General features: G+C 32.5%; 6 protein-coding genes across 8 annotated transcripts; 1 reads left to right on the top strand and 5 right to left on the bottom strand.

The window, feature by feature from the left end:
• Positions 1–10,056: 10,056 nt before the first annotated feature.
• Positions 10,057–14,163, bottom strand: LOC134687322 (uncharacterized). Its single transcript, XM_063547525.1, has 2 exons — positions 11,523–14,163; positions 10,057–10,999 (listed from the first exon to the last, which is right to left on the bottom strand). The coding sequence occupies exons 1-2, from the start codon at positions 14,094–14,096 to the stop codon at positions 10,781–10,783; spliced, it is 2,793 nt and encodes a 930-aa protein (XP_063403595.1). The 5' UTR covers positions 14,097–14,163; the 3' UTR covers positions 10,057–10,780.
• A 5,742-nt stretch (positions 14,164–19,905) lies between these two features.
• On the bottom strand, positions 19,906–23,793 carry LOC134687321 (uncharacterized). The gene is made up of 2 exons (XM_063547524.1): positions 21,773–23,793; positions 19,906–20,292 (listed from the first exon to the last, which is right to left on the bottom strand). The coding sequence occupies exons 1-2, from the start codon at positions 23,420–23,422 to the stop codon at positions 20,086–20,088; spliced, it is 1,857 nt and encodes a 618-aa protein (XP_063403594.1). The 5' UTR covers positions 23,423–23,793; the 3' UTR covers positions 19,906–20,085.
• A 2,531-nt stretch (positions 23,794–26,324) lies between these two features.
• On the bottom strand, positions 26,325–29,538 carry LOC134686226 (growth arrest-specific protein 2-like). Of its 2 annotated transcripts, XM_063545907.1 has the most exons (3): positions 29,433–29,538; positions 29,009–29,162; positions 26,325–26,952 (listed from the first exon to the last, which is right to left on the bottom strand). In XM_063545907.1, the coding sequence occupies exons 2-3, from the start codon at positions 29,135–29,137 to the stop codon at positions 26,728–26,730; spliced, it is 354 nt and encodes a 117-aa protein (XP_063401977.1). In that variant the 5' UTR covers positions 29,138–29,162; positions 29,433–29,538; the 3' UTR covers positions 26,325–26,727. The 2 variants fall into 2 exon arrangements, with proteins under 2 accessions (XP_063401977.1, XP_063401976.1); XM_063545906.1 differs by lacking the exon at positions 29,433–29,538 and having other exon boundaries at positions 29,009–29,379.
• A 16,952-nt stretch (positions 29,539–46,490) lies between these two features.
• On the bottom strand, positions 46,491–50,603 carry LOC134687889 (uncharacterized). The gene is made up of 2 exons (XM_063548346.1): positions 50,270–50,603; positions 46,491–46,960 (listed from the first exon to the last, which is right to left on the bottom strand). The coding sequence occupies exons 1-2, from the start codon at positions 50,601–50,603 to the stop codon at positions 46,491–46,493; spliced, it is 804 nt and encodes a 267-aa protein (XP_063404416.1).
• Positions 50,604–54,341: 3,738 nt separating this feature from the next.
• Positions 54,342–58,298, bottom strand: LOC134687887 (uncharacterized). Its single transcript, XM_063548345.1, has 2 exons — positions 58,265–58,298; positions 54,342–54,811 (listed from the first exon to the last, which is right to left on the bottom strand). Exons 1-2 carry the CDS (start codon positions 58,296–58,298, stop codon positions 54,342–54,344), a joined length of 504 nt encoding a protein of 167 aa, XP_063404415.1.
• A 1,396-nt stretch (positions 58,299–59,694) lies between these two features.
• On the top strand, positions 59,695–62,831 carry LOC134686225 (uncharacterized). Of its 2 annotated transcripts, none has more exons than XM_063545905.1 (3): positions 59,695–59,741; positions 60,247–60,611; positions 61,900–62,831. In XM_063545905.1, the coding sequence occupies exons 2-3, from the start codon at positions 60,247–60,249 to the stop codon at positions 62,627–62,629; spliced, it is 1,095 nt and encodes a 364-aa protein (XP_063401975.1). In that variant the 5' UTR covers positions 59,695–59,741; the 3' UTR covers positions 62,630–62,831. The 2 variants fall into 2 exon arrangements, with proteins under 2 accessions (XP_063401975.1, XP_063401974.1); XM_063545904.1 differs by having other exon boundaries at positions 59,704–59,873.
• The last annotated feature ends 9,258 nt before the right edge of the window (positions 62,832–72,089 follow it).

The following is a 72,089-nucleotide window of genomic DNA, read 5'->3' as shown; positions in this document are numbered from 1 at the left end:
GCAGTTAAGTATTTGATCATTCCATAGAGAAATTTAAATACAATATGCCGATATATAAATACATATCTATCTTTGAAATCAATCAAATGAAATTGACATTTTAAAATTAAATCAATTAGCCATTGAAGATTCATTAAATTATCAAATGACATTGTTCAACTGTATAACTGTTAAGCTCACTGACATGTGATATATATATATCAGAAAAATGTATACAAAATGAATATCTAAATATGAAAATAAGAAGATGTGATATGAGTGCAAATGAGAAAACTCTCCACAGAAGATCAAATGACACAACACTAAAAGGCATTTTATCACAAATAAGGTTTCAACAATGAGCAAAACAAAGACAGCATATTCGGCTATAAACGCTCCAAAATGACAAATTTAAACAATTCAAACGAAAAAACTAAAATGCCTTATGTATGCACAACATTATCGGAATGACACATACCAAACAACAACCACTGAATTACAGCCTCCTGGCTTGAGACATGCACACACAGAATGTGGCGGGATTAAACATGTTAGCGGATGCCCAACTGTCCATCTAACTTGGGACAGTAGTGTAAAAGTACGAAATAAGAATAAACTAAAAAGGTCAACTGAAAAGGGCTTCACCCGTCAGATAGATACACATAAGAATATATATAATAAAAAACTAAAGGGGACGATAAATGGCTGAACCGTGTACAGAGAGAGAGAGAGTCGTATCTCTTGCATGTTAAAGACACCCTTGTAGATTTCGAAAAAGAGAAGGCTAATGCCGCTACAAGGCAGCGCTCGCACCTGCAGAGTGGAAAGGGATTAATATAAGTTTCAAAACTTGTTCCCAATCTACTAAAAATAGATATATTTAAATTAAAAAATAAAATATAATAAAAAAAAACATAGTTGACGTGGCAGGGTACTTATGCATCCCCACAAGAACATATATAGTTAGATATACTGTTTCTAGACCCCCAACACAAAAAGACAAGTCGTAAGTACAGATATGAGAGTTCTTGCGGTTACTGACACCAATCAATGACTTCTTCTTTTGCTAAAAAATACAACATAATATTTAACTAAAGACATTTCTTGCAAATCTCACGAAATTTTACCCCACCCGTTGCTCAGTCCAGGAGTTGGTGAGGGGAACAAAGGAGGTGCACACTGACATAACTTGGTAAAAATAATAACGAAACGTCATCACATTCTGATAAGGGATTAAGTATAAGAATGAAGTGTATATAATTAAAATGTGACTGTGACCTGCACCAGATTTGCAGAAAGAAACCACAAAAATCGTTTTTGTTAGAACTACATTAAAAGGCACTCAGTAGCTTTATATGGCAAAGATTATGCGATTATACGAGATAATCTATAATGCTGGGTTTACGAGGAGTTATGAGTACAAAAAAGGCAACAGCAAAAAAAAGGAATGCATAAACCAACAACAAAATTTATTCCAATAATGAAGAAAAAAGGAAAAAAAAGGAAGTGAACAATAGCGCACATCGATGAAATTGAGAAAAGTTTAAATACGACCGTAATAAAGGGTTTTAGGGTGAGATGGTAATATAGATTGGATACTCCTAAACAAAGAAACATTCATGCTTTTGAGAAGAATTTCTAAATAAAATTCCCATCATGTAGCCGATACAAATGCTAAAGTATAAAGTTTCAATCATTATTCATAACATGTCAATATCATACCAAAAATCATTTAGAAAATGACATGAAATAGAAAGTATTTCAGGACATTTTTTTAAGTATGTTGATGCAAAATGTTCACTAAATCTTGTCAAGTTCTTCCGGATCAGTTGCGGATACCATTGTGAGACAGAAAGACGAACAAATTGATGGACGAACAAACAAACGAGCAGACGGCGGGTCCTTCTTTTACTAAATACCGTCTGCTGTAGAAACATGCGTGGTTATTGTAAACTCGAATACAATTATAATAACAAAATCATACATTCGGAGAAGTGCTAAATACTGTCTAGTATGTTATATACATATACACATTCATGGATCTGCAATCTGTCGATACCGGTATCTTGGCATTGCACAAGGTCATTTTTTTCTCTAACTGTTTATGACGTCTTTACAATAAATCCATTGGATGCTGGATGTGAAAGAATTGATAATTTAGTCTTAGATGCATGATTTTTTTATTAGTTGTTAGTTGCTCTGAACTAGCTGTCAGATAACTGTGAGTACTCTCAGATTATTCCTAGTATCTTTTTGTTGTTCGAATGTACAAGTACCCGGCCACGTCCACTTGTATTTTTGTCCATTTGATGAGTTATGCCTTTTTCAACTGACTGTTTTACCACTGTCCCTGGTTAGAGGAGGGTTGGGATCCCGATAACATGTTGAGCCCCGGAACACTATGTATGTATGTGCCTATCCCAAGTCAGGAGCCTGTAAGTCAGTGGTTGTCGTTTGTTTATGTGTTACATATTTGTTTTTTGTTCATTTTTTGTACATAAATAAGGCCGTTAGTTTCTTATTTGAAATTTTTCCATTGTCTTATCTGGGCCTTTTATAGGTGAATATGCGGTATGGGCTTTGTTCATTGTAGAAGACCGTACGGTGACATATAACAGTTAATTTCTGTGTCATTTTGGTCCTTTATAGACAGTTGTCTCATTGGCAATCATAACACGTCTTCTTCATGTGTAGCTTGGAAAGACATACACACAAACACCAGTGAATACTTGTTTTCTCATTTTCAAACTTGACACGAAACAAATAAAATACGATTAAAGATTAAACGCATTATATCTTCTTATCTTATTAACTTAATACATGTGAAATAACTAATATATTATATAGTAGATGCTATAAAAAGGGATACATATGTATTTATCAATTATACATATTATAACTGCTGAACCATCTTTGAGTGGATGATTTTATTTCAAAGAATATGTTACTTTGTGACTTATTGTGAATCATTTGTTAGAACTTTAATATTACAAAGCTTTTAAATATATACATCCTAAATTCAACTACCGAAAGTGATTCAAGTCGCACGAAAAACTTTTCCCATCACACTGGAGTTATGAGACATCGTAAAAATTAGCATATTGATGATGTCCCAAATAGAGTAAGAACGTTTTTATTTGGTAGGTATGTGATGATTTAAAAACTTTCATGCAATAAATGATACTTTGAATGAATACTAAACTTGTATACTCGTGTCCGTTATTATTGTAAGATACTGAAAGAGATTTGTGTGATATTTATGATAATAAATTAATTATTTATTCAGTGTCGAAGGATATAATACTGATTTACTTTACTATGTCGATGCAAGCACTGTATTGTCAAGTACATAAATATTTAGTCAATGTATTGATTGTCGATTGCTTAACCTCCTCTAGTGGTACATATTTCATACATATTTAGAAAGAATAATTTTAATTTAACAATAAATACATTATGTAGAGATTCTGCGAAGTGGGTCGACATCGATGATCGGAGGGAATTACAACTGTCATTTAACAATGGGCGTGTTGTTGATAGTGACTGAGAACTTGCTGTGAAACAGGCAATGTTTTGCCGTCTAAAGGCGTTGCCGCAAGTGTTGCTTTATATACTCATACTTCTCTTATTTATACTATGGTACAACAGTTGGTAGATTATTTATACTGTGCATCCATCAGACTTGGTTTATTTTAGGTGTTTTCTGGATCAATAAAAACAAGGACATGTAGTATGAGAGCCAAAGAAGAAAACATCTATATACCAGAAAGTAAATGACGTGGATGTTAGAAAACAGGAGTCACATTCCAAATGAAAGTCCCTAATCGAATGACAAAATCAAAAGCTCATACACATCAAACGAATGGACAACAACTGTCATATTCCTGACTTGGTACAGGCATTATCTTATGAAGAAAGGAAGGGGAGATAACTGTATATACATCTCGTGGTGCGTAGTGGTTTAAACATTTTAACTCGGGTTGGGGTTTTAGACATTGCAAAATCTGATGATCATTGCAGTCTGCTTAGGTACGGCGAAATTTTAAATATCATATTTGAAAGATAAATACTTATATGCGATATCTTATATTATGGTTTAATATCCTGGGTTTAAAATTGAAAGACCCAAATTTTAAATTTTCAATTATTATTGACCGGCAGATTCATTATTCGAGTTGAAAACAAGATGTTTTTTTTTACTTGCAACTGACCAGTCTGAGTGGAATTAATATGTTTACGAGTTATTTGCAAGTATTCTAATAAAAAGCCATTATAAGATTAAATGATGATAATTTTATTGATATAATGATCCATATTTAATAAGATATAACAATAGCTCTCGATGTCCTCCGAGCTAAGTATTTTCTAGTGTTGCCTTGCTGTCAGACATATCCGGTATCAACACAATGAATACTCTACAGCTCAATATACAGTAACTATTTATATCGATGTAAAAAAAACGCAACATGAAACTAGTTTTCAAAGTGTATAAACACACTAGTTGCTGTTTTCTTTTTTAAAATGTTGTTTAATTTTATGTTATTTGCATTTTTTGCAATTTTATAGGCAAGTCTACTAATGAAATACATTTGTAAAGTATAAATATTTAGAAGATTTTTTTTTCTATTCTTTTTAATGTTTAGGTCTGCGGTCAATTATGTCCTGAGACAAGATAAGGTATTATAAAACGAATATATCTATGGACTACAATGTAAACACCTCTATATGACTCCTATATATTGAAAAGACAGCAGTATTGAAATCGATGAATGTTGTTCTACTTATTTCCTAAGACATTCAAAGTTAAAACGCCCAATAAAAAAAAACAGACTTTCAACATCTGATAATGTAAACAAACAGCAATTCCACAAGAGTTCAAATGAAGTGGATGTATGTTTCATATTTAAGTATGAGCAACAGCCTTACCCAAAACAAATATTGTACCGCATGAGGTATTACATAATTGATATGTAAATGTGCGTCTATATTTGTTTAGAGATTGAGACTGTTACCAATAGTTAATTTTACACATAACTACGTACCAAGATGACCCTTTTAGGTAAAATTTGTCAATATAGACTCGTGGGTATCACATGTGCAGTATAACAAACAATAACATCTCTGCACCAAAGTGACCAGAAAATATTATCATATCTATTTATTGATATAACTATTGAACCTCTGCAAGGGTAGCAAAACTTTAAAATAAAAGCGCTTACCTATCCTCCTACTTTAGACTGTCCTCTGAAAATATTAGTATCAAATTGTCCTCTGAAAATATTAGTATCAAATGCACCCTAAAAAACATAAACACAAACAAAGCTAAAATAACAAAGCAGACAGTTAACTCTCAACACAAAGTGACTATCAAGAACATATTTGTGGTGAAAGATTATGATATTGGAACACACATTCCCCAACACACACTGCATTTCTCAAATTCTCTACCTTTGGTTTTAATTTTCTTTTGTAGTACTTAGGCTGTGGTATTTCATCTTGTAATACTACCTTCTCGTCATCACTTACGTCAAAATATGTCCTCTTTGTACGACCTAGTGGCTCACGTGGATATTCCCTAACTTGAAGACCTTGTACATGTCCTGTGACAACAACGACTGTATCCGGTTCATCTCTGTTTTCTTCGCCTAATATTGTAGCAGTTAGATAAAAATCAGATTCAAAATTATCATCTGGAGCATCCGACGCCTTCACGCTTAGATTATCGTCATCCGGAGCATCTGACGCCTTCACGCTTAGATTATCGTCATCCGGAGCATACGACGCCTTCACGCTTAAATTGTCGTCATCCGGAGCATACGACGCCTTCACGCTTAGATTATCGTCATCCGACGCTGATTCTACAGCCACGTCCTCTTCCTTAACTGAATTTAGAGACTTTAATAAATCGGTATTGAGAGACCTAATCTTTTCATTCTCTGCAAACTGTTTTCGCTTCGTGACCACGTACAAATCGAAACCATTTTCAAATTGATCTGACCTAAAATGTTTATTGTCAATCTGTGCATTGTTTTCTCCATCTATTTTCGAACCACAATTTTTTGTCCTTTTTATGCTTTCAATTGGTGGAGCGGTTCTTATTTGAGTCTTGGTATCATAAATCTTGTCCATTAACTCAGTATTTAATTGAGACCTATAAGACTTAGTGTTGTTGTTTGGACTCCATAATTTCTTTTTTACAGTTTCGTTAGGTTTTCCCTGAAGACTGTCACAAGAGTACCGTTGTCTTATTACATTTTGCACAATACAATCAATCTCTTCACCATTGTCAGCAACGACTGGAGCTATATAATTATCCCTTGGATAAAGTGGCGCTGGTGTCAGTTTTCTTAGATTTTCCTTTGGATAGTCATTTATTTGTCTGATTTGATGAAATTTGTCCTTCGTCGAATTGTTTGAATTGTGAATTAGTTCATTTCCTTTTCTATTTGAATCATTCGATCTATTATTATCCCTTCTATGTTCAGCTTGAATGTTCTGTTTAGTGACACGTCTTGAACTTTCCCGTTTGCTTTTACGCGATTTGTGTTCACCAGATGAATTTAGTTGAAATGACATTGAATATGTATCAAAACTTACTCTGGATTTTGATTGACTTGCAGTCGACTGCAACTTATGTAATCTTCCGATTCTATCGAACTGTTTATTATTATATTCTGCACTATCATCTACAGAAGACCTCCCAGTTCCACAAGGTGCCTCGCGTTCTTTTTCTGCTGGTGATAGCACGAAATTATCATCATCATACATGTCTTCGGCATAATGCATGACTTCATAATTTCTAACTGTACCCTTTGACCTAGTATACTTAGGTCTTATGTTGCTTTTGATAGTTCCAGATGATATTCCAGTACAGCTGGTAAAAATTTCATTGATTACTTCCGGTTCTTTTTGTTTAACTGTTTGAAATGTTTTTTGATTCATTTCCTTTCGCTCTTTTCGCTCATTTGCATCTTTAAACATAATGAAACGAAAAACACAATATACCGATCATTTTTACAGCAACGATATTATATTTGCAGAGTTAGTTCATAACGTTAACGTTTCAATGCATGTGTTACATTTATACATAAAATTACCATAAATAATTATACACAAATTGTTTATTGTAAACAAAACAGACAATATCTCTTTCAATATAATGACAAAAGTAGGACCATATATATAATTAAAAACCAAAGCCTATTCAAATTTATAATGAACCACATAACACACAAACAATGCGTCAAAAATTATTACTGATTTAAAGTTTTAGAATTAATAGTGTGTGAAGCACAGTAAATTTTATCTCATGAACTCTTTATAATGTAAATATTTAAAACAAAGTTTTATATCTATATAGTTCTGGCTTGTCTACATTCAAAACATAAAGTACAGACGAGAATATTTGTGATAAGTAAAAATAATTTAGACCTTGAAAATATTTTTTATCCTTAAGTATAGTTTTTTATCTTATGGATAACATTTATCTTTAAGCAGTAAATTACCATTTAAAATGACAAACACACTCAATAAAGACAGAAAAAAACAAAAAACTAACCAAACCTAGAATGAGTGAACATTGAAGTAGCTAATTTTTTTAATGCTTAGAAATAGTGTATTTGGAATCTTGGAGATGCTTCGTTCTAGTTATGATGATTTAGACTCCTTGAATCTTTATACCACACTACTACATTCCCAAACAGGTGTTATATTTAAAATCTTCTAATTTCAAAATAGCTTTTCTATAAGTACGGGTATGCCAATATCTCTTATAGTGAATAAAGACATATAGTCGTACCATTTTTTTTTTTTAACAATGCGAGGTATATAATTCATTAAAGCGGACTTTCAAATATGTAATGCAGGCCTTTTGTAATTAGCTAACTGATACTAATTATAACATTTTTTAGGGAGATGCGGTATTATTGCCGATTACAAATGAAGCAGATGATACATGTATCAACCTTAGTAGGTTACAACACGACCGGCCTTCAACATCGAGAAAAATACCATACCGTATTGTTGAGCTGTAAAAGACCCCACACAAGTCAAATAGTGAAACAATTCAAACTAGAAAATAATTGGCCTGATTTATACAACATATATGACTATAATTCACCGATGAACAAATATGACAGCCACAAACCAACAAAAATCACTGACTTAAAGACATTAAGTCATGCATTTTCAGAATGTAATTGGTTTAACGTTTTTCTGAGCAATAACCCTTCCGTTAATTTTGGACAAGTATGTATCATCACATCATAAAAACAAACGTTCTTGTTTCTCGTTTTTTTTTATAGATAAGATGGACCGGACCGTTGGTTTTCCCGTTTGAATAGTTTTACACTAGTAATTTGTGGGGCCCTTTATAGTTTGCTGTTCGGTGATAGCCAAGGCTTCATTTCGAAGACCGTACTTTGCCATTTCAATGGTTTACTTTTACAAATTGTGACTAGGATGGAGAGTTGCCTCATTTGAACTCATAACTGTCACAACTCCTTATGATTATTAAAACGAGAAAACCAACGGTCTAATCTATATAAGAAACGATCAACGAGAAACATTATGAACCACATCAACAAACGACAACCACTGAACATCAGGTTCCTGACTGTGACCTCTTCTTTTCGGCTTACTTACTTTGAGCAACACGTCAGCGTCATTAGTGGAGTAAAACAGTAAGTTTCATACAGTTTATGGATGTGCTTTCGGGTTGATGTTTTATTGAATATAGATATCTAAACTCATCATAGATACCAGGATTAAAATTTATTTTTTCGCCAGCCGCGCGTTTCGTCTACAAAAGACTCATCAGTGATGCCCAAATCAAAAGCCAAATAAAGTACGAAGTTGAAGAGCATTGAGAACTGAAATGATGTATACCTTGCATCTTACAAAACATTCCGATTTAATATTAAGATTTCTATTTTAACCATGCTTATATCAATATTAAAACAACGGAAAATCCTGTCAGTGTATTCTTCAAAACTACCCCCCCCCTCTTTAAAAAAAAAAAAATAAAATAAAAAAAAAAAAAAAAAAAAATCTAAATTAGTTAATTTTATAACGTCATTTATACGGGTCTATCACGTAGACTTCACTATTTTCTTATCAAACAAATGCGGTAGACTTCGCATCAAGTGTTTTAGATGGCATTTAAGTTACACGTATGGTATAGATCTTGAATTTTACAATGAATCTATGACATTCCGTCGGATACCATTTACCTATAAGTTGCTTTTGCAATTTTTGTATCCGATATCTAACTTGAAAAAATAAAATCAAACTATTCATGACTGACACTGACATATATTCGAATGGAAGGTTAAAGGCCACTTGACACAGTATAAAATTATTGAACGCAGACACATAATATCTTCTTTTTAACAAAAGTGTTTTCCCAGGCGTTTGACAAACACTATTATATTTCAACTAAACGAATATAACTGGCATTGTTATTTTGTGTCGACATATGAATAATTGTCAACTGATTATATTAACATTGGCAAAACATTTTCCTTTAGAGTTATATACTGAAATATTGTAATCGAAATAAATGCTTATTTTACAAATTATTTGCACTATTCTTCTGTCCTCGTAATACGTTTTATGCTGCCCTGATTTTGTCATATTCAAGAGATCACATTTAACATGAAGCACTGCTACTAGGTCACTTGTGTTCTCAACACTACACAGTTTTAGTGTAAATATGAATGATGGGACGACCATGGAATTTCAATTTTTCTGTCATTTTGCCAATCAGACAACTGTCCATCTTCGGTCTTCATCATATATCAAATGACGAACAGATTAAGGTTTACGACTTTCGAAATTAGGCAAATCTCATACCGCATTTCAAGCTGAAAAATGGCCCGAAATGATGAATGATTACCCCTAGTTTTTGGTGGTGTCCGTTTTGTTTATTCCTTAGTTTTCTATGTTGTGTCATGTGTACTATTGTTTGTCTGTTTGTCTTTTTTATATTTAGCCATGGTGTTTTCAGTTTATTTTCGACTTATGAGTTTGACTGTCTCTCTGGTATCTTTTGTCCCTCTTTTAAACCAATTGAAGAAAACTAACGGCATGATTTATGTACAAAACAATAAACGCCAAGCCAATATGATGAGATACAGTATCAAACAAAAAATGCAGGCTCCAACCTCCGGATTTATGTGGTGAATTAAACAGGATTTGTCTCAGAATCGTTATAATAAAAATCACTTTTAAGTCTAAAATGACAAGATCACAATAATAAGTGCACGTATTTTCAAGTTGCATTCTTACTTTTCTTGCCATATATTTTTGACTGCACAGCCTACATATTTTATTACTCGTACATTCAGTGTAAAATTGTTCTTTTCCTGAATATGAATGAAGTATTTGCCAAAGGACGTGAGCTATATACGTGGTTAACCAAATATCCTTCAATTTAACTAGCACTTCTTTAGTGTGTGAGGGGAGATAGATCTTGTGCCTTTGAATACCCAATAAGATACAGACTTGCACACGTCTGTCTATTAATAAAAATCTACCCAATTTTAGATATTCTTCCGTTTCTACTGTCTTCATGTTTTGCGTTGAACATTACTAAAAAGAGTATTTAATAATACTCAAATTGAAAATGAGAGAAAAAAACAACTAAACCTGAATTTCGCCTGTCACTAGGAAACACGTCTTATTGGTCTGCTTAGCTTGAAGACATAATTATTTAAAAATTAAAAAAAATCAAATACATTTATTATTTTAAATACTAGCACTGTTTTTTCTATTTGTCTTCTGTCAACACGATCATGGAATTTTAATTTAATGTAACTTTTCTACTGGTAGAATTAGTAACTTTTGAATGATGCTTGAGTTTTGGAGGACATTTGTAATGTGACTGGAAACTTAGGTATGATCGTCCTTTATAGTTGCTTGACCTGTTATATTCTCTCCTTGTAACTGGCACATGTCTTTTGTAGTAGTCATTAATATTACTCCATCCACCACCCACCCTTACCACTTTGTTGCAATCTTTCTGCAAGTAGAAAATGTAAACAATGTATAAGGTTATTATTAATGTAAAAGTTGTCAATATGTTTGACCGCCAGCGGAAACCCTGGACTAGTTATAAAAGCAGGTTTACTATACTATTCTACATGTTAAGGAACTGCCTGTGTTATGTCATTAATATGACAATTGTTATCCGATCGTTTGATGTGTGTGAGATTTTGATTTTAGGGACTTTTCATTTTGACTTTCAATTCTTTAAATGTCACATGAATACTTAATACAACTATTTCACAACGATATTTGAATAAACGAAAAAGATAAGGAAAGTGAAATTCAACGGAATTATTATTTGATGAATTGCCATTTTCACCGAAATGTAATTAGATTACTGTCATTGTTTATCTTTTTGTTTATCTTCATTGGAATGTGTTAAACCTCGTTTACTCGAATTATAAGTTTAGATTTTTCAATAAGAATGTTAAACTTCGTTTTTTAAATCAAGGAAAATATATCCCATCTGAAGTAAATGGTACTTATATCTTAATTACCTTTGACGGTACTCTGAAATGTTTTTCCACCTTTTGTTGTGCGTGATGTGGAGGCGCAACATTAACACCAATATCGTGTATATCAACAATGGACTGTAACATATCTTTCTTTTCCTCAAGTTTGTCTTCTTCTTTCTTGGACTCATGCACCATAGGAGTAGACACGTCTTTGTTTTCATCATTCAAATCCTCTGTTGAATCTTCGGTCTTTTTACTGGAAACTCTATTTAATGTCTCGTTAATGAACTTGCTCTTCTTTGCCTTTTTGTCCGTTTTCGCAGTATCAACTTTTAACCTTTGCAATTCGTCACTTTCTCTGCTGAATGAATAAACATCTGTATCATCTTTATAGGCACTACAATTTTTACTACGGTCCCAAAATGGGTCCTTGGAATCCCTTTTCATGTTCTTTTTATTTCTATTGTCTGATTCGTTTTGTTCTTGTTGTCTGTCGTTTTGGTTTAATTCATTCTTGATACGAACTTCTTTTATTCTTTGGTACTGTTTTTGAATTTCATCTTGTACCATTATTAAAATTAAGTCTTTATCGTCATCCTCTGAATAAAAGCAACGATTTTGAGGACGACGTGCTGCTTTGATAACTTTTTCTCTGAATGTATTGTTCCTTGCATCTACATTTGCTACTTGTTCGTTTGTTGATTCTATAGTCCAGGCGTTGTATCTTGGCTTAGGCGCTCGTGAATTATTATCTCTGCTATTTTTGTCAGTGGGGTTTCTAATATTCGCGTTCGTTTTTGTCATATTGTCTTTACTAGTGGTATGACTCAAGCGAGTTTTGTTAGCATTTACTTTTGGTTCATTTTGAACCCCTTCGATTTTGTCGCCTCGATCATGAACATGAGAAAACTGGTGTTTCTTTCCCATTTGCCGATACAATTCATCTTTTGTGTTTGAGTGAAAGAGAATATTCTGATATGAAGAATACAAATTTGCTGGAGACTCTTCAGTTACCTCTATTGAGCTTGAGAAAACAGATGCATTAGACACTGACCTATACACGTGTCTTTGTTCTAAGGTAGAATGGGACGTTTTTGTAGAATTTGCTCGATAAAATTTTCCGTTTATCATTTCATTAACAGGAAAAGGATTGTATTGAGAGGATTTTCTTGGCCTACCCTCATTTTCGTCATGATCAGAATCGTATCTTAATTTAAAATATTTGTTCGATTTTATACGTGTTGGTTTCCTTGGTTGTTTATAAATATCTTTGACCAGTGTCTCTTCGGAAGTGTATTTGGCTTTACTTTTTGACTGCTTTTCATTTTCACTACGATGTGTGTTACTATCTTTAACATGCATTTTGTTTGCGGATTCAGGCTCATTTTCACTACGATGTGTGTTTCTATCTTTAACATGCATTTTATTTGCGGATTTCGGCTCAGTTTCACTACGATGTGTGTTTCTATCTTTAACACGCATTTTGTTTGCGGATTTCGGCTCAGTTTCATTACGATGTGTGTTTCTATCTTTAACATGCATTTTGTTTGCGGATTCAGGCTCATTTTCACTACGATGTGTGTTTCTATCTTTAACATGCATTTTGTTTGCGACTTTCGGCTCAGTTTCACTACAAGGTGTGTTTCTATCTTTAAGATGCATTTTGTTTGCGGATTTCGGCTCAGTTTCACTACGAGGTGTGTTTCTATCTTTAAGATGCATTTTGTTTGCGGATTTCGGCTCAGTTTCACTACGAGGTGTGATTCTATCTTTAAGATGCATTTGATTTGCCGATTTAGGCATCTGCTTACTCTCATTATCCTTATTTGTATAACGTTCGCTGCTATGGTATGTCTTCATTGTGTTCGTTATCGTTACTTTATCAGTCTTTACATCTTTTGATGTTTTGTGTTTAGATAAATCGTTTTTCATATCTATTACCAATTTGCCTTTAACCTCGATGTTTTCATCCTTACAAACAGTTGTGTAATTATCAACAACATGATTGTCATTTCGTCTAGCCAATTCGCTTTCAAGTCGCTTTCTCAGTATTTCAGCAAATTTCACATTTTGTTCCGCACTAATTAACTCTTTCCTTTCCTTTTTATGTTTTTTAGTTTTCTTTTTCTTTTTCTCAGCTGACATATCTTCTGTATCGTTTGATATATTTTGCAAATTTTGCAATTGTTTTTTTGTAGTTTCTGATAAAATATTTTTAGTAAGTTGGCGAGGTTTATCTTTTGAAGTAGTCACGGGTTTTCTTCTTTTTTCACTCTTGTTTTCTGAATTATCCATTTGGTCTTTCTTGTTTTGTTCTCCTTTTGAACCTGAGTGATCAGCAGTTCCAACGCATGATAGTTCATGAACTTTGCCACTGCTGCAACGAATACTATCCAGAAATATTCCCTCATTTCCCGACTTTTCACTATTCGTCATATTTTGGTTTGTTGATTTTGGTATTACATATGTTCCAATATTAGTGATTTCCCTATCTTTACAATTTTCACACCAAATTGAATCAATAGTAGCTTTATGATTTGAATGTCGATTTGTTCCCTTTTCTACTGGCATTACTTGTAATCCTTTGACGTCAAGTGCAGAATTTCTATGGTACATTGAATTTCAATGCACAATTTATCAAATGTATAATCAAATATTGAAATAATCTTGTGTTATTAAATGCATTTAAACAACTTAATAATCTTAATACGTTTTCTTTCAGATAACATTTTCATTTGATATTTGAAAATAATCAATGTAAGAACAAAAGAATGCATACCTTTAAATGCATTTATACATAAAGTTTTAGACATGCCAATAGATACGGATATTTAACTTGTATATTTTTCTAAAACACGTCTTGGTCCACAACCTTTTTAACACTTATTGATTTTACGCATTAGTGCTGACTTGAAGAATACAAAGGTTGAAACATGTGATTATGGATATCATTCTTGAATATCGGATATCAATCCTGGTGAGAGTTCTTATTTCTACAAATAATGAATTCTTTACTTATTTCATAAACATCTTAAGAAAAATTGATATTACAGCAATTTAATGAAAATGTCATCTTTATATTGAAATTGTCAACAAATTGCCATTGATACAGTTTATAAAAAGAATATGAAAAATATGAAAAATAATGTGACAAACAATTTTGTCATCCACATTTGCAGAAAAGAGGCGAAATAAACCAGAGAGACATTCAAAAATATAAGTCAAAAATAAACTGACAACGATTTTGCTTGATATAACCACACTCGGGTTATAGCGGTAGACTAATATACGAAAGGTCTTCTACAACTAAGATACACTTGGTTCTATATTGGATTTACAAAATCACTGGAAGAGAAATATCTTATTTTTGATTCAGCAATTTAAAAAATCTCCTCCGACATTGCAGAACAAAATGTTTTGAATGCAGGTGACTAGTGAAAATACAACAATTCGAAGATAAATTTGTAAAAGAAAATCTTTTTCTTCTTCAGTAAAAAACCCAAACCAAAACATGTATTATACGGACCTCTAGGAGACCAAGTTACAATTAGATGACAATTCTTACGACTAGGTTTATAAAAAATCTGGTTGTGTTTGAAGTAACTGAAAAACACACCATATCACGTGATACTATAATGTTTAGTAGTTTTTGGAAATTATGAACTTGCACAATACGCAGAGACCATCTTTGTCACAGCTATTACATAAACAGTCGTTGTTATGTTGATTTTACCGCGTATCCTTTAAAATTGAGAATGGAAATCAGGAATATGTTAAAAAGACAACAACCCGACCAAATAGCATATAACAGCCGAAGGCTACCAATGCATCTTCAATGCAAGGAAAAAAACTCCTCATCCGGGGGTGGGCCTCAGATGATGCCTAAATAAATCTGTGTACTAGTTCCGTGAAAATTGAAGTCATACTTAACATCAAAGTATAAATGAACTAAAGTAAAAAAAAAACCAGACGAACAAAGGCCAGAGGTCCTGTCTTGGAACAGGCGGGAAAATGTTTAATAGGTTTTGTGAGATCTCAACCCTCCCTTTGTTCATTCCAGGTTATTTTCTCGTCAATTGACTTAGCCAGTAAGAGATTCATGTTTTATTTGTAATTCCAAATGACAAACATATGTTTTGTTATTTAAAATATCATATGTATAAGGAAAAGTTAAAACTATAAACTAAGATTACAGCTTAAAAAAGAGGGAAGAAAGATACCAGAGGGACAGTCAAACTCATAAATCGAAAATAAACTGACAACGCCATGGCTTAAAATGAAAAAGACAAACAGACAAACAATAATACACATGATATAACATAGAAAACTAAAGAATAAACAACACTTTATTCATGCTATAAATCCGGTATTAAATTTGTATTAAGGTCCTTACCTTAAACTTCTACTTATATTGCTCTCATTAGATATAAGTAAATGTGGTATGAGAACCAATGAGACAACTCTCCATCCAAGTCACAATTAATAAAAAGTAAACCAGTATAGGTACAAGTAAGGTCTTCAAAACGGAGCATTTGCTAACACCGAACAGCAAGCTATAAAGGGTTATAAAAAGAGAGTTAAGCCTTTTCAACTGATTTTTCTAGTTTGTTCTTATGTTGTACTGTTATACCACTGTCCCAGGTTAGGGGAGGGTCGGAATCCCGCTAGCATGTTTAACCCCGCCTCATTATTTATGTATGTGCCTGTCCCAAGTCAGGAGCCTGTAAATTCAGTGGTTGTCGTTTGTTTATGTGTTAAATATTTGTTTTTCGTTCAATATTTTACATAAATAAGGCCGTTAAATTTCTCATGATTTGATTTACATTGTCTTATCGGGGCCTTTTATAGCTGACTATGCGGTATGGGCTTTGCTCATTGTTAAAGGCCGTACGGTGACCTATAGTTGTTAATGTCTATGTCATTTTGGTCTTTTGTAAATAGTTGTCTCATTGGCAATCATTCCACATCTTCTTTTTTATAGTGTAAAATCATTTAAAAGGGAAAACTAACGGTATAATCTATATAAAATTCGAAAAGCGAGAAAAACTTATGGACCACAGCAACAAAACGACAACTAATGAACATCAGATTTCTGTGTTTGAGATTTTTATTTTGCCATTTGATTTTTATGACAGTTCCGTTTTGAATTTTCCTTAGAGTTCAGATTTTACTTTTTGAAAGTTCTAATAGTTACCAACCTTCATCATTATCTGAAACAATAGTGTAACATTACAACATAGAAAGACACACTATTAATATCAAATGAAATAAATTAACTCGATCAGATGACATATTAACACTAGTGAACATACACGGAACGCGTTATTTGGATCTATGCTACCATGTACATACAAAAGCAATGAAATAAGGGGTGAATAATTACAATAGCAGTATTATACATGAAAACTAATAGACTTAGACTGTTGAAACTGTTCTATAATGGAAAAATGAAAAAGAATATTGTAAAGACATTTTGTTTTTGATGTGTGTCAATTGCGTATTGTCCTCTACATCATTTTTATACATCTATCACAACGGTTATCAAGTTATTTGTGCCTTACATATGATATAATAGATACCGACAGACTAACTCCTTGTCATTATTTAAACATATGTGACAACCAACACATTTACTTTATGAAATATTCTAATTCGCAGTCCTTAACATCCTTCCAGTTCGTTTTGGTATAGCATGACATTGTTTAGTAGAATTTGCTCGATAAAATTTTCCATTTTTCATTTCATTTACGTTGTCAAGAAACGGATTATATCGGGAAACATTGTGTGGCCTAGCTTCATATTCTTCATGATCAGAATCGTATTTTATAATAAAATATTTGTTCGATTGAGTATGAGTTGGTTTTTGTAATTCTTCATGTCCACCAAAAACAATACATTCTTCGTATGTGATAATAGGTTTAACTTGCCGATGTATTTGAACTTTATTTTGAAATGATTGGTCTTTAACATGTAATATATAAGGCGATTTCAGCATTCTCCTTTTTTCATCAGCTTTTCTGGCATTCGATTCTTTGTAAGTATCTTTTCCTCTTGAATATGTTGTCTTTCCGTTATTAAAATGTACATGTGTATTTCGTGTGCTTGTACTGGAAGCGTTTCTAACTTCTTTCATCGAATCGTTGTGTTTTGATATTAAGCCTTTCGTACTTTCTTTAATTACAGTCCTATCAATATCAGCTGTTTGTTTCTCTTTAGAATCACGGTCTTGATTGGTATTTTGTTTAGCTAATACATCTTCAAGCCGCTTGATAAGTGTTTCTGCAAATTTAGCATGTTCTTTATTATTTTCCTCTTTGCTACGTATTTTAGTTTTTTTCTTTTTCTTTTTCTTTATGTTTCTTGATACATTATCTGTATCATGTAATACATTTTCTAAATTTTCAGGGTGCTCTTCAATAGTTTCTGATGTTTGAAAAATATCTTTTGTAGGTTGTTCACGCTTTTTTAAACTTACACTACTTTGATGACATTCGTCTTTTGAGCTTGACACTGACTCTCTACATTCTTCATTCTTGTGATCTGAATTGTTGTTGTTGTTTTGACCTACTTCCTTTAGATCTGAGTGTTCAGCAGTTCTTAATGAAGATGGTTCCTGCACATTCCCCATGGTACAACAAATAACACCAAGATATCCCTGGTTTTTCGATTGTTCATACTTTCCACTTTTCTCTTTCACTTCACCGTTGTCTGTTTATTCTTGTTTTTAATTAATCCCAAAATTTATCACTTCCTTGTTTGTGATTAACACACAGACTAACAGCAAGTATGTCCTTAATTTTTAACCTGTTTTTTAAACATTTATTAACCGCTTCACGATAAGTGTATAATTTGTTTTGGCACATTGCATTGTTATGCACAACAAACAAAACGTATGTACCAAATTAAAGATAGACAAGGATATTATGCATTTAAACTTAGCCATCCGTATACAGTTGCTATTCAGATAAAATTTCCATTTAAAATTTCAAATGAATCAATATAAAAATTGAATAAAACATGCTTTTTAATGTGTGTATACGTAAATCTAGATCTACAAGCTATCGTTTCTGAAAATTTGACTGGTATTGTTTTCTCATGCACATGTAAGTCTTCTTCCTAATGATTCTTATTAATCTGTTTTATTTCAAATTCTGGTTATTTCATGTTTTTCTGGAATGAAAATCTTGTAACATGTGCTCATATATTTTTCTATCATTCTGGAGCATCTAGTATTTATTTCCACAACTTTTATAATACAACCATGGAAATACAAGTCAAACTTAATTTGAGGAATTGATGTGGAACCCTATGGACAACATACTTTCATAATTTTCTCTCAACTATTCTTTCGTGTCTAGTTGTTCAATTATATCCGAAATTCGGCCATGTTGATAGAACTAATACAAGCAAGACTAGATGAGACAATCAAAAATATGATCTCCTGAAACCACACGCGTATGACAATATATTTTGAATAAAGGGGATTGGAAAAATACAGTTATTCGAAACTGAATCTATTAAGAGTTGTCTTCTCTTGCTAAATATTAACTTTTCTTTTACAGAATCATTGGTAGCTACCATATTTAGATATCTCAGGGGTGAAATATTTTATTTTTGAACCTTGAAATAATTAAATGTTAAAACCAATTTCAACCATATCACAACTAGATCATAATAATTGAGACTGAAGACTTATCGGACCTCCGCTCTTCAAGAAAATTAAATATAAAAAATGCGTGACTTATTTTCACTCATACTTACGCGATAATGATTATTAGCGTAAGATCATTATCAACCTTTCACAAAAATAAGGAAAAATTGAAAAAAACACTGAACACGTTTCATGGATTTCTGGATTTCATCAGGATCCCTCAAACCCAAACGCTTAGAAGTCAATAATAAGACCAAACCGCGACAGAGCCATCGACCAAAAAGAAACTAAAAAGAATAGCATAATTCATCTAAGTTAAACTTTGCTTGATGAAGTTAAAAGCAAAGTTTCTTGATATTTTCAAATGATTTACAAAAAAACGTTTGTTATAATCAATTGTACCGAATTACTGACTATTGATGGGATGAAACCCTGGAGGACTGATATTCTATTAATAGCGGAATCGCTATGTGACCTTTAGTTATTAACTTCTACGTCATTTGATCTCTGGTTTAGAGTTGTTGAAATGTCAATCATACCACAACTTGTTTTTTGTTTGTTTTGTTTTTATAGTTATCAGTTGTCTCGTGTGATCAGTGCTATACTCTTTATTTGGTAAATAGTATTAACTTAAACTAGCCTTTAATTAAGAACGTTGATGAATGTAAAAAACATTAAATATCATGGAGCACGAAAACCAAACTAATTTACACTAGAACAACTAACTACAAAATGTATATGACAAACTTATAATTAAAGAGTTGAAACCTTAGTTGAAACCTTCGCTCAAATACAAATACACAGTTACAAAATAAAAATTTTTAATAAAAAAATAGCATGTACGATAAAACAGTTGATACATTGCAAATGGTACCGTGGTAGACTAACAACATCGGTCCGGACCTCAAAGCTTCATAACATGTACTACTTTAAGTCTTGAAAAGTAGTATTTATTTATGTAGTACAATAAGTTTGATTATGTCGTGGTGACTTATAATTTGATCTGAATCCATAGTACTTTTTCTTTGATTCCGGTAAATCAGAGTTTTTTAAATGCTCTCTTTCGTAAACGAATCTCTTCACCGGTTCATGTCTTTCCATGTAGTCGTTCATTGTATTCCATCCGCCACCAACCTTGACTGCATAATCGGGATGTTTTTTCTGAAATAATTACAGTGGAAATATAATTAATCGTACTATAGTCAATGATAACAGTAGAAGTTGTTTTTCCTATACTGGTTGAATTTTACTTTTTGACACTTTGCATTGCGTTTTAGGGTTAATTTAAAATTCGTTTATGTAAAATATACGTATATTGGCGTTGCTCAAGTGTATATTTTTTTCTGACTATTCGTGACATCTTTTCTAAATCAGAAGAATGTTGGATGTGTACTGATTAATACTGTTGTCTCAGGTGCATGCTTTTTAATTAGTTTTTATTTGCTTTGAAATAGCTATCAGTAACTGCGTATACTCTTAAATCTGTACTTTTTTCTGTGTCATTTTGTTATTTGGAGATATACGTACCGGTCTACTTTGACTCAGTTTTTTTGTCAGACGTGTTTCTATTTGTATCCAAAAGAACAACCCTGTAAATAAGTATGTGCCTGTCGTGTCATGAGCCTGTAATTCAGTATTTGTTGTTTATTTTTGGTGATATAAAAGATGACATAGGCAAGACTACGACGGGATGGTTGAAAAAAACCACAACGATTACACACCCAAAGAGAAAATGTACGAAAAGACAAACAAGATTATAGAGTATCAAATGCAGCCTTTTGGCTAAAAATCAACTGAATATTATTTTTTCATGATCAGTGTATAAGACAACTGTTAAGACTAATAACTTTGGTTTATTCACACTTGTTCAGAACATTTGCTAGGGAAAACAATCAATACGTATCGTTCATGTTGTTCAGTAGGTTTTCACACAATTCAGTATATTTTTTAAATGTGTACAGGAAAATACATTTTACTGAATGGTCTGAACATAGAATAAACATATATTGATGACTGCATCACTATGCAAGCGAAATACTGTGGATTCATTTATGTTCGTTGGTATCAATTTTCGTGGATTGGTGAAAACTTGCATATTCGTGGATATTTGATTTCGTGGTTTTGACAATCTCTGTATATTAAGCCTATTACACATATGTATTTCGTTGAACATTTGTTTCGTGGACAACCCATAACCTCGAAACCCAAGAAAATTGGTATCCAACGAATAATAATGAATCCACAGTATTCGAACAGTACGGAATTTACCACAGCAGATAAGTCTAAAAATGTATCGAAGGACCAAAAACGTCTCACTTACATATTGTGTGTAGCCTTAAGAATATTTTTTGATCAAATTGATTTTCAATTGATAATTGTCTGGTCTTTATCTACAAAATGGTACATTGCAGACAGTGACTGAGCAATACGAACCCACTCGGAAACTTGGGGCATCTCAGGTACTCCGAAAGGGCAGGCAGCTCGCAATGCATCAGTATTGTACATTACAAGCACAAATCATGAGATATATTTTTTACTATTTTTTGTAGAAATTGGTTTAGTCGTTATTTCATGATTCAATTAAAAAAAAATTCTATTTAAATTTTAATCTTATCTGTATTATTTCTTTTCAATTTCTTACCTTACGTTTCGGTTGAGGCACGATGCGTCGTTCAAATACGTCAAATGGTTTCGGATCTACTATTTCTGTAGGTGGTCTCAAATCTATATAATAAACTAACTGGCAACCTTTTTTACGTGGCTGCGGGTACATCGATTCAAAATTTTCATCGTAATATATTTTTACGTCAATATTGTCAGGTGCTTCGTCTCGCTTGTCAGTTAATGTTTTGGAGTTGTTTCTACGATCATCAAAATTATACACATTATGGTCCTGTTTATAATTATTTAAAATTGTTTGCCGATTGTCAGAATTGAGCTTAGGATTTGTCCATACTTCTAATTGATTGCGTCTCTCATCTTTTTCCTTCTTTTCCAAATCAATCCTAACGTTCTCCTTAATGTCGTTTAGTTTCTCTTGCTCATCCAATGTGCTTGTCCCCTTTGTATTGCTAGGAAGTGGTTTTGCTGGGTTTTCGATAGTAGCGGTTATACGTGAATCGCCGGTAATGTTCGAGTTTAAACGTGGTTTGTTAACTTCATTTTGAACTAAACTTACAATATGCCTTTCCTGTGCATGTCGTCGTCGTTCTTGTTCGTATTTTCTTTGCTCTTCTCTTGATTTTACCACTTTCGAATAATCAACGAGAAGACATTCTGTCTGTGTTGATCTCGTAGACTGAGCATTATATCTGTCATTTTGTTCAATTGCAGAACTGTCAGTTGTATATCCATCGCTACTATCTGATTCAGAACTTTCATCTGAACTTGTATACGAGTAACTTTCAAAAGACCCTTTCGATTTTCTTCTGTTAGGGAAAGGTTGTTGTATATTTTTGACAATCCTCTTGTTCTCACTTATCTCATTCTGTCTACGAATTTCTCTATAGGGTCGGAGAAAGGTAACACCATCATTGTTATTCAATGCAGGTTTAGTTTGATAGGGCAAGTTATGTCTTCGTTTTTCACCTTCATGATGTCGAGTTCGAGGTAGAGTTTCTATCCTACGTCGAACAATATTATCGGATTTATTGAAAGAACCAAGTTTACTCGATTTATTTCGCTCTATTTTTCGGTCAGACGGATCATCAATGATGTGATAAGTTACGACACGTCTTGGGGATGAATTTGAAAACCTCGCAGTTTCCATTTTCGACCTTTGCATCTGTTGTTTAGTTTGATTGCTGTAATCTGTAGAAGATTCGGTTTCACTTTCACTTTCCGAATTTTCTCTGCGAACAAATCGGAAAGATGGAGAAGAATACGAATATGTTTCAAGTTCTTCTTTTTTATTCAAATTTGGTGTTTTATTATTCCGTTTTTCAGTTTGCTTCGATTGAATGACATGTACTTTATAAACTGTATTATCTCTGTAATAATCAGAAGAAGATCGAGTTTCACTTTCGGTTTCAGAATTTGTTTCCCTGACGATATGAGATGACGGATACATTATGCGGTCTCTTTCTGGTTCGTTTTGGCGCACACTATACCTTTTCATAATTCTGCCATCATGCTGTTCGGAAACTATCCTCGACGGTACAAATCTTATCAAGCGTTTTCTTTGAGGATACTTGTAGTAAACTCTTTCCTCTTCTTCTGAATAATAGTTATCATCACTATATGGATCACCGGTATCTGGTGAATATTTATGTATCCTTTTTGCTTTGTACATATTACTGAATGGTGATAGTTTATAGCTTTACATTGGTTCGATATCTTTTTTAGCTAGCCATTCTACCTGGAAGAAGGTGGCCATAGCTTCTGAAAGTACGAATTATCGGTAGGTCTCTGCTGTTTTCGAACAATTTAGACTCAATAATGGCACTCGTCTACGAAGATGTACAGACAGACCTCAAAACTGATCGTTATTTCGAAAATCCAATATTCAATATTTGTTTTGTCTATTGTCAATTTAAATTGTAATATTGACGTTTTATTTGTCTTTCAACATTACATAAAAGACATGCTTACAACTAATTGTACTGGTAAATATACCGTCCCCGAGTGTATTGAAGAATGTTGGCATGATACCAAATTATGATCAAACTGAAACACTATATATATATCAGATTATGCAGTGGTTTGTTTCAAACATCAACTATAGTTTTAAATCGGCTTTGTAATAAATGGATGTGTAGTAAACTTTATATGTCTTTAGGTCATTATCTTTTATGTCAAATAAAGGATATAATATATATTTAATATAGATTAAAATTTGCCTAGTCTCTTTGTTGGAAGAAATATAATATTTTATTTAAATGAACCGAGTATTAAACTGCAAGCTTTTATATTATTTACCTTTAATAAACTAATGTTTGATCGTTGAATTATTTTTAATTATATATATGTTTATATAAATTAAGTTAATCGGTTATTACCGTTGGTCAAATTTTCACCTAATTTTAAAAAACTGGTGGATTATGTTTTTATTATCAGCATGTTTTTTTTTTCAAAATTTTTTATTCGTCATTTTTCAATGTTCAATGTTCACATCAAATGTCCTTGCTTGCCTCTAACTTTTTCTGTGTGACTTCACGACAAATGCTTCTATGCCAATGGCGTCACATAATAAGGACACACCTTCTGCAGAGAATAGAAAAAGAAAGATAAAAAGTGTCTAAATATCGTCTAAAATTAGGAGAGAAACAGATTCAACCACCAAATTTCGTGCAATACAATATTTCCCCACTCTCAGAAGTTCAATTGTTAATATTTGAAAAGTTTGGTCACCCTTGCATTAAACATATAAAAATGTAACTGTATCGAGTACAGACATATCATATTAAACTCAATATATTTATGATCTTTTGCGTGGTAATTCATGGAGACGAACATATGTATGAAACTGTGATTACCTGAATGATGGCAAATACATTAAAAAGAAAGTTTGTAGAATCTCATACTTGTGTTATCTTTTGAAGATAATGAATTGACGTTTGACGAACATTATATACATATAAGGACGAGAATAAAGCTTATTTGATATGAGTATGATCACTATTTTGTACAAGACCTACACACTGAGCAGGATGTCTAGTTTATTACTTCGCTCCTTACTTCCAAGAAAACACAGGCTAATTAGCTCTTTTATTTTAACCGCATTTTCCCTACGCCATATATCTAATAGCGTAAAAATGTACACACTAGTCTGTGTACATTAGGTGTTTCACAAATCAAATGTTCTAGTGAACTGTTAACAGAATTCTCTATACGTGTTATGAGCACGTGAAATTTTAGTTTGCAGGAAATGATGTTCACATTTTCAACATACAGTCACCGGCTTAAAACGTTTATATTTTTCTAACAATCAGATGAATTACACTGTATTTGTAGAAGAATAGCAAAAGACACCAGAGTGACATTAAATTTAAAGTCGAAAAAATCGACTATCAATGCTATGGCTTACAAAAGAAATAAACCAACAGATATACAATAGTACTATAGACAAGACTGAGCAACATGAATGAACCCAGCAAAAATGTGCTTTGGAAGGATTACCAAGAGCTGAGCCATGTGTGGCGTGTGATTGTGAGTACAAACAAGGATGTTAATTCTAATTCGGTAGGACACATTTAGCAAAAGGGGGCAGGAATGTAGCTGCAATAACTTGATCATATCCGTCGTTATCCGTGGAAACAGATATTGCGTAACAGTCAAACAATACGTAATGGTGTCCTTAAAATAAACGAAAGGATGATTTAGACTTCAAAACTAAATATAATTGATTTAGTAGCTTCCTTTTGTGCAGTAATCCTCTATCAATGAAAATACATGCTCACATATCGTATTCCTCGACAAAGGAGGTATTCAGGCGCTGCTGGACTTATTTTAAATAGAAATGGAAAGTTCACAATAGGGATGCTGGAATCATCAAAGATTTGTTTGAAACGGATGGTTATTTATCCTTTATTGAAAGTTCGATGGAATGAATGTGTTGAACACAGTTCACAAATTATGAGATAACATCATCAATACAGCGGACAGCAAAGTTAAAGGATACGTCTGTATCGTCTTCCTAAAATCCAAATAATTTTCTGCACGAAGTCAGCCGCTCATGAATTAAAAAAAGAAGAGTAGCACAGTTCGTTGCAAGGGTATCGAATGCCTGTTGACATAAATGCCTCCAAAATTGACAAAAAGGTTGTCGATCAAGAAATCAATCTTGATAATAACTGTGTAAGATTTTTAATTATTTGTAAACTGCTTGATGGCCTACACATTGCAAAATTAAGAGGTTAATTCGTTTCAAACTTGTGTTAGCATAAACAATATTGAGTAAAATAGTTCATCAAAGGTACCAGGATTATAATTTAGTACGCCAGACGCGCGTTTCGTCTACATAAGACTCATCAGTGACGCTCAAATCAAAATATTTATAAAGCCAAACAAATACAAAGTTGAAGAGCATTGAGGATCCAAAATTCCAAAAAGTTGTGCCTAATACGGCTAAGGTAATCTATGCCTGGGATAAGAACCTTAGTTTTTCGAAAAATTCAAAGTTTTGTAAACAGGAAATTTATTAAGGTACTTCTTTATTAAAACAAATCTTTATAAAAAGTTAAGAACAGCTGCACTTTATCTATATCAAAATAACATTTATACTATTTATAGTTTTATGTCCAGTTCCATTATGCATAAAGTATTGAAACGTAAGGAGGTGCAAGATAAACATTTGTCACAAGAATTATGGCCAAACTACTCCGCCAACACATCATTTAAATAGCAACATAACATTTTTAAGACTGTTTCTTCGGTCACTTACGTAATATTTATTTAGCACATTTGTGAAGCAACGAAACTCTGATTGCAGTGTTCATTTATTCATTTCTCATTTTATTCAATCGTGTCTTCTGAGTTATTCAGACTTAAAAAAAAAAGGTATTCTTGTTCACCGTCGTTCATAACTAAAATATTAGTTCATATCGGTAAAAAAACACTTTTATATATTTTCTGTTGATTTTCTAAAAAATATTTATTTCAAAATAGTGAATAATAAAACTGTTTTGATTGGTTCCAGGACTTATAATGTGATTTAATTCCAAGATATATGTCTTTAACTTCACACGTGTTACTATATAATGGCCGTTTATACTCTGCTATCTTGAATTTGTATGGCACATGACGGTCCATATAGTCCTCCAGTGTCTCCCAACCACCACCAACTTTAACCATCACGTGATGTTTTTCTGACTTTTCATTCACCTGCAAAATAAATGAATTGTGCATGCGCATATTCATAATATATAGTTCTTTGTTCCGTGTTTAAGGCCTCACTGTGACTGTGAGGTTAAAAACAGATGTCATGGATAGAAATACCATTTCCTTTGTTTTTCTATAATGATAATTCGCCACTTTTAAAATCTATGGGACAATTATTACAGTATTGCGTATACTCACACAATACAAATATTATCATTTAATTGGCTGAGTTTTTATTGGTTGGACGTTCTTAGCCAAGCAAAAAGTTTCAAACCAAATACTAGAAGGGGTACGATTTTGAACAGATATATCATGTTATGGATGGGTATTTGCGAAAAATACCCGTCAATAGACTGTAAAATTTCGGTCCCAAGGCTAGTTTTTTTTGCAAATTTCGATCCCAAGACTAGTATTTTTCGCAAATTTCGGTCCCAAGACTAGTATTTTCGCAAGTACCCCTTCATAACATGAGATATTTTTTTTTAAATTACTGCGATATATTTTGATTGAAACTCTCTGTATATGTGGTGATATCTTTTTTCTTACTTGAAAGCTGTAATTCATTAATATGTTTATGTTTATTTTTGAGGGTAAGATGATACTATCATAGAACCGCTGGAATTATACATGCATACGAATACGCACTAGCTCGCTATTTTACGTAATGTCATATTATTTGAAAAAAATGGGGGACAGATGCTCGAAAAGTGTAAAAAGGACTTTCCAAAATGCCAAATAGCATGGTATTTGAGGCAAATTCACCAGCAATTGTGCAAAACAGGCAAATTCGTTTGTAATGAGGAAAAAATATTAGAATGTGCGAAAAATAAACTGGCTATCAACCAATCAAAATCTATCTGTCTTGCATAAGGTGTAATTATGAATTAATATCCATTGATAGTCATATTCTCGAATAAAAAGATAATAAGAATATGAGAACATTATTTGCAAATATTTTTTAAATGTAACATGGGGGTACGTTACTGTAAGTGAAACAAATCAGAAATACGTGTATACATTCTACTTTTTGTTACTTCCAATCGAAATCGAGACGTCCTTACAGAAGATCACGCGACCTTACAAAAACACTTAAATCAATTACTTTCCCGGTGAGTTGAAGTTTAAAGATTTTTTTCAGTGAAACCTTAAAATTTACAATAACAGTAAAACAAGAGATTTAGTAGCAAAAATCGATAAACCAACACAAACTGTAATTTGAATGTAAATACGGATGTTAAAGAAAATTTATTGATTTAGTGTTGGTGGCTTAACATCCAGTGGCAAACATTTCTTGCATGTGCATTACAAGGACAAATACTAGTAACAGAATAGTTAAGTCTTGTAATGGGGACCGTCTAGAATTAAGGTCGTGAGAATTACGACTGCCACTGGAAAAATAAATTGTATTGGATAGGGATATACATTGGACCTTACAATAGGCTACCAAGGACCCTTCAAATAGTTGTTGTAAGGGTTCTCAACGTGCACTCCCTCTACACTAGGAAGAATAACAAAGTGTGAAACATATAATAGATGTATTTCCTAGGGTCAATTAACAACTGATAATACAACTTTAAGATATGCTGCTACATCAAATGTAAAGAAATGAATCAAACAAAGTTTGAAACTTTACAATTATGGTTAGCTAGTTATGTAACCAGGTAGATAATACATACTTTCTCATTATCTATTCTTATATTATAATAGATACATATAATTGTAGCGATTATAAAACGCGTGTTTTCTTTATCTAGTATGCAACTTATTGAGGTCGACATCAATATCAAGAACATATAATCACACTACGACATACAAATCCTTGGAAGAGTTTACAATGCTATAGTGAGTTGTCAAGACTATTGCACGTTGTACAATGTAAAACTAATAAATCATGACTAAAACTAAAATAAACTTTACATATATTTTAAACGTTATCTATATAATGCAGGACAAATATTTCGATCACCAATTGCATCTTATGACATGTATCCTATAGTGATCATATTCCGCCGATACTCGATATACTATTTATATTCATTTTGATATGTAACAGACATACCTTTATATGTAATAATTTTCCCATTAGAAAATACTGGCCGCTTCTTTTCTTGCTCAAATACTGGTAACATTTGCATGGAGGAAATGCGTTATCTTTAACTGTAGAAAAGCTGTGTCTCGATGCAGCCATCGTGACTTTACAGTATTGTATATTCCTTACATGAAATGAAATATTAATAATATTCTCCCAACATAATACCCATATAATTCACACTTATAAGACTATTATTATTTAAACGTGGATAATTACTTTGTTTCTACTGTTCGCTTTAATAATTTTGTGCATGTAAACTGCTAATTATCGATTATATGTTTCAAGTCAAAAACATTGCTTTCGCTTTCAAGTAAAGTAATATTCAAAATTTTACATTTAACTGTCAAGTCTTTACCATTTGCAAAATGTATATAAAGTCTCCTGTACTTACCACTGCCATAAATTGTAATGTGGAAAACTGTAGTACTATAAAACTGCCAGTTACAACATAAATAATGTATACGTTTCTGATAAAAAGTAAGGGAAGTAAATCAATACACTTGAAAAGCTATTTTGTTTATGTCTGGTGTTTACAATTAGTTTGTATATTTATATTGGTGCTTGTGTTATATCACTATATTATGTATGTATAATACATGTGTGTGTATAAACATAATTTAACTACTGCAATTACACTTGTTTGCTTGATTGTTTGGTTATGAAAGTCCTGATGCAAATATTTCAATTTATTCAAGACAATGAAATGTACAAAGTTACGTTGAGCTAGAGACAGTTTTATATATTAACTGTTTACCACAATAGATGCCTATTAAGTTTGGAGTATGTTTGAAATCCGTATCTCTCAAAGCATAAACAAATAAAACTATAGGCGTGTTCCTCATGTTTTCGAAATACTAAGGATTTTCTTATCCCAGGCATATATTACCTTAACCGTATTTGGCACAGCTTTGTACTTGTTTGGCTTTCTAATTAGTTTGATCTGATGAGTCTTATGTAGACGAAACGCCAAAATAGCGAATCAAATGATTTATAAGCTTTGTACATTTGATGACTATTATCATTACTTGGTTTGTTTGATTATCATTCTCGGTTCCTTCAATTTTCTTTGTTGGTGTTTATTTTATTTACTAACACTATTTTCATGTTGGATGTGAATTGTTCTATAATAACTATCTATGTAGCACGTAGCCTTTCTAATAAAGAGACAAATAGAAGTACGACATGTATATCTGGTTACGCTACAAAATAAGTTTTATGAAGTATTCAGTAGAATGACTTGCAAAGTATAACATCAAATTTGTCTCAAATGCTACTAACGTTTTCATAGAAGTGTCATTCAATTTTGTTTGAATAAGATGATTTTGATATGGTTAGATATAATATTTAAAATATTTTTTATCGAACACACACCGTTGAGAACTAATCTTATCTAACCAACATATTTAACGTTGGTTCAATGTTTGGCAAAAGGTTTTGAAAATAAATGCATACAATTCCCCAACAGAGTATCATCAGGCTTTGGCATTGGCCAACATGAAGTAATTTTTGCACAGATACCGATGGGCAATTAAAGTTGGGTGTATTCGACCAACGATGTCCAAACGTTAGTTTGCAATCTGGGTTGAAAGTTCACTTAACGTGCACGTGATAAGTTGCATTTGAAGATGCCATAATTGAGGATAACACGATTGGATCTTGTCTTCTTGTTCGACAATTGGAACATACTACTTTTGTTTAAAAGCTAATCAAATGTAAATGACTGTTTCAGACATTTATTTGTTTATTAGTTAAAATTATCATCGTAATAAAAATACAATATAATAGGGGTCTCTGTCTCGCTTGTGATTTATTGAAATGCTTTCGTTTCTTTGTTTACAAAGCAGTCACAACTGATGGTTTGTTTTATATTATTCTAAAAAATGTTTCGTCATAGTCAACCCTATTCTAGTATTCTGTCCATACTTCTAACTGACTACGTCTTTCAGCTATTTTCCTCATTTCCGAATCAATTCTTAAGTTTTCTTTGATGTTGTATGTTTCCTCTAACGTGTTTTTCATCTTTGTATCTCTAGGAAGTGGTTTTACTATGCCATCCCTATACTTGAGAAGCTTCGAATAGTCAACAAGAACACAATTTGTCTGATTTGACCTTGAAAACTTGATTTTATTTTTGTCATGCTGCTGACTTTTAGAGCTGTTAGTTGTATTATCCTCGCTTATTTCTGATTCGGAACTTTCACTAAAGCTTGTATACGAATAACTTTCTAAAGTCTCGTTCCTTTTAATTGAGTTCGAGTAAGATTGATGATTTTCTGATGAAGTTTCCTCTGTCTCGATTACTCCGTTGTTTCCACAAACTTCATTATAGGGTCGGATGAAAGTTAAACCAGTATTTTTACCGATTGTCAGTTTGGTTTGATGGGTCACGTTGTTTCTTTGTTGATGGCCCCTGTGAACTCCCATTCGTGAAAACCTCTCTTTCCTTTTTTTATTATGATGATTGTGTCTATTGCTGACCTTAACAACATTATGTTCTTTTGAAGAAATCAACTTTTCACTCACTTCAATCCATTTTGCTATGCTATCAGAAGGTTTCCCAATGACTTTACGCGTGCTGTCTCTTGGAGATGAATTTCGAAACCTTTCACTTATTTGTTTGAACCGTTTTTCCTGAACTTTGGTGTGCATACTATCACTGTCATCACGTGATGATTTAGTTTCACTCCCACTTCTCGATTTTACCTTGGTGATCAAGGATGGAGACACATATGATTTTTTTTCAAACTCATTTTTCCTCTGCAAATTAAGGATTTTAACCCGTTCATTTCTTGGCTTTGATCGAATGGCCTGGACTTTATAATCTCTGTCAAAATCAGAAGAAGAAGATCCAGTTTCACTGTCGGCTTCACAATTAATCCTTCTGACTAATCTTCTTGAAGGATACATAATACGTTCTCTTTTGGGTTCTTTCCTTGCAGAAGCATTATATCCTTTGTGAATTATATCATCACGGTCGGGGAATTTCCTTATTGGCACCATCCTTATAATGCGCCTCTGTGGAGGGTAGCTGTACAAAACTCGTTCATATTCATTGTTATAATCGTCACTAAGAGAATTACCCGCATATGTTGGAAAGTTAGTTGTCCTTATGACTTTGATCATATTGCTTGCGACTGGTAGCTTGTAGATGTATATTGGTTCCTTATCAATCCTTTTCGTTCCACATTTGTATCTGGAAGAAAGTGAAAAGGATGTCTTGATGTAGGTCTTCTCGGTATTCCTTTGTTGTTTAGAACAGTTCTAGGCCAAACACTGTCAATCGTCTACCAAGATGTACAAGCACATTTCTAGACTGATAGTTTGTTCTCTTTCAATAACTACTGGAATTAAAAAGGAAATATGTTTTTATATTGTATGTTTAATTTGTCCCATTGAAATGATTTTCATCACACAATATCACACAATAGACACACTTATAACTAATTATATTGGTTAATTAGACAGTCATCTTTTGTATTCAAGACTTTTGGCAATACATCAAATTCTTAATTCGTCTAAAACAGTATAGATATCAGATTACACAGTGTTTTGTTTCAAAACTGAATGATGGTTTTTAAGAGCTTAATGATGTAAATAAATACGTGTTGTTAACTTAATATGTATTCAGGTCATTATAACTAGTTTTCAAACAATAAGTTTAAATCTAATTAATCTCTTGGTCAAAATAAATACACATATTGCGTTTATATACCAACTTATAAAAATACATTGGTCTAAAAAACAAAAATTCATATTATCTTATAGATGTTGCATTCTAAAATTATATTGCTCTTTTTATGTCTGCAGTTTCTTGGTCATTTCCGCTTATCGCTGTTTTGGATGACACTGCCTCATATCAGAATCTATGAAAATGGTGTAGTTATTCGAAGGCAAGTAGTTGTTTTATAGCGTTGAGTGAATATCATTGTTGTGATATCTGTTGATGATCATGGATGAATGTTTACCGACTAGCGAAAAAAGGTTACATATAAAGACTAGCAAAAGGAAATAGTAGACTTTATTACCTGTAACTGGGACATAACCCTTCAGCATTTTGGATCCTCCACTCTTGAAAAAATAACACAGAAGAGTACATAAAGATACGTGCATCTCTCAACATACCTTTTCTTAAAAATTGATTCGCGGAGAACAATTCAGATAATATCCATCACTTAAATTTTGTAAATAATTACATTAATTCTTTATTTAAAGACCAGTCTGGTCTGTGCATTAATTAAATGGGTCTTAAACCTGTCGAAAGTAACCAAACTTTGTAAATTTACATTATTTGTCTAGATTATAAGGTTACAATGTGAATATTCCCTATCACTGCTCATTCCTATGCTGTAATGAACGACTATCATTGAAGTGTTTGGAAAAGTTAACTTTAAGAAATACTTTTATATGTAGATGTTTCCAGCCGCGTCATGTTTTCATCAAATATTTGTAACATTTTAATGGTTTAAAAGCTTTTGCTGTTATTTTTGAAAATATCAATATTACTTACACTTAGAAAGTCCCAAGACAATTATACAGTGTGTTTGTACTACTAAACTGCAAGTCACAGTACTAATTATGTACATACGTTTGTTTATCAGAGAAAGGGAAGTAAATCCATATACTTGAAAGGCTGTTAATGTTCAGCGATATTTATAATCATGCTTAAAGTAAAACGTTTGAAAATTTATTTTGTCATGTTCAATGTAGTATGGGTGTCTTGTTCCGTTTTTGTTTGTTAAATAGCACAGCACAATAGATCATGTTTTAAAATCAAGGCCTCAAAATTTGATGCAGGAAACAAGTTATGAGATTTAAACATATTACTACTATTATTTCTACAATCGCTGGTCGATTTTATTTGATTTTCAATGTTTTGAAAAAAACGTCTTAAGGGGGAAAAGGGGCAAGGTTACTCATAAAAAGTAAATCTTCGGAAGGAATCTCCAGTATACTTTAACCATTTTAAGTTGCAAAGCTGTATTTGGCAAAACCTTTAGGAATTTTTAGTCCTCAATCCTCTTCAACTCCGTACTTTATTTGGCCATTTTAACATGTTTTATTCGAGTGTGACTGATGAGTTCTTTTGTAGACGAATTCTGGTATCTATGATGAGGTTATGTTTTGTAGATATAGACAATGCAAGTTCCAATGTTCCAATAGGAACGCCATTTAAGACTAAAACTGTGCAAATTTGAATATGAAGCTCCGTGAAAATAATTTTATTCAAAGGTAAAAAAGGGCTGTAGTGCATATTGACAACATTAATGTGCATTGTACTTCTAAGAGCTTATACATATACTTAAATTCTGTACAACAAATTCTTGACCGTAATGTTTTCATTAGAAGTAAACTTCGGCATAACCATGTGTTTGAGCTTTTGAGTTTGCAATTTGATAAGGGACTTTCGTTTTAAATTTTCCTAGGAGATCAGTGTTTTTGTTTTTTTTACTTTTGTTCACTAGTAACATTCCCATGTTAAGTCTCTATGAGACAAAACATAGAGATTATATCTGGGAACCATTTGGTTTACAAAACAAAATATCTATGACTAAAACATATCTCCTCAAGAGGAAATAGTCGTATTTACAAAGTGCAACCTATGTGTTTTAGCAGGAAAACAAACACGGTGACTCGATCTTTTCTTTTAATATTCTGAAAGCATTTTCTAAAAACTATCTTATCGTGTTTATTCAATAATTCGTTCATTTAGTTTATCTTCTATTCACAATAAATTGTTGTCTGTGTGATCTAATGAAATAGAAATTTTTCGTAATCTGAAGCTTGAGGAAAAGCTCGTTGACCTATCATTTTATCATAATTTTGAACAAATCACAATCTATACTACGTGTTGGCAAAGTATGGACACATTTTATCATATTTAATTTATACTCCCATATCGGAAGTCATTATTACTAGAAAAAAACATAGTTAAAAAGCAGTAGTTGAAATACACACATACTAGTAACTTTTTTTAGAGCAAACATAAACATGAATATATCTGATCGGTTACTCCGAATTCATTTCTTTCCCTTATAGCATAGCGGAAACAATTCTTTGAATTCGAAATTTAGTCATGAGTGACATGGCGACAAGGAAGATCGATAACACATTTTATTAACCATGAAAAAAGACTGAAATTGTGATGAATCAATTACATCTGTTGTGATGGAAAATACTCATCGGCAAGTTTGTGCTTGTTTTATGATCATATTAGATTACAGGCCGAATCTTTTGTCTTTTGAATTGTTTTGAAATTTGTGAAGCAATTATGTATTTGAAGTGATATCAAAAACCACCTACAAATAAAGGCAACAGAAGTCGATATACAAAATTCAAAAATCGATTGAAAGAAAACAAATCCGGGTTACAGACTAACGCCGAGGGAAACACATCAATCATAAGAAAATACCAGAACACAGAGGTGCAACAAACAACAACACGCACATTGCAAAAGGAAAACAAATTGACAATATAAATTCCTTTCTTAAAGCACAAATTCCAAGGTCTGTAAATTCTGAAATTGTTGGGTGGATGTTTTTGTTGGAATTATTAAATAGAGAACAAAATGCAAGATAAGTCATTGCGATTTCAGAAAATGCTACATAGGAAAAAATGCTATGTTTAAAAACGTTGAGGTTTATGTTTTTGCGAAACTTATTAATTCTATCTTTTTTTCAAAATAATAAAATTTTGCAATAATATCTCAATTTATAGACTAGTGTGAAAATCAGTAAATAAAGTAAGATGCTCAAATCAGCGGTACATATTTCACTTGTATGTCTAGATCTTTTTTTGATTTTTTTCTTTGATCAGACATGAAACGTCTGTAACCTAAATTTCTACTTTTATGTAAAATTGAGAATGGAATTTAGGAATGTGTCAAAGAGACAACAACCCGACCAAATAAAAAAAAAACAGCAGAAGGTAACCAACAGGTCTTGAATTTAGCGAGAAATTCCCGCAACCGGAGGCGTCCTTCAGCTGGCCCCTAAACAAATATATACTAGTTCAGTGATAATGAACGCCATACTAATTTCCAAATTGTATACAAGAAACTAGAATTAAAATAATACAAGACTAACAAAGGCCAGAGGCTCCTGACTTGGGACAGGCGCAAAAATTCGGCGGGGTTAAACATTTTTGTGAGATCTCAACCCTTCCCCTATACCTCTAACCAATGTAGAAAAGTAACTGCATAACAATACGCACATTGTGTATATGTTGTATCCTCGTTCATATGGAGCATATTTCATCAACTTATACGATATGATGTGGCTTATGCTTCTTATTAAGATGTCCTTATAGGGTGAAGATTTAAAAGGGACTATTGAAACAATAGTTCTCAGCGGTAAAGTTGGAATATTTTCTTCAGCAATTTTTAAGGTTTGATTAAGAGCTATTGAATATCTATCTATAAGATGGCTGAGCAAAACAAGTTTTTTTTGTATCGTACATACCTCGTGGCATTATAATAGATCATTTAAAAGCTCAAATCGTATACTTTTTGAAAGTATGTGTAGTAAATACAACATGTTTTCGAAGCCAGTTGGGAAGTGTTAGTTTCGGTAGTTTTTAACGTCCTTGGCACCACATTTGTCATGTACGACAAATATTTAATCTATATACGTGATATACGTATTAGACATTTAAATTGTTCCCTGAGGTCTTAAGCTAATTTAAACTCGCTAACAAAGCCTCACTATCAATATTCTGCCTCTCAAATGTTTGTATTAAATCCAGTTGAACAAAAAGATTCTAGCGTTGTTTTAATGCACGTTGATTTTTGTGGTCTTCAGTATACTAATATTTCATTTTTTAATGTATTTGGTTTGAACAGAATGGAGACAAGACTAGTTATCATTTTTATTTCGAGCAAACAACACAGTTAACTGCTAAGTTGTCGCCATATGGCGGACATGCCAATGATCCACATTTAGTCGCTGTTGCATAAAGAACAAAGCCATTTTTATTATCTTGTCCGCCTTGTATAAATTCTGGCAGACTATCGATGCATATATATGATGAAGGTCTATGGAGGAAGTTTCCCGATGCTAAAATTCCACGGTATTCCATTTGCCATCCATCATAACAGGTTCTCCTACCAGGAATCATCACAGAGGATGAAGTGTTTCTGCTTCTGCACAGAGCACATGGAACATCTTCATCCTGAGCACCCTTAATAAAAAAGTTTCCATCTTCATACTCTGATCCCGCCAGAACACTACCCCAGGAGCTGTTCTGTTGCTTAGTTCAGGATTATTTGGAAGACACAATATATTAGTAGGACCTCCGTAATATTTTGAAGCTTTGAAGTGTTCCTGGCCAGCTGTAAAACCTAAAATTACGATTCAAATATATCACACATCTTCATCGTGAATTTTGTAATAGTAAAAAAGTCTTAATATAAGATAAATTTGATTTTAGATGTTCGACTGTCTAGTCTGTTTCAACCGTATCGTATTTAAATCTTATAAGTTAAATGCATGTATGCTGCACTGATATATGTATTTACAACTATTTTTTTTGTTAAAAAGTTTATAAATTTGAACGTTCTTATTACAGAAAGCAGAAAGCGGTTCGTATTATATTCATATCAAACGCGTCATTTAATATATAAAAGCAATACAGTAGTATCACATGTCACAAAACCCATCTACGATCATTTTTCATTGTGTTGTTAAAATGCCGTCTCATGAACCTTTATACAATACATTCTATATCTGTTTATAAATAACTGTAAGATCATTTTCCTAACAGCGTTACACTGTACGTCAATGGAAGCAGAATGAAAGTAAGGACACATCCTTTGGTCAAATCGTTATACATTATACAATACCTGTGTAAACTAAGTCTGTGTGTACTCCAGCACATTGTTTACGTCCCCAACGAACATACGTCGATCCTGGATCTGTTATTGATATAATCACAAAAGAAAAAAATAGATCAAAAGTGTACAAGATACAGGACAGGGTCATCCAATTGAAACACTTATCATGTAATTAAGAATTAAAGATATTTAGTTTTCATACCAGTTACTTTTGTTTCAGCTGATTAAATACAAAGTCGAATTGAAACATTTGAAACAAAATGTCTTTTCGATTTCCTCCGAAACATATCATGTACCCAATACTTCAGAGGCTCGTTGTCCATTTATTTATCGTTTTAGTCCGAAATTTTATGTTATCCTCAAAGCTATCTGTTGGTGTTTGTGATATGATTATGAAATCTTAGGCATTTAATTAAATTCTCAAAAGAATACGTTATTTTAAGGAAAATATGTTTGATAGTTACAAAAAAAAAGAGAATTACTCCAAGGCAAGTTCATAAAGGGAAATCCATAAAACAAAATCAAACATTGACCATATCAACTTAATTGTGTAGCTGGACGAATGGGAAACAAGATTTAATAAACAAAAATATGTTTAAGAGTATAATGTGTTATTGGTGAAACAATTTGTTTTATCTACAACGTGTAAGAATTTTGTTTATTCTAAGAATCAAGGACTTTTTGTCAACGTCTGAAGAAAGTGTCATTGGACGGGTTACAGCTTCGTCTTACGAAAATTACTTCTAAACTGGATTGTCAGGAATTGGTTTATTGGTCAACCCTTTGTCTTTTGTGCTAAAACAGTATTTTATTACTTTAATCCAGATTGATTTTAATGGAATTGAGAATGAACGTGGGGAATGTATCAAAGAGCCAACACCCCGACCAAAGATCAGTTTATCTTTATAAAGTTTACAACCAATCTAACAAATGTATCCAAACGTTTTGAAATTCAGCTAAAAAAACCAAGAACAACTTACAAATAAAATACGGATGGATGCAGTTACCTACCTTGCAACAATAATTGAGAAACTTTACCTGTCTTCTGATCAAGTCTGGTTTGTAGTTGAGACAGGTTCTTCTGTAAATCCACACGTTTAGATGTCTCCTTCACCACGGTTGCCTCAAGGTGTGCTATGGTTGTCTGCATGTTTTAATTTTGTTTCTGCAGCTGTTGTGTTAGTCCAATCATATCTTGCAATGATGTCTCAACATTTGAAAGCCTCGAAGCCGTAACATCAGGGTCATTTAATAAAAGTCTTTTTTTCTAAACTAGATACGTTGTTTGCATGAACAACGTAAAAGTGAATGATGTGTAATGCCAGCACTATACTACATAATATGTTCATGATTAAGAATGAACGATTTGAAAAATACTGATAAGATATGTATTCTCTAGTTTCCCGACTGAACCAGTTATATTCAGAGCATGAGATAAGTAAAATGCAAAGAAAAGCAATCGTGAAATATTGACAGCTGACTATTTGAACAGGAATAGATTACCTTAGCTGTATTTGGAAAAACTTTTAGGATTTTTGGTCCTTAATGCTCTTCAACTTCGTACTTTTTTCGGTCATTTCAACTTTTTTGGATTCGAGCGTCACTGACGAGTCTATTGTAGACGGAATGCGAGTCTGGCGTAAATACAAAGTTTAATCCTGGTATCTATGATCAGTGTATTTAGAATTTTAAAACTAAATATTTTGATTATTTTCCTTGCTACATATCTGCAACGGTTAATGTTATGTGTAATTAAGTTACTGGAAATAAATTGATAATGCAACTCAGCCTTAAGGCTTATCCCTAATTTCAAAATTGTAATATTGAACACACATGTAGATTTTTGCCAAAGTGAAGATTTCAAAAAGAATATTTCTTTTGAAAAAAAAATTAAGATTTGTGACCAGTTTTTTCTTCTTTCTACTATACAGAAAGTCGCAAAAGTTATTTCCGGAGACAGAGTCAATTCATAGATTTTTTTTTTTTTGGCTTTTTCAATTTGGATTGTGTATCAAAGTCGTAAATAAGGGTGACCATAACTTTCTTTAAATTTTTGGTACTCCTTCAAATATATTGTAAAGGGTATAGCTAACTATACTGTTTTGCTTATTGGACGTTGGTGGCCGTACGATGACAAAATATTTCTTATAACGACGTCGCTCAGTTTCTAGTATATATTTGTCTGATTAGCAGTCTTACCACAGCTCCGTATTTGTATTCACATTATAGATATACGTGTATAATAATGTGAACTGAAAACTGGTAATCGGTTGTTTTTTTTAACTTTGAATATGGTATGATAGCTGATCATGCCAAGTTAGATAGACTATTTAACTGCTGTGTTAGTGAACAAGAGAAGTATGGGAAAAGTAACATAAACAACCAACCCAAAATCCGAGGGAATTCAAATTGGAAAGTCCCTATCAGATTGTAAATATCAAACGAATGGTTACCAACTGTTATATTCCTGACTTGGTACATACATTTTCTAATGTTGACATTTGCACTATATTTATAACAATGTGTAAGCAAAACAAACAGACATAATCCATATGATGTAATTATTAGTGGTACAGAACTCCACATTGTGTAACATTCTTACTCAAGCAGAAACACACAAACCAAGATACTAGGAAATTGATAACATAAAAACATTCAGAAAAGTCGAGAGTATACAACAAGGGTACAAAAAATAACCATAAAATTGCAAAAAACAAAATGATTGGCATACTAAAGTACTGTACACTACACAGTTAAACTTTAGACTGAGGAACACAAAACCCATAAAAAACAATAATTGAACTCATGAGCCCCGGACTTGTAGGCAGACTGTGATCAAACGATGGTGCTCATGCAACTACAATGAAAGTAATAGGTTACATTTAAAGATGACCAGAGTCGAGAAAAAACGGATTATTTTGTCACTACCGGTACAACAATTTGAATATATACCTGAACGTTGTCATTTCTGACACACACATTTCATGTCGGTGATCAACCAAATTATCAAAGCCTTCGTTAAACATTTAAACTTTCGTTATAAACTCTCTGTTCCATAGCATAACATTATTAAACCATGCCATGACATGTAAGCTCTGATATGTGTTCTATTTCTGGGGCATCTAAACTTTTACTGCATTTAAATTTAAAGGTCCCAGACAGAAAACTGTCATCTGTCATTGTTAGGTGAAGTGCTCCACCGATTATCATGGTTAAATTATAGATTAAAAGCAACATACAAAGATTTAACTATGCATCGTTAATATATCAAATAGTTATCAAATGTACCAATATTATAACTTAATAATTAAAAAAACCCAAACGCCCGTTTCGTCTACATAAGACCCATCAGTGACGCTAAGATCAAAGTAGTTTAAAATCAAACGTGAAGCTAAGGGATAATGATGGTACTTATATAGAAGTCAATCCAAACATAGTAAAAGTTTTGTATTTTAATTTACAACATTGGGATGTGTATCACATCTTTTTTGACTACTTAACTTTAGTTGTGGTACAATATGACGATCAAATAAGTCAAATGTTTCAGTTCTTGTATTACTGTGGGTTGTATGGAATCTCTATCATCAACTAACTTTGGACTTTGTTTTACGTAGCTTAGGATATATAGATTCAAAATCATCATCGTAATATATCTTAACTTCAATGTTATCAGGTCCTTCTTCTTTTTTCTCCCTGGATTTTAACACTTTCGAGTAGTCCACGTGAAGACATTTGGTCTGATTTGACCTCGTAGACGTGGTTTTATACAAAACGCTATGTAGATTTGAAGAGCTGTCTGTCGTATTTCCATCATTTTTAATTGATTTGGAACTCTCACTCGAACTTGAAAACGAGTAATTTTCGAAAGACTTTTTCTGATTTATTCTGTTCAAAGATTTCGGTTTTTCGGCTGAATCACCTTCGTTCTCAACTTGATCATTTAGTTCATAAAGTTCACTATAGGGTCGGATAAAATTTACACCAGAATTGTTCTTGATTACCTCTTGAGTTTGATGGTTTAAATCGCTTCCCTGTTTTTTACAGCCAGAAACATGCTTCCGAGAAACGCATTCTATCTTATCTTGAAGAATATGATCGCGTCTACCGACCACCTTGGCAACCGTTTGGTCTTTTAAAGATGATACAACTTCACTCACCCTCATCCGTTTTGCGAAGCTGTCAGCCGATTGTCCAATCATGTTATAAGGTACGATGGGTCTTTGCGATACATTTGAAAAACTATAAATACCTCTTTCACACCGTTTGGTTCTCACTTTGGTATGAGTGCTGTCACTGTAAGCAGTTGAAGATCCAGTTACACTTTTACTTCCCGAATTTACCCTGGCAATACATCGCAATGGCGGTGACAAATATGTAAGTTTTTCGGGTTTCTTTTTTCGAGACGAATAACATGCTGCATTAATCCGTTTATTTATAGGTTCTGATCGAATAACCTTGACTTTACTGTGTTCGTTATTTCTGAAATAAACAGAGGAAAGAACAGCTTCATTTTCCGTTTTCAAATTAAGACTTCTGACGCATCGATTTGATGGATACATAATGCGGTCTCCTGCTGGTTCTTTCTTTCGAGGAGCAACATACCTTTTAATAATTCTGTTATGACGCTGTTGAGGAGCTGACCTAGTTGTCACTACCGACATTGCGCGTCTTGGTTGAGGATAGCTTTTCAAGCTTTGTTCATCTTCAATGTAATCATCATCACTACTAGTATCAGAATCTACCGTATATGTTGAGTATTCGTTTGTCCTTTTGATTTTGTACATTGCTGTAAGCTGGTAAATTTATATTAGTTCTGAATCCTTTCTTTCCGCTTTACAATGTTTTTGGAAGAGGGTGCACATAAGTAATTTGGCTAATCTCTACGTTGTTTCGGACATGTAGTTAAATACAAACCTCAAGAGTTATCGTTACATTTACTTGATCAACTAAGGAAATCAAAAGTTATATGTGTTTTGATTGGTGTTTGTCAGTTTAAGCTATTGACTTTTTCGTATTTATTTTTCAATATAACACAAAAGACATGCTTCCAACCAAATCAAGAATGTTGGCTATAAAACAAATTGTGTATTGAAATAGAATAATATATATATCAGATTGCGGAAGTGTTTTGTTTCAATCCTCAAATATGGTTTTCAATCGCCTTGATGATTATCAGAAAGTGTTGTAACATAGTATACTACGGTGTCATTCTTGTTTACTAGTGTGAAAAAAGACATTTTCAATGCGTAATCGCGTGATCTGTAAAATATCCAACTTGTTGTATTTGAAATATTTACATTCAAGGACTATTGTATGATTTTATGCAAACAATAAAATAGGCAATTGTATTACTATATGGAATAAAATTACCTTTACATGGGACCTTAATAGGAAACATGTTTCAAGGAAATCATGATAGGAATTACAAGCCCGGGAATATCGTATCAATTGGGAGATAGATATTCTAAGATTCTTGTTGATACATATAAACTATTGTGAATTGTCCATCTTCCTTCGGCAATGCTAATATTATGATAACCATGGCTATTCTTTTAAGGCTTCCTGTGGTATATTGTTCCTAACATTTTCATGGTTTTATAACATTTATGGCTTCACAATGTAAGCTTTCCTGATGAAAGTCAATCCAGACGTAATTAATAAAGTGTTATTTTTTTTCCATACCACTTGGTCGATTTATTTGCTGGATGATTTTAAATTTCTATGGAAATCATTAGTACATTAGTGAGTGCTTTGGTACTGACTTGATTTTAAAAATATATATCTAAAATTAAGTCATGACGAATTAAGAAAATATAGGGAAACTAAGGTTCAAACTCCCAAGTTGATGAATTGGCCATTCTTTTTATATTTTTATTGTTCATTAAAAACCTGTTAGATTATCCAATTAAACACATTTTTTTTAAAGCAAATGCATATGATTTAAAAAATCAAAAAAAAATCCAGTATTTGCCTTTTATCAAGGATTTTGATAATCTGTAAATATAAGACTAATTAGGCAATTATTTACTTTGGAACAGTGTATCCAAATTGCATTACATATGGAAAATACATTACCTTGTATCGTATTTTAGTTGTTGACTAGTATTATTAAATATCATTTTATATCAGTTTGAAGTTGTTCTAAAGGTTTATTTAGAAATCATCTTGTATTGTTTTTGATTCTTCTAATTACCTATAACTGGATAATATCAAAAAGATGCTTGGTATCTATCTTATTGGCATTATGCTACAAGAATAAATGGTGTTGTATGTGACAATCGAAGAGCGACTGAAGACATGCATGTTGGAGGTCGTACAGGATGCTATTATACTCATGAGGATAAACTATCTGAGCTTATTCTATAAAAATGGAAATCGTAGATACAAATTTCTTGTTTTGGGTTACAATAACTCATATTTTGTGAAGAATCACACTGAATCTTCCAGAAATATACTGAAGATGATATTATTAAAATGCTGGACTTTTTGATCGACAATATATTTGTTGAGTTTGGAGGATTTATATTTCAACAGACAGTCGGTATTCCAGTGGGTACTTTTTGTGCACCCCTGCTGGCTGATTTGTTTTTGTACTCGTATGAAGCAGAATTCATTCAGAACCTTCTAAAAGACAAAAAGAAAAAGCACCTTGCGGAATTCTTTAATTTTACTTTCCGATATATTGATGATATTCTATCATTGAATAACCCATATTTCAGCCAATACTTCTTACATCTCATATAACCCAGTGAACTTGAAATTAAGGGTACTACTGATACTAGAAGGACTGCTACATACCTTGATCTTTTCCTCAATATTGACGTAGATGGACGACTTCACACGCAAATCTATGATAAACGGGACGATTTCAACTTCCACATTATCAATTTTCCATTTCTCAGCAGTAATATACCCTCTGCCCCTTCGTATGGTGTTTACATATCACAATTGATACGCTATTTTCGTGCTTGTTCACACTATACGGACTTCATATACAGGAGTGTGCTCCTAACACAGTAACTGCTCCGTAAATTTTATGTACACCATCACGAATTGGGGGATCCATACGATGTGTTTGACAAAACTAGCTAAGGACATGTTTACCACATGGTAGATTGTGGTTTGTCACTATGTCGTCTAATCTTTTAATTACCAAACGTGACTTATTCCCGAATTTGACTGTTTGGCTGAGTGTGAATTCGCATTACTATAAGACGTGTTACGGTACTTGTCTATCCCAAATTCATGTATTTAGTTTAAATGTTTAATGTTATATTTGTAATTCACATCGGATTTTGTCAAATGTGTTGAGTCTTTTTTATTATATTTATGTGTTATGGTAAAGAAAATTAATCACCGCCTTCATTTATTAGATATGATTTTGTTCAACGTAATCAGTACGATATTTTAAGTTTGAAGTTAGATTCAAAACAAACCGGAAATAGCTTTATAATATAGTTAATTGCTACCTTAGTATGGTATTAATAAGTATTGAAATGTGCATTGTTATTAAATGCAATATCAGTATTTATTTCAAATACAATCTTAAATCAATCCTAACACTATCTTATTCACTCAAGTGTGACGTCATTTTTCATTTTTTGATGATCTGTTTTACAAATTCAAATGACGTCATTTTTTCTTCTTCATTTTTTACAAAATTAATTAGTTAATACTTCAGTTTTATCATGAACATCTTTTGTATAGTCATTTTATCAAATTTACTGTTTGCAAAAGTATAAATTATTCTAAATAATAGGGATGTTCTGGTAACTAACAGAAAACCCTGGCCGTTTTTGGCACAACTTTTTTTTATCATTTGGTCCTTGATGCTGTTCAACCTTGTACATGTTTCGGCTTTCAAACTTTTGTATCTGGGCGTCACTGGTAGGTCTTGTGTGGACAAAATGCACTTTTGGCGTATTGAAATTTTTAACTTGTTGCCTTTAAAAATGTCCTGTACCAAGTCAGAAATATGGCTATTGTTATATTATAGTTCGTTTCTGTGTGTGTTACATTTTAACGTTGAGTCGTTTGTTTTTTTTTATTTTTGAGTGTAAATTTACATTGCGATAAGACGTGTCACGGTACTTGTCTATCACAAATTCTTGTATTTGGTTTTGATATTATATTCGTTATTCTTGTGGGATTTTGTCTGATGCTTGGTCCGTTCCGGTGTGTGTTACATTTTAGTGTTGTGTCGTTTTTCTCCTCTTATATTTAATGTTTTTAGTTTGTTACCACGATTTGTTTTTGTCCATGGATTTATGAGTTTTGAAAAGCGGTATACAACTGTTGCCTTTTTATTTTTTATTAAACAGTATGTTTCATTAACTTGCAGCATATGCAAGTCAGAAAAATTGACATGTAATATGCACAAGTTTTACAAATATGAAGTCTTTCGAGAAAAAGGGAAACCATTTGTCTTTTTGTGTGAAGAATTTGCGGTTATTCAATGTTACTGGAGGTCTTTCTATTCTGATTCCTGACAAAAGTAGATTAAGAAAAGAAATGAAGACTTATTTTTTAATATTTCAATTGGTATCAAACTGAATTGGAAATTTCTCCAGTCATAATTGCAGATGAAAAAATTTGATTAATTCAATCAAGAATTTCGATGCTTTATCTAGAGCAAACGACACAATTGATAGCCTTGTTGTTGACATAAGGAGGACAGGCCAAAGATCCACAATTAGTTTGAGTGGCATACAGTAAATGACCATTTTTGTCATCTTGTCCAGCTTGTAGAAATTCTGGGTGACTATCAATGCAAATATATGATGATGGTTTATGACCGTAGTGACCTGATGCCAATATACCGTGATATTCCAATTTCCAACCACTGTCACATGATTGCCTGCCAGGTATCATTATTGATGTTGAACTGTTTACGCTTCTGCATAGTGCACATGGGACATCTTCATTTGCTGCACCATCAACAAAAAAATTTCCATTTTCGTATTCGGTTCCTGACAAGAAGCTATCACTGGTTCCTGTTCTATTATTTAGTTCAGGATTGTTTGGAAGACAAAGCATATTAGCTGGACCACCATAATAATTAGACCGATGATAGTCTTGTCCTGATGCAAAACCTACAATAATAGTTTATCGTACAACTTGATCATGTAACCGAGAACATATGTAGCAAACCAGTCATTGAAGACAATTATACTGACGTCATAATATAGAAATAACGAGATGTGGTACATGTATGATTGACAATGAGCTAACTTCATGTATCCACTACAGATCAAATGAAATATATGATATAGAACGTGTTCAGTTAACATGGTGAAACAAAACAATAAACGAAAAAACAAATATGGAAAACAATCATATGATCCTGACTTGGGACCGGCCATTTAGGAATATGGTGGGGTTAAACATGTATAAAGGTGACAACCCCTTACATGAGACAGTGGTACAACAGTACATAAGAACAAACTATAGAAAATCAGTAAGGGCTTAATTCATCAGATAGAACAAAAAACTGACCGGACTTGCCATGGTATGTTTGATGAGATCATCGACGGAGTCCTTTCATTTCTCGTAGAACTTACTACTAATTTTAAGCAAAGACAAGACCAGGAGAAAACCCATGCTAAGTAAATGGATAATATATTTTATGATGGTATATTGTTCTAAATCCCTAACGGAAGGGATTATACTTGATTTTCATATGATGAAAACATAACCTTTCAATCAGTTAAATTGATGTCTGGAGCTGGCATGTCAATAACTGCTAGTAGTCCTTTGTTGAGTTATGTAACATTGTCATTTTGCTTAGTTTCTTTTGTTACATTTACCTGTTCTGACATCGGACCCAGACTTCTTTTAAACTGAGATTTACTGTGCGTATATTGATGTGTGTTTCCTTATTCTTAAATGGCTAGAGGTAAAGGGAAAGGGTATAGAATTCACAAAACATGTTCAACCTCGCCGCGGTTTTGCGCATGTCCCAAGTCAGGAGCCTCTTGCCTTTGTGAGTTTTGTGAGTTTTGTATGTTTTTCATTTTAGTTCATTAAATGTTTTGGAGTTTAGTGTGACTTCAACTGAATTAATACATAATTTGTTAAAGCTGAGGACCACTTCTAGGTCATATAAGCCATCAAACGAAATGAGAAGAAAGCACGGAAAAATACTTTTGATTACTAGTAGATTAATGTAGTTAAATTCATTTATGATTCAACAGATTGCAACTCAAAAGTATTTACAGAGTAATCTACTATAGAACATAATTTGTGGTATTGGTCTTTTGTAAATTTTTGTGGAATTAAAATCGTTTTCATAACAATGTGAACGAAATCATTTCTTCAATGAGATTTTTGTAATCAGGTAATGTTTAAAATTTTTTAGGATGGTTGTATTCATATTATATAATTCTTGGAACCCAAATATCCATATTAATTTCTATAAACAAGAATTTCAAGTATACCTGTGTACATTATCTCTGTGTGCAATCCACTACATTGTTTACGTCCCCAGCGAATATACGTTGATCCCCTATCTTATGAAAAAAGAAATTGAAAAAAGAATATTTATCTTAACACTGTTATCATGTATATGGAAATTACAATGCAATATTACTTGATAAATAACATTCAAGTATACGAATACAACTTTATACATGTTTACACATCAAAACAAAAATGATATGAACGAATTTATAACTGATGTCTCCCTTCATATGTTGGACATCTACGTTAAAAAGTAGGTTATATTTAAAAATATAACTTCTACAGACAATGTGAACTGTATGAATAAAACATAAATAATCTACTATCACACACATGTAAACAATAGAAGTAAAATGTATATAAAAAGATATAACAACAACAAAAACATTTATAGTATGCATTGTGGCTTAACTTATAAATTTCACACGTTTAAAAAAAATAATGACTTTTAAGAGTATTTGAATACAGATATAATTTTTGATTTTTTAATATCACTGGACAGTGAATTCCTCACTTTTGGACTAAAAAAAGAAAAACTTGATTCCTATAACCTGTGACAGTAACAGTATTTCACTATATATATATATATATTTATATACAAGTCGTCTAAACATCAACCCAACAATGTTAGATTTGTAAATTTGCTTTCGACAACTTTTTTTGTCTTCCCTCGCCGGGATTCGAACCCATGCTACTAAGATATCGTGACACCAAATCGCCTGCACTGTAGCGTAGCCGTACCGCTAGACCACAAGCACATGGGCTTCATGAAGTCCAGGTGGTCGTGTGATCTAAACATCAACCCAACAATGTTAGATCTATAAATTTGCTTTCGCAAATTTTTTGTTCTTCTCTCGCCAGGATTCGAACCCATGTTACCGAGATATCGTGACACCAAATCGCCTGCACTATAACCGTCCCGCTAAACCACACGACTACCTGGGCTTCATAAAAAATTCAGCTTTCGGTGGCCGGGTGTTACCTTTCCAAGACAGTTTTAATCTAGCTTCGTACTACAGTAAGTGATATATAAGGCATGGATATGTTATTTTTACACATAGGCTTAATTACCTATAGTTAAACATCATAAAAATTAATGAAAGATGCAGTCACAGAAAATAATTATATTCATAAATACGTCTGAGCCAGTGACAACTCTAAAACACCAGCAGTGATTGTGACACATGGCTGTGGACATTATGTATATACAACTCGTCTTAACATCAACCCAACATTGTTAGATCTGAAAATTGTATATATATATATATACTGACGAGGAACGGTAATTATTTTCTGTGACTGTATCTTACCTTAATTTGTAGAACCCTTTATTATAGATAATTTAGCTGATCTGTAAAGATAACATCTCCATGCCTTATTTATCATGTACTGTAGTACGACGCTAGATTGAAACTGACGTGGAAAGGTAACACCCGGCCACAGAATCTGACTGACGAAGGATATCTGTTATCCGAAATATTTATAAATTATTACATTTATAGTTCCTTTTTGTGTTATTGGTGTTGTTATGTACACTTTTGATTTTCCAGAAGAACAAAAAAGTGAAAAAGTATATTTAAACAAAACGCATTTGACTAACAGGTCGAACAACTGATGTTGTTTGACCCTGCTGACTACCATTGGCGATTGCTCAGGTGGTCGTTTGGTCTAGCGGGACGGCTATATATATATGTTTGTGTCATTAAAAAAATTATGCTTTATATATGTTGCAGCAAGTGATTCAGATTTCAATCTTCAGTGAAGAAAAACAAATTATAGACCTTTCAAACAAGGTTTTTTTGGTAAACCTTTTCATGAGTAATATAAAATCGTCAAATCCAAGCGCGTCTTGTAAACTGGCCTGCAACCCAAGTTCAGTGCCAGCTTTGCCCTAAGTTTTTTCTAACAAAATACTTTTATCGAAAACAAGACGATTATCTTACCACTTAACAAAGACACTTTTTCTTTTTCCTGTGTTAGCTCTGTTTGTAGCTGTGTAATGGTTGACTGCATATTGGTATTTTTAGTTTCAAGTTGAGCCATCGCTGACTGCGTATTGGTATTTTGTGTTTGTAGTTGTGCTATGGTTGACTGCATTATCTGTTGTTGTTGGGTTAGGCGAACCATGTCCTGCATTGATTTCTCTAGGTTTACCAGCCTCGAATTTATAACATCTGGATCATTGAGTAGGAGACGTTTGTGTTGGAATTCGTCTGCAGTATTCACCAGTTGCAATTGAACAATCCACAACGAAAATAATACGGTAACAATTGCCATTTGGAATATATGCAAATGACTTTATCAACGTCGATTGTAGGTGTAGAAGTATAGGCATTGTCAAGATAAGAAATCAAATCTTGAATGGAGTCACGTATTGTGTAATGATATAGTTATATTTATAATTTACTGTTTATGATATTTTTTAGAAAAATTAAGGATTTCTACCTCAAGCATAGATTACCTTAGCTGTATTTGACAAAGTTTTTAGGAATTTTGGTCCTCAATGCACTTCAACTTCTTACTTTATTTGGGCCTTTTAAACTTTTTGGGATTCGAGCGTCACTGATGAGTCTTTTGTAGACGAAACGCGCGTCTGGCGTATATACCAAATTTAGTCCTGGTATCTATGATGAGTTTATTTACAACCACTGGGTCGATGCCACTGCTGATGGAGATTTATTTCCCCGAGAGTTTCACAAGCCCAGTAGTCAGCACTTTTTGTGCTGACATGAATTGTCAGTGATTTGATTACATTTATAAATTTCCTGTTTACAATTTTTTTGAATTTTTTGAAAAACTAAGGCTTTTCTACCTCAGACATGGATTACCTTAGCTGTATTTGGCAAATTTTAAGGAATTTTGGTCCTCAATGCTATACTTTTTCGTACCGTATTTGATCTTTTTAACTGTTTTGGATTCGAGCGTCACTGATGAGTCATTTGTAGACGAAACGCGCGTCTGGCGTATTTACTAAATTTGGTACTGGAATCTATGATGAGGTTATTTACAACCACTGGGTCGATGCCACTACTGTTGGAGATATATTCCCCCGAGGGTATCACAAGCCCAGTAGTCAGCACTTTTTGTGCTGACATGAATTTTCATTGATATGGTTATATTTATAAATTTACTGTTAACAAATTTTTGAATTGTTTGAAAAATTACGGATTTTCTACCTCAGGCATAGACTACTTTAGCTGTATTTGGCAAAACTTTTAGGAATTTTGGTCCTCAAAGAGCTTCAACTTCGTACTTTATTTTTCGTATTCAAATGCTTTATAGTGAGATAATATAAATCTGATAGACAACTAATCGTAAAAGGAAGGTTCTCTTATTTAAAACCTGCAGAACCCTTACGCCTAAAATACACTTCGCATGTTTGGTTATCGTTAATTTTGATTAATTATAAATTGTTGGTTGTTCCCGTATAGCAAAAAACAAAACATTTTTTTCGCCTTTGATGAATCATATGTTTTTAATGTCAATATATATGTATTGGTTGCCTTTATTCGCAAACCTTATCAAAAGACCGTTTCTGAAAATGATGGACCATAAATCTTAGAGGTCGTCATTCACCTAGTAGTTATTGCTTTCGTACTGACCTGATTTAACATATATATTTTAAAACTACGTCTTGATAAATGACGAAAACATTGAGATACTAATGTTCTAACACCTTGTGCTCAAGGTGATGAATTGGCTTTCATTTAATAGATATAGTAACATGCGATATGAGTATGTAACAACTCTCTATCTTAGTCACAATAATTATAGTAGACCATTATAAGTAAAGGAACATGGTCATTTTGGTCATTCTGCTCCTTTAGTTTCTTTGTATCTAAACATTACTGGCTTTTTAATGTTTAAGTTTGTCCTTACCTGAAGAGGGAAAAAACTCTTCATTCGCTCAAAATTTGTAGTGTTATTCTTTTGAAATCTGTCCTTTGCGAGTTGTTTATCATTAGTATACACCTTTATTTAAGTCAATGTTTTTCTGTCAAATCCATCAATTAACATGAAATTTCTCTTTCAATCTTCTCAATCAGAATAATTGATTGTACCATCTTATGTAGAAATTTACGCAAGCCAAATGCACATATGCTATCTACCGGGCTGTAATTATTTCTCATCATTAATTCAAAAAATTGGTTTTACCTCTTTAACTTAAATATGCTTACGATGTCGCGATGAGTGTCTTACCCCTCTATGTGGTGTGTGTGTTTTGAATGAATATAAGTCAACAAACAATACACAAGTCAAGTTGTTATCAATAGTTTTTGTAAAAAAAATATTATCCAACCTTTAACATGAATGTTAATGCTAACTATCAACTGTTGGAAACTGGAAAAAAAAACAAAAAAAACCCCAAAACAATGAGCTTCAAACCAAGTCATGAGATTCTGTCAATTCAGGCTTTTTTTTTAAATAAATTTTATTTACTTATTCCAATCCTACTTTACATTTTTTTGTTGTTGCATATTTTAGTATACTGTTTTTTCTCGTATATTGTTTTGTTTTAAAGATTTCAATAATCTGTTCAAGTTTCAAGCGACTTTCATGTGTTATGATTGTCTTGACTAATCGTGTCGTGTAGTTTGAACAAGGCTAAGCAATTATGTCATGTAAACGTTTTTACAGGCTTTATTTATTTCATAAAACAATTTCATATAGAAAGCGTCAGTCGAGATCAAAATACCGTGACTCACGATGGTTAAACAAAAAGTTGATAGAAAGGAAGGTCGAATAAACCATTTTTTATTTGATAGTAGTAGTAAAAAGCGCTGAATACTACGATCAAAAATGAAAATTAATAATTCGATCTGCCTTTTGAAATTTTCTACCTGCCACCTTGACCCTAATCTATTCAAAGTTTTACGAAACAATCAATTACTCGTATGTTTTTCAAGATAAATAGTATCTGAAACTTTTTTTCTGACATCTAGATACGAATACCTTAACGAGTTGGTCGACCGTTATGGAATATTCGTTTCACAGATGATATCGGATATGCTGCTTATGCCGTTACTATAATTCAGTTCACTTTTCACGAACGGGACATTCCGAATTATGCTATTTACCTGGTCTGTTAAAACCTGAGAAACGGGTGCCACATGTGAAGTAGGGTCTGCTTATCCTTTCGGAGCACCTGATATCACCCGAAGTTTTTGTTGAAGTTTGTGTTGCTCAGTCTATAGTTATTTATGTTGATTCTTGTGAACTATTATGTGTCTGTTTGTCTATTCATTTACCTTTTACCAATGGCGTTGTCAGTTTATTTTCGACTTATGAATTTGAATGTTCCTCTGGTGTCTTTCGCTTCTCTTCGTTAATAATTTTAAAGACTCAACTTAATCATCTACTTGATAAGAGTCGATCATTGGTGGCGGATATAACATATTCTTTAAATCGCTTGAATTACTTAGTTCTTTACGGGATCGAAAATAAAACTGTGCTATGTGGTACATAACAAATACTTAGTAAAGTTAACTATATATTGATGTCAGGTGTTTTAATTACTTTTTGATGGCTGTGAATGACTAAACCAAGCATGCTGGAGATAGTACCAGAAACTATACACTCAAGATGATTAATGATGTGTTTTGAATAACTTGTAGCACATAAAAATCAGAAAAATGGCTTGTAGTTTTAAGATTGTTGTAATATTTTGTAAACTGGTGCAATATAAGCATGTTTCCAATCATGCGGTGTCTTTTTAATTTCGAGCGATAGCTATAGGTTCAAATGATCGTTAGGACTAGGGTTGTTGTTATTTTTTTCGCATTTTTTCTTTACAACTTCTAAAATTTTTAATTCGTTGATTTTATTGGGGTTGATATATTGTCTGTTCTGTGTTTGTTACAATAGATTTTGAATATTCCATGTAATTTTCCAATGTTGTTTTATTCCCTTACCTATTGTAGGGTTATTAGTTCTTGATGAAAAGATCGATTAAAATCTAATCTCGGAAAATTGCACTCAACCATTGCAGAAAAAATTTATCAATATGTTGATGCTTTATTTAGAACAAACCACACAGTTTATAGCCATGTTGTCAACATAAGGAGGACAGGCCAAATATCCACACTTAGTCCGGGTAGCATACAGTAAACGACCATCTTTGTTATCTTGTCCAGCTTGTAAAAATTCGGGATGACTGTCAAGGCAGATGTACGTTGATGGTTTTTGGGTATAGCTACCCGATGCCAATATACCATGAAATTCCATTTTCCAACCATGATCACATGATTGCCTGCCAGGTATCATTATGGATGATGATGTATTTGCGCTTCTGCATAGTGCACACGGAACATCTTCATCTTGAGCACCATTAGCAAAGAAGTTTCCATCTTCATATTCTGTTCCCACCAATAAGCTGCTACCTGGTGTTGTTCTATTGCTTAGTTCAGGATTGATTGGTAGGCATAACATATTAGCTGGATCGCCATAATTATGAGTATGTTGATATTCTTGGCCTGCTGCAAACCCTTAAAAACACATATTATACATTTTAAATTGTTATACAAGACATATTAAGTTAAACAATTTTCGAAACAAATTGCATATCTATACATCAATTTATACTTTGTCGATTAAATGGGTTTGCGATTGTTCTTTCCTTTTTTTTCAAATGTTGCATTAAGTTAAAAAAAAAACCTACCAATTTTGCGATAAAATCCTTCTAACATACATTAATTGCAAATTCGCAGATGTTTTTTAATTTTAAATCTTTTTCAAAATAAAAAGCTACAGAAATTTAGTAATTCTTAAAATAATGATAACAAAAACATAAGTGTGGTGAAAATGTGAGAATATATTTTTTTAGGCAATAACCAGAAGAAGGCTTCTTCAAGTTGACATTAACAAAACACGGCCTTTGCACATGCTGATATTTTTTCTGTCATTGGCTTTGAACTATAAAAGTTCATAGATCGGTGCGTTGCGACATTTGTTTTAATGTTATATATTTTTCTTGCTTTGGATCTGATGAGTCAATCAGTTTGAAGTTGGTTTTGTCGCACCACTGTTCCAATTAAAAAGAGAATTAAACGCTCGCGAATAAATCCCTCCTTATTGTTCTGTCCACGTGCCAAGTCAGAAACAAAATTGAGAAAGGAAATGGTGAATGTATTAAACCGACAACAACCCGACCGTAGAGCAGACAACAGACGAAGGCAAACAATGAGTCTTCAATGTAGCGAAAAATTTCAGCACCCGTAGGCGTCCTTCAGCTGGTCCCTTAAAGATATGTATACTAGTACAGTGATAATTGATAACATGTTATTCTATGGTTGTCGTTTGTTGATGCCATATTTGTTTTTCGTTTATTGCTTTGTTATGTGGTGGCATTTCATATATGACTCTATATTAAAAGTATCCATGGGTAAATGTTTTGCTGATTGTTTTAAAAGACCTAACGTTTCTTAAATATTTATTTTGGACTTTGCTGGATAGTTGTTTCAAACTTTCATTGGCAAAAATACAAAACCTTATTTTACATAGTCCCTTAATAACATCATAGTCATTTGGACTATGATGACTAGATGTAGTTGTTCATTGGAATTTTGAAATTCATCCAGAAAACACAAAAGTGGACTAAAAGAGGGACGAAAGATACCATAGGGAGACTCAAATTCATAGAAATAAACTGTCAACGCAATGGCTAAAAAGACACAAAATAGAAAACTAAAGACTAAGCAACACGTAAATGTTATGCATTTTAACAACAGCAAAAATGTGACAATTTTTTAATAAGCCTTGTTAAGTCTTATTTAAAGATTTCGTTACACCATATATAAAGGGCTCAATAACGTTGTTCCCATGAGAAACAACCATGCATTGTTTCTTTACGCTTTTCGTGTAATTCTTCTTGTTTTTTTGGTTAAAGAAAATCTGATTTTTACAACATATTTTCTAAAAAGCGCTCATCTAGTGTTCGCGTGAATACTATGCAAACCTTTAAAGATATAAAATTAATTGGAGAGTTCCGTGAAGCTGATTCAGAAATACATTTATTGGACACGTAACATTTTCTATTTTGTAAAATCAGATGTATAAACAAAATAAAAAAATAAAATTCTTTTTAACATAATCACTCTTTATAACTTTTTTGATATTTAATTCTTCTAGAAAATATCTAAGTACCTGTGTATAGCATCTCTGTATTGACTCCGCTACATTGTTTGCGTCCCCAGCGAATATACGTAGACCCCCTGTCTTAAATAAAAAATGAATATGACGGCATCATAAGATCTGGAAGTATTAATAAAATATATTTCGATAAGAATATTCCAAATAATTTTTACACTGGTCAAAATATATAATTCATTCAGCATTTTTTTGCAAAATGTACTTAAAAATATAAAATGACATTGGATCTTCAATATTAATGATAATGTATGATTAATTGTTTATGAGAAAGTTTCTACCAAAGACCAAAATACAAGGATAATTTATCAACAAAAAGTCACGTGCGGCGTACAACGATGAACAAAAAATTTAAAATATCGAATTATTCTATTGACGTATACTAAAATGGGTATCATTGCTCATATCACTCTTTCTTAACTAGCCTTTTTTTTCTTAGGCACGTAAAATTGATTTCGATGGCAATCATGATTTTGTTTTCAAGTTAAGCTTTTCTGCATGGTGAAATTTTCATCCATGGAGATCCCTGCGAATATCAATTTATTTAATCTGTAAAATGTCTTGGCATGATCAAATATCATACAGTTCCAAAAAGTAGGTTTTACAATAGAGAACTATATCTAAGGTAGACACCGATCAACAACAGCCACTAGAGCACGTTTTTGAGCGAGACAGGCATATGCCGAATGTTGCGTGTCATTGTCTACCGATGTGTGTAGATAGTTGCTCCATGAATGTCTTTAAAACAACTTCTGTCAATCAGTACTACGGGAGGTTTCGGAGGGTTTCAAAAATTATAAAATGCTTTCGATGCAATTATTCAGTTCCTTTAATTGTTAGTGCTTTTTTATGCACACCCATATTTAGCCCAACATTTGCATGAGGCAAATTTAAACGATCTCATCACCAGGAGCTTTGAGGCATATTATGTAGAAAGGTGAAACAATCAACATTAAATCGAGTTCAATAAACATCGGTTATTCAAATTTGAACATTCAAAAATAGATCTCACCAAGAACATAACGTGTTAACATTCAAATAAAATAATGAGCCAATAAACACTGAGCTGTTATCACATCTGTTTTGAACTTAATATACTCAAAACGTGATCTGATACCAGTCAAGTAGAAGGCACTTCTTACTTTCTATATAGTTTTAACTTTTTTACCTCTCTGATTGTGAATACTCAATAAGTTGCTATATACAAAATAAAAGTATATGGGTCTGAACCAAAGAAATAGTAACTCAACAACACAAAATCCAAAGATACCAATAAAGCTCAAAATACGGTATTCGGCAGAAGACATTTTACTTTAAAATTGCAAATGATAAAAAGTAGTGAATAACCTTACTACTGTAACAGATTTGATAAAGATCAACAACATATTCCAAAATGAGAATATAATTCGTTAGACATCCACTTACGCGTATGAGGTCCGTCAAAACGGCAAAACAAATGAATAAATATATCGGTGTTAAACTAGTTTTCGAATACATCATACCTTTTAATCTTGACAATTAGGTTACCAGCAAAGGTTAAATTTGCTTAATGCATAATTTTTGTGTCTGACAAAAAAATAAGTGATAATTTTCTTACCATTTAACAAAGCTTGGGAAACATTTTCTTTTTCCTGTGCTACCTCTGTTTGAAGTTATGCTATGGTTGACTGTTGTTGTTGGGTTAGGCGAACCACGTCCTGCATTGCTTTCTCTAGGTTAATAAGCCTCGAATTTATAACATCTAGATCATTGAGTAGAATACGCTTGTGACGGTTCTGGTCTTCTGTACTTACCATTCCAGTAAGGACTGTATACAGCGAAAACCATACGGTTAAATCTATCATTTTTGACAACGTAAACAAATGTCTTAACTGTAATTTAGTACTTTGAATAATATTCACAATCTAAAGATAAGAAATCAGATATATTACATTATGAATATGGTCACGTAGTATCTATTACATATTATGCATAGCCTTATAAAATTCCTTTTTTGAGTCTTTCTATAATTAAAAAGTTTGTAGATAAAATGCCAAAAAGAAAATAACCAACCAAAACAAGGTTATTCAAAAGAAGCATGTTTAAAAGATGTCTTATGTGGTCTAAAACAATCACAGCCAAAAACACAGAAATGTCTATGAGGTTTTGTGTTCATGAAAAATTAAACTGAAGAACAACTAACGAATAATTAATCAGTGAAAAATAAATAATAGAATACACGGAACAAGTATTATTGAACTGTTTCGAAGTCTTTTGATTTTCAACTTCATTTAAAGCTTTAAGGGCGCTATAAGGTACAAATTACGTAATTCGAAAACGTTTATAGGCCGTTTTGATTGAATGATGAATGGTTGTTTAACGCTATATGTTTTGAAAACTGACAACCTAAGTGTTGATAAGATAGTGATATAGAAAAAAACTACTCCTGTATAGTTGAATACTACAAACAACGACAAGACAACGTCTGAAACCATGCAAACGAAAACCCCAAATTAACTCATTTGTGACAAAAACACAAAAGAAATTAAAACATACAGCATACAACGATAACCATCAAAATGCCTGCAACCGTCAAACCATTTCCTTTGTGAGACAGCGTTGTTACAGCAAGAACAGTACAGCTGAAAATAGTCCTTCCCTCAAAATTAAAACACAAAGCAACGAATTTATTATCGACATAAGGAAACAAACAGTCACCGAATGCAAATCAAAGCTCTACCGCTTGGTAACTTGTCAATGAATCTGGCCTTGATCTTATTTGAGTTTTTTTTTATTTCCTCAGGGTTTTTTTCTTTTTGTGGAAGAACATGTTATTTTTTGTTAGGACTTAATTGAGATAAACAAAAGTCCACATAATTAATTTAAAATACACTATTCGTATCATATATTAATAGATGGTGATTATTGTGAGGATGCCGAACAAATTCTTTTTGTAATAATTTTCATCGACTTGGTATATTATGATGTGTTATTTCTCTTCTCTGATGAGTAGTAAATTTTAAAGTAAACGCATTAGAAGAACATGTGATTATTTACGATTGTTTTCTTTCTTTTAAACATATTATAACAATTGAAATGTAAATGTATCATTGAAGGTGTCCTTCATAATAAAGTATTTTATAAACAAATACTTAATTCGGATTATCTTAATCGGTTCACATTGTAATATATAAATATGTTATATATTCTTTTGTAATTGGTTTGTTTTAATCTTGTTTGATTTACAAAATCCACAAGGAAATCTTAAAGATGTGAACGACATCTAAAATTGTAAGTGTTGTCATTTAATGAATGCAAGATCCTGAGAATAAAACAATATTGAACGTTTGGAATAATTGATAATTGACAACATTTTAGGGATAAGACAGGAGATCCTTTGAAAAAAACTGTTTCTTACGTATGGTAAGTTACTGTTGTATTGATCAAATATTGTTTAAAATTGAGAAAGGAAATGGTGAATATGTCAAAGCGACAACCACCCGACCATAGAGCAGATAACAGCCGAAGGTGTTACGGTATACGAGAAAGAACAACAACCCTTCTTAACATGAGCACAGTTTGAACGATAGAAAATTGATATAAGATAAAAACTAGACGCTCCAGTCTCAATTTTCATGTAATGGGTAGCTCTTAGTCATATCTCAATGTCTCACTTAGCAAAATAAAAAAAATCTTACGCGTATACCAACACTTTTTTTTTAACTTTCAGATTCTTTATCTAAAACAAAAGCTATTTTTAACATTTTAAAAATTCTAGATAGAAATGTGTTTGTAGATGTCTGATACCAACAGCAATGCAAGTGTGTCTTCTGCACGCACACGAGTAACAAATAGAAAAAAACAAGTGGACAAACTTCCTGGAGTGGAAGCTTACCTACGGAGACGGGGATCAACGAACCAAATATTTGCACCTAGCGACTTAAATAACTTAGAACAGTACGTCAACAAGAGGCGTCGTTCATCAGTTGGACTTCTTCAGCTTGGAGAAAAGGAAAACATTTTTCGTGAAAGTTCTAGTAAAAGTTTAGGACGACGACAGTCATCTGGGTCTTTCTGGGAACAGACAGATGGACAGAAGGTACAAGAAGAATATACGCCTAAGAAAAAGACTAAAGCTAGACACAACCTTTTAGACAAAAAGTAATTATTGTGGTCAATCTAATATAAGAAATAGGTGTGGTTTCTTTTTAGCTTACATATATAGAGTAAACGATGTTAACTGCTCTGTTTCAAAACCGCGTACGTATTAATCGCGTATAAATAATAAATAGAAATAGAACAACAAAAAAAAGGGAAATAAAGGCCCGTGTCATTATCTCTGAGATATTAACGGATTTTTGGTGGGTATTGGTTCTCTCTAGATCTGTGATATTTTTCACATTGGTACAAAAATTATAAGATATGTCGTATAGTTTATAAGATATCTTATATAGTTTGTATTAGAGGATAACTTATATAGTTTATATAATAAGCTATCTTATATAGTTTATATCATAAGATATCTTATAAAGTTTATAAAGCCTCGGTCACACCTGAACGGATAGCTCGAACGAATGCCTTAAGCCTCAGTCACACCTTATCAGATAGCACGAACGGACGCCTGACGGATGCAAATAAAAGTTGCCCGTTGAAAAAAATGTTATCTCATCCGTTGATGTACTGACCGAATAAAAGGGACGTGTAACGAATGCATAATGGACACACACTGGATATTCAACGTACAAGAAACGGAAACGTACCGGACAGAACGAATGTCGAACGTACATCCAACGGACGACTACAGCATAAAACGCACACCTAACGGAAGCGTACCGGATAGAACGGATGAACAAGATATACGGAAAAATTAAAGGCGACAATAATAATACATGTAAATCGCATAAATATTCAAAATGTTTCTGTGTATCTTGTTTTAGTTTGTTCTTCAAAATGGCGCCAAAGGACAGTGTCTGGCCTGAATAAGAGCTGCTTAATTGTGAAGACGTGCCCTTACTCTAAGATCGATTGTGAATAAAAAGAACTATTCATGAACCTTAAGAAATCTGACATACCAATAATAGGCATGTGTCTGTTATGCATTCGTTACACGTCCGTTTTATTTGGTCAGCACATCAACAGACTCCCAACGGATAACAATTTTGTCCACGGACAACTTTTATTTTCATCCGTTAGTCGTCCGTTCGTGCTTTCCGGTAAGGTGTGACCGGACTTCAGATATCATATATAGTTTATAAGATATCTTATATAGTTTAGGCGATCTCTCATATGATTTATTAATCACAAAGGTAAAGAGAAACTAAATAAAATATACCAATAAAACACTTATAGACTACAAGATTAAAAAAATATCATTTTTGTCATGAGTGAGAATATTTTTTGCAATTTTGTGTAATTATATTTGTAATACAGTGCCCTTGTCTAATTTCAGATCTCTTTATTCTATTACTCAAGAAAATATTGCCGGGAAAGATATGCAATTCCGTGACAAGCCGACTATCGGCGACAGGTTTATTTCAACCAACAATATCGAGCAAAAGTTGGAAAGAGAATATATTTTAAAGACGCACCTCCGTGAAAATAATCAGACCAAATTTGAAAACGTTATTATGAGGCATTTTTATAAAGCTCCGACACCGAAAACGCATCCAGGATATGGGATGCCACGCCCAGACACCAGGGAAGACATAGTTGAAATGAGCGATACACAAGAAGGCCCAAGTTTAATCAAAGTTAACTCATACCCGTCTCTTTCAAACCCCCAAAAATGTCAAAAGGGCCATGACTTTTGTGAAGTTCTTGGTCCGGCATCCTGTTCAACGTGTATTGAGACTACAAACAGATATATATCTGACGAACTTCAAAGAATCATGCACCCAACGATAGACATGAACAGAGACAAATTAATAAAACCAAAGCTTTCTAAAGTTATGAAAAATGGACATATGTTTCAAGTTCGAAAGAAAAACATGGATGATCTCGACTATCCGGAAGAGTTCGCAATGTCATTAAGGCGACAAGAAACTCAATTAAGTCAATTAACTAAAAGTGCTGTTGCTCGGTTAATGACAAGTAGGTCTGGCTACAAAAAGCGAAGTTCCCATACTAGACGTAAAGCCGTCTCTGGAATCTTACCAAGAAGCCTTAAACCATTAGAATAATAACAAATTTCAAAATATGTGTTCTATTTTCACCAATTATAAAACAACTATTGAAACACCATACAAGATTACACAAGGAGGGACAAAGAAAAGACAGATAATACGCGTCCGTCTATTGTGATCTCAATGTTTTTAATACTAACAAAGACTTAACATTGCATGATAACTTAATGAATTATAGATTCACACACACCAAATATTGTGAGGTATTATGTTATTTAATTAATGTAATGTTTTCGTTGTTGTTGTTGTAAATAAAGGCAACAGCATTATACTGCTATTCGAAATTTATAAATTGATAGAAAAAAAAAACAAATCCGGGTTACACTAAAGATGAGGAAACGCATCAAGTATAAGAAAACTACTACACAACAGAAACACAACATTAGAATGTAACACACAGAGAAACGAACTATAATATAACATTGGCCATTTTCCTGACTTGGTACAGGACATTTTAATGAAAAAATGGTTGGTTGAACCTGGTTTTGTGGCATGACAAACCCCCCGCTTAAGTGGCAATATTGAATATAGCATAAAAATGATACTATTACATGATAGGGCTACAATGCAAATAAATGGGAGAAATATAGGACATCGCAACACACGAATTAAAGCGAACAAAAGGTATCAGGTTAAAAAATGTATTCGTGAGATGTACGTTTCGTCCACACAAGACTAACCAGTGACGCTTAGATAAAAAAAAAGTATGAAAGCTTAAACAAAGCATAAAGTTGAAGAGCACTGAGGACCAAAAGTTCCAAAAAATTGTGACCAATACGGCTAGGGTTATCTGCCTGGGATAAGAACATCCGAGTTAGCAAAAGCAAGGTCCACGCACAAGGTGACGTCACATATGAATTTCTATAACGATTTCAAATAAATAAGAAAGAATATGGAAAGAATTAAAGATTAGATTTGTAAGACTTATATACGTTTATTAATAACAATGAAAATTACAATACTAATTAAAAACAAAATGTGCTAGTAATTAGATAACTAATTGTATTATCTAGCTATGTCGGTGTTTCTTCTGAATCAAACTGTAAACATAATATATATTATAAATTGCGTTGACCAAAATTTAAATCTAATTAAAGGACTGGATGATTATTTATATTACATAACACACGAGTACAACAGAAAAAAAGAGATTTGCAACTAAAAACGTTAAGACATTTGACAAAATCTGATGAGTATAACAAATAGAACATCAAAGTTAAATACATGAATTTAGGATGGAAAAGTACCGTGCTACTTCTTATAGCAATGTGAATTCACTCAGCAAAACAGCCCCAATCGAAAATAATTCAAGTTCTGTAATAAAGAGATCCGACGACGTAATGAAATATTATATTGCTCTACAATAATATCGATTACTGTTTTTGATGTGGACTAGATGAGGTGTTTCGCCTTTATATTAGTTTTATTAGATTATAGCGCAAATACTTAATTGAATTAGCAATCCTGTAACATATGTCATCTATGCAAAACAATCAAAGATTACGTGTATGACATTACCAAATGTATTTTAACATAGACTAAGTTATTATACTATACATATTAATACTGTGGATATCAGCAGTGAGCAGGAACTGTATACCGTACCCGAGAGTACAATGTTAACATCAGTGTTTGTTCAGTTCCATGTTTCCAAACCATAAGGTGTTTGTGTAGTATAAGAACTGTTTCTGTCTTATCGTCGGTGTTATTTTTATATGGTTTTGACTGTTTAAATCGACTTCAGTTTTTTATTGCCCTTTTAGTGATTACATGTAATTAAGGCCAACGGTAAGGTGAAGTGTCTCCTTGATGATAAACACACATCGCCTATTATTTACAATTAATGTAATTTGCCTCGCATAACATAATATTTCTTCATAGCTATGAACTAAATAGTGGTGGTGTCAACAGTACTGTTAAACTGTATTGATTGTAGTATTCTGCCAAGTCAGCCATTGTATTTGGCACAAGTTTCAGAATGGCAGGACAATGCTTATTGTATGAAAGTAAGGTTACTATAGTACTGCCAAAAGAAGAAGATAAAGAAAATTGACTGTTTTAAAAAATCTACTTCTACTGTCTTCAATTGTTCAAACAAATAATTACATAAGTTGTAAGTGTCATTATAATACGTTGTTGTAATTGGCTACAATTTTGCAATCTCGCGTTATTCCTAAATCTACTTCATTACACAATAAAATTATCATTCAAAATTCATAATAACACGAGGTCTCACAATAAAATGCAGAGGTAAACTAAATAAAAACTTGATAAAAATCGTGTTTTCATGATCATACCTAAAAAATGTAATCATAAGTATTGAAAATGTCTTTTTGTAACTTTAAAAGGGTTGTAAAAGCGTTGACCCTGCACTCATTATAGAATGAAGCGCTACCGCGCTTCATACAAAATGTACTTTGGTCAACGCTTTTACACCCCAATGAAGTTACAAAAAAAAACATTCAATTCTTTAATGAAAGTACCTTAAATATTTACAGAAAAGCCATTTAGCATTTTTGTTCTATATTGTATGGTCAGTCATGGTGGTAGAACATAGCTAAAAACTAAAACATTAACTGTTAATTAATTGCATGTATCAAATACAGATACGATGATGAGGTACCAACACAAATGACCGAAAAAATACTAGAGGTCAACAATCAGTTTTAAAGTGCAGTGCTTATTGTTTTATAATTGCTGCATTGTATGCGATAGTAAAACATCAGCCTTTTTAGTAATCATTTATGAAAGTGATAGAGTGAAATAACAGTTAGCTTTTAGAAGCCAGTTTAAGTCTTGATTTTGTCAAAATAAGATAAGAAACAACGCTGATGAATTATTCCCTTGCAAGTGAACACTTCGACCTCATTGAAATCGTATGTATGTGACCTTTAATTTAACCCTTGAGCTGGAGATGGGCAACGCATGTATTCAACTATATAAAGGAAAAGCATGTAAACATTGAAAGTGAAACAAGGATGAAACATTTGGTTGACTGTTTGATAAAAAAAATCATTCTTATACAGATAAAAACGATATTAAACATACTCGTTAACCTACAAGTTGCACTTTTACCCCCTTTCAGCTGAAACTGGATCACTTTAATTTTGCTACGAGGGCTCGTTTAAAATAACATTCTAGAATGGATAGTTGATATGCTATCTATTTTATTCAAAGGTCAAAATATAGGGAAGTGCGGTATCTTTTCACATTTAAAGCTTCTAAAGTTAAAACTTATACAAAAAAATGTACTACTCATACCTGCACTTTTGTTCTGCTCAGAATTCAATTTTCGCCGCTACCATTTGTTTCTAAACGATTAACATTCGCAGATTATGGCTAGTTGAAATGAAACATAGAGATCATAGCTGGGAACCAATAGGTTAACAAAACAAATTATCTATGAATATTATATATATCTTCCACTGGAAGTATGCCTTTACAAAATGCAACCTTCAATTAAAAATCAAAGTGATAGAATTTCCAATTACACATGGTTGTTACCTATTTATATGTATTTGTCAGATTATAGGACTGTCAGCAGTTTCTGATGCCATCTCGATGGTTTATTATATGACATCTAGACAAAAAAACACACGGAATGCTAATACATACTATTGAGGCTATGTATTTGTGAAATATATATTTCAGATTTTTGTTATCTGGATATACGTTTCAGTATATTATAGATAAGATGTGAAAATGTCAGTCAAATCGGTGAACAGAAATTTGACAGTAAATGCCCTTTATGAAATAAAAATACTTCAAGCATTATATATATTTTTTTATACAAGTACTAAATCACTCAGAGCATTAAAAGTGAAACAATTATTTAGCAGAAACTATAAAAAGTATAATATGACAGTTGTTGTCCATTCGGGTGATGTGTTTTATCATTTGATATTTCCATTTGATAATGGACTTTCAGATTTGAATTTACTTGGAGTTCAGTATTTTTGTGATTTTACTTTTTTCGACATTATTATAAATTCCAAATGACAAACAAAGTTATTAGATATAATTACTAAAGAAAGTACTCACTATTGGTAGTTAGTGCAAGCACATTAACGGGACATAACTTTATTCGATGATATCAATTCTTCCTACACTTTAATGTTTTATTTGTAGTAGCTAGAATATGGTTGCAGAATGACTGTGATTTGTTACTAACAACTGTTTTAGTCTGAGATGTCATTTGTTTGGTAAAGAATTTATATAACTTTAACTTAATCTCATACCTGAATATTCAACGCCTAGTTTAATTTAGCTATGGTTAAACAAGAATCTATACCAGATCTCATGTACATTGATCTTTCAGTTTGAATTCTCACTGTATCCCCAATTTGAAGTTCTACAGCTACAACGACAGTGCCTGTGTTTTCAATTATACCTATACTAGAAGGATTGATATAATTAAAAATGGTGTTGCCCATAACCATTTGATTTTTGTAGACACGAAAATAGCCATAATTAGTAGTTGTATGGATCCTCACAGATACGAGGTAGAGCCCTTCAACTTCATTGGTGAACAGTCCACTTGAAAGAAATGAGGATATGTTCTTTACACCGACAACAGTTCTTATTTCATCAAACTTTACAATAGAACCACTAGGTTTCGTACTTGTTAACGATACACAGGCTGTCATTGCCACTGTAACAAATAAAAAATAGATATAGAAGTATGAACTAATTACTTTCTAAAATGAATTGAAATCAAATCTTGATTACTTTTACAGTCATCAGAATACAGTATTATCCAACAAATAATCTTTTCGAGTTCTGTATTACTGAAAATAAACAAAAAAGAGCAGTAACAATCATAATAAAAAAATTTAAGTTCAACAGTAGGTCAAATTACAACTTAGCTGTACCCCAGTATTAAAAAGAGAATTATGCCATTGAATTAGCGTGCATTATGGAATACAATATTGTTTTACAATTGCGCGCAAATATTCATAAAACTTCCGCATATTTATTTTACAGGTAACATCATATATATAACTCATATACAATATGTAGAAAGGTCATATTTGACGTAAAATGGTAAAATGATCAAGTTTTTCCATAACGGAGGACATAAACTGTTATTTTTTTCTCTCAATTCATTACATAAGATTCAGTTAGTTCAATGATCAAAACGATTAAGCAAATGGACGGTGAATTCTTGTTGTCAATGTGAACCGACTATGAGTTCACATAATATTTAACATTACATTAAGTGATCCTGTGAAGTTAAGTAATCTACAAGTTTTTCGGCTAACGTGTCAATGATGACATTTATAAAAGAATGCACAGTATTATCCATGCTTCCTTAAACATGAAAAGGGGATCAAGTAAGATGGCATCATCATTTAACATCACTTTCCTTTATAGACATGATCTCCTCTCACTATATAATTCAAAGTTTGATGACTATGAAGAACTATCTAATCGTTATTGAAATAAATCATACGACAGATCGATACAATTAAGTCTGCCTTGTATCTTCGCGAACGTATTTACTTTCCATTTGTGTGTACCAACATTTCAACAGCTCCTTTATATAGGACAAATATCTTCCAATTGATTCGTTCAACAGCTTGCATTCCATATCATGATTTTTTCATGAATCATTAATTTCAGTTGTAATATAATTGTGTCGAGCTAATAGAAAATAAAATATTCGAGTTAGTAGTAATTTCAAAAAGTTTTAAGCAAAAATCAAAATGACCGGATAATCAAAGACATTTGATCAACAGCTACGCATGGAACATCTTTAATCATCAAGACATCGAGATAGTTTTGAAGTACCCAATTCTTTATATCTAAATATTTTGAAAGTGCTACAACTTATGCAGCTTTAATTTGTTTACGCAAATTCATAGCCTCTGTTGTAAATACTAAATCAATCCGAACTTTTTCATTATAAAGCGTGGTTCTAATTTCATTACGTTCCATATATTTTTAGGCGAATCAGGAAAGTTTAAACTTTGATAAGATTCATTTAATATCATTCTGATGAAGGACATCTGTTTTCCGAAATATTTATTGAAACCCTGTCTCCTTTTCTTAATTTTTGGCATTGTTTAATGCACTATGTATATATCAATAATAATTATTTGATGTGAACAGTATTATATTCAAAACGATATAACGAATATAATGTAATGGATAATTATTCTTCCAATATTGTCTCAAGGAAAAATGATTTTTAAGTTTTATAGTTTTATAGTTATAACGAAATGTACTAGAGATCATGACATTATCTCCGTTTTCCATACTTTTTATAACATTGTACTGATCACTTACATATCCGATGACACTAGTTAAAACCAGAAATCATTGGTATATTCTTATATAATATGAAATGGTATGTGACACAAAAAACTGCACATTTTGCAAAACTTATACAGAGAAAAAGCATCGAAACGCGACGAAAACAAAAATAACTTAATGTTAGAATTTTAAACTAAAAAGTTTGAGAAAATACCTCTTACAATATGCGTCCATAATACAAAAAGAAAACAATTGGGTCATCACTTTTTTATACATTGCAATATTTCTGAATTCCCCGGCTCTCCCTTGACACCATTTGCGAGTATGGTCTTGAGGAAACGATGATAGTCCGTCGGACGGGGACGATAAATGGCTGGCCCGTGTTAAGAGAGAGCCATATCTCTTGCACGTTAAAGACACCCTTGTAGATTTCGAAAAAGAGTAGGCTAACGCCGCTACAAGGCAGCACTCGCACCCGCAAAGTGGAAAGGGATTAATATAAGTTGTAAAACTTGTTTCCCAATCCACTATAAATAAATATGTTTAAACTAAGGTAGCACTACAGTCTAACAATGATTTTTTGGTTTTTTTTTTTTATCACATATTTCTAGAGTAAGTATTATTCTGCACAGTTTGTAAAAATCCCAAAATCATTATCATATCACAACAGGGAGTAAATTGATAATGAATTTATGTAAATAAAAGCACATGGTAATTAATCTAAATATATAGGCATTTGGGAGGGCTAATATGTCAATCATTTGTTGATAGCAGTGTCCAGCTGTTAATTGATGACCACAAGATAAAAATTGTAGTACTATCTCATTGTTTTGAAACAAAAATTATTTATATAACATGGAAGTGAACAAAGAAAAAGAAAAAAAAACTATAGGGAAAAAATCTACCAAAAAGGAAAAATAGTACTATGGAAAAGAGTGGGGAAGTAGTTTTGAAAGCCTCTGACTGCCTGTATCAATTTCTTCTCTTTGGTCTTCTTCATTTATTAAATACAGTTTTATGAATTTTAACTAATTTTTAGTTAATTTGTATTTTTTCAGTCCCATATTAAATTAAATGTATTTTCAAGAAAAGGATGGGTTGATCTTTTTATCAACATGTTTTTTGATGCACACTTTCAATGTATTAGCTAATTTCAGACATAGTTTTACTTTAATTCTTTTTTAAAATTCAAATGAAAACTATTCTTTATATATAGAGAATAATGATGTTAAACATTGATAAATGCAGCTGGTCAATCATGTTTTTTCTCTTATCTGAGACTGTCTGGAAAGAGGCGGAGCTTTGTCTGTTTTTAATTACTTCATCACAGATGTTGGTCAGATCTGTGACGTCAAACTCCCGCCAAATGCCAAGTTGATGTTGGACAGTTCAAATATAATGCAAAATTTACAGTATTAGAGCATTAAAGACACAAAGTGTGTGGTTCTATTGATATAGTAATGGTATCAGAACACTCCTGTGGTGTTCCCAGTGGAACGTCTGTATTTTTATAGACTTTATGGGGGTTCTCAGAGGAAAATTCAGTTTTTAGGTCATTTCTCAGAACAATTTTTCATGAAAATTACAAGGAAAAAATGAAAGTAGAAACTTTATGGGTACCCCCTTTGGCTTGACTTTGATATATATGATTGAAGGGTATATTTTCTACAATATCGTGTCCCGGTTTTTGGATAATTTGTTTCTATATGAATTTATAGGTTTCCAAAGATGAAAGGTGAAATGAGGTTTGGCACCCAGCAGTTAAATCAATATATCTTCTTACTGTAGGCATATATCAAAAATCTGAGACACGGTTTTGGAGATTGTATATGGTGAATTACAGGGATGAAAACAAAATTTTACTTTCATTTGACATGAATGTGCCATTTTCATCCAAGTTGGAAGACCACTTTTTGGGCAATTAATAAGCTATATTTTGAGATTAATCAAACTAAAAATGAATTCATATATAAATCAAGAAAGAGTTATATTTCAGCTTTAAAATGAGTAAAGATTTTAAAAATCCATTGAGTAGTTTTGGAGAAATTGATCTTTATAGACTGTTGATTGGAGTCAGAAAATTCTGATTGTAGTTCTACCTTAATATGGAAAGTTAAATCGCTCAAAACCAAGAAAAAACATCATCATTTTGTGAAACAAATGATTTGCTATACCTTTAAATTTCATAAATTTGTTCGTTTTAATGTTTTTTTCTATCAAATTACACTCGATTTTGCTAATTGCCTGTTGGACGTTATTTAAGATTGACGTTAAATTTTGTCCTAGCGATTCGACTTTCACATTGACCGTAACCTTATTCCCGAGTCATGAATTTGTTTTATAGGGGTTACCAAAGATGTTTTATAGCTTGAATCCATGTTTTGATTCAATTTTTTTAGGTGCACAAATTCATCATGTGTGTGATCGTTTTGTAAACAGTCAAGGATACGTAATAGAAAACCAAAGGGGGAGTTGAATACTCAAAATAAGTTCTTATTTTCCCCATCTAAATGCTCGACAGCTAAACTGATCGTTTAAAAAAATAAGAAGGGTTTCCACTAAATGTTAAGCCACTTGAAACGGTAAATATCAATACTTTCTGAAAGTGAACCCACATCATACAAAATAAAAAAAAATTTATTGGTGCCAATTGTATCTTGAGTACATATATATTAAAAGGTGAAGCCCAGGTGGTCGTGTGGTCTAGCGGGACGGTTACAGTGCAGGCGATTTGGTGTTAGATTATCTTAGTAGTCTGGGTTCGAATCCCGGCGAGGGAAGAACATAAAATTTGTGAAAGCAAATTTACAGATCTAACATTGTTGGGTTGATGTTTAGACGAGTTGTATATTAAAATGTATATACATTACATGAACCCAAAATACACAGATCAATCATTTAAATCCTAGTGCACGTGAGGTGTATTATATAAATTGACGAGTCAAGCCATTTTAATAATAATTGATGTAAAAACTAGTTGATGTTTCAGTTGAAGTGGTAATGTTGTTTCCTTGGTTATGTCAAGCATAATCTGCTATCTTATTTGGAACTAGAAATAAAAACAACGAGGCTATTAGTGGAGCAGAAACCGATTATCCTATCATAGAGCTAAAGAATGCTAACGGGTTTTGTTGAGTCCTTTGTTGCCAACCAGGTATTTCTTTGTTGTATAGTGAGCTGTTGGTAACTTATCTTCTGAATT

Source organism: Mytilus trossulus, chromosome 10 (genome assembly GCF_036588685.1).
Source record: "Mytilus trossulus isolate FHL-02 chromosome 10, PNRI_Mtr1.1.1.hap1, whole genome shotgun sequence".
In the NCBI taxonomy this organism is placed as follows: Eukaryota; Metazoa; Mollusca; class Bivalvia; order Mytilida; family Mytilidae; genus Mytilus; species Mytilus trossulus.
Note: the sequence above shows the minus strand (reverse complement) of the source record. Positions and strands in the feature narration are given on the sequence as shown.

What these genes read in the sequence shown, in the direction of transcription:
- LOC134686226 (XM_063545907.1), bottom strand. Translation starts at nt 29,137, where the DNA reads ATGGCTGCATCGAGACACAGCTTTTCTACAGTTAAAGATAACGCATTT. An exon ending in GAAAATTATTACATATAAAG is followed by an intron (nt 26,953 to 29,008) that starts GTATGTCTGTTA and finishes TTTATTTTGCAG; the next exon opens with GTGAATGAAAAGTCAGAAAA.
- LOC134687889 (XM_063548346.1), bottom strand. Translation starts at nt 50,603, where the DNA reads ATGGCAATTGTTACCGTATTATTTTCGTTGTGGATTGTTCAATTGCAA. An exon ending in AAAAGTGTCTTTGTTAAGTG is followed by an intron (nt 46,961 to 50,269) that starts GTAAGATAATCG and finishes CTATTATTGTAG; the next exon opens with GTTTTGCATCAGGACAAGAC.
- LOC134687322 (XM_063547525.1), bottom strand. Translation starts at nt 14,096, where the DNA reads ATGTACCATAGAAATTCTGCACTTGACGTCAAAGGATTACAAGTAATG. An exon ending in ATTTCAGAGTACCGTCAAAG is followed by an intron (nt 11,000 to 11,522) that starts GTAATTAAGATA and finishes TTCTACTTGCAG; the next exon opens with AAAGATTGCAACAAAGTGGT.
- LOC134686225 (XM_063545904.1), top strand. An exon ending in CACAACCTTTTAGACAAAAA is followed by an intron (nt 60,612 to 61,899) that starts GTAATTATTGTG and finishes GTCTAATTTCAG; the next exon opens with ATCTCTTTATTCTATTACTC.
- LOC134687887 (XM_063548345.1), bottom strand. Translation starts at nt 58,298, where the DNA reads ATGGTTTTCGCTGTATACAGTCCTTACTGGAATG. An exon ending in ATACAGTCCTTACTGGAATG is followed by an intron (nt 54,812 to 58,264) that starts GTAAGTACAGAA and finishes TGTGTTTTTAAG; the next exon opens with GGTTTGCAGCAGGCCAAGAA.
- LOC134687321 (XM_063547524.1), bottom strand. Translation starts at nt 23,422, where the DNA reads ATGTACAAAGCAAAAAGGATACATAAATATTCACCAGATACCGGTGAT. An exon ending in TGCCTCAACCGAAACGTAAG is followed by an intron (nt 20,293 to 21,772) that starts GTAAGAAATTGA and finishes TAATTATTTCAG; the next exon opens with AAAAAACATCCCGATTATGC.